The sequence below is a fragment of the Nelusetta ayraudi genome, unplaced genomic scaffold, assembly GCF_046127955.1.
Source record: "Nelusetta ayraudi isolate G7.1 ecotype Tasmania unplaced genomic scaffold, CSIRO-AGI_Nayr_v1 ptg000002l, whole genome shotgun sequence".
Taxonomy (NCBI): Eukaryota; Metazoa; Chordata; class Actinopteri; order Tetraodontiformes; family Monacanthidae; genus Nelusetta; species Nelusetta ayraudi.
Window position 1 is genome coordinate 3,809,016 of NW_027466052.1, and position 69,541 is coordinate 3,878,556.

The following is a 69,541-nucleotide window of genomic DNA, read 5'->3' on the forward strand; positions in this document are numbered from 1 at the left end:
TTCGTAATGAGAGTGAAACCAACGAAGAAGAAGGTGGGCTAGGTATCCAGGTTTGGTTGCGCAGTCCACCGTAGCTCACTGGCAAGCTCGGGAGAGTGAAAGATGCTGCAATCTAAAATGTAACCACTGATGTTGCCGTTTCTCCTTGAAAATCTCAAAAATATTTGCGGCGCGCCAAACTACGACATGCAGTGGTGAAAACCACCATGATCATCTCTCGTCTCATCTCATCAAATTTCTAATTATAGATCCACACGGTGCAGCAGAGGATCCCAGGAAATGCATTGCTGGGATAACTTTGCAAAAACAACATAAAAGAGGCATTGGTTGCTGAGGCTCTGATATGTTGAATTGATTCACAGTTAACAGTATAGTCTTACAAAGAAGGGTAATAAGCCAGTCATGATTTAAATGCTACTAATTTGTTATTAAATCAAAGCCTCTCATTTTTAAGTGCAATGCCTATAGAACGAGTTGTTTTCACCTAGTCTGACTTGTTTTTTTCTTCTTGTTTCCCTTCTTCTTGACTTTTCATTTCTATTTTTTCCTCTGTAGACTTTGATCCGTTCTGTTTGGTTTTTCTCTCTTGTTTGTAACAAAGAGTGGAAATCCCCCAGCTGACAGTGGTCAGACGAACAGATTGTCATGCGAAAAGCAAACTCGGCTTCAACCTTGCCATTTCTTTCCAGACCCTGAGCAAAAAGTAGCAGGATGAGAGCTTAGACATCCCCTGATGGATGGCTTGTAAGGGCCGAGTCAGGCTGAACAAATACCACCTCTGTGCTCCTGAAGGAAAATGGAGGTTTACACGCACACCGTCAGTGCACACCCGTTCGCCACTGAAGTGACATGTTGTGAATCGTCTCAGAAAATATAACACAAACACAAAAACGTTCACTAAGAGCGATTTTGTGACAACTTGTCTGACTCGTGTTTGTGGAGAAGGCAGGACACAAGGGTATATTTGGGCCTTACAGCTTCGATCTCTCTCAAGTGAGTTCGGCTTTTTGGTGTTTTTTGTTTTGTTTTGTTTTGTTTTTCAAGAGGCGTTGAAAAAATCACATAACCTGCGTGTTGCTACTATGCACCATGTAAAATCAATATATCTGCTTGCTGTGTGTCATCATGTTTACTGCTTGTTTGCGAATTAGCTGCTGTATCCTGAATCCTGCGGCGCAGAGAACCTTTAATTCACAGATGGCTATTTGCTCCCATCTACTGTTTAAAACGAGGAAGTACAGCAATAAAAAAAAAAAAATTGAGAATGACAAAGGGTAAGGGGGTGCTTTGTAAACTATTGATTCATTGTTATTGTTAGTTAAATCGAAGTTCTGTCTTGAATCCAATGACGCACTGATGGTAAAAAAAAAAATAGATAAATAAAAAATATAAAAAATATATACGTCGCTTGGAAAGCATGTCTTATTTTTGACATTGACATTGACATCGACAGACATAGACATTAATATTATCTTTGCATAATACTTCATGAACAACAATAACAACAACAATATTATTATTATTATTATTGGTAGTGGTGGTTTTGGTGGTGGTGGTAGCGTAACTATTATAACCAGTAGTACTAGTTGTACTAGTTGTACTAGTTGTACTTGCCTGCTCAAAGTACATGTGGCATTTCAAAGACCTTTGACGATATTATGGATTCACGCTATGAGCCAACGTCACGCCTCTTCATCTGACGTCACCCTTCCGAGGCGAACCTGCCCGTGCTGTTGCTAGTTAGAGAGGAGGAGTAATGCAACCATTAAAAATGTGCCACTTCCGCAAAACCTCCAGGTCCTGAAACGTGTCAAACACACCGCGCTCTCCAGCAGCTCCAGGTATGACAACGGCTTACCTTCTAACTCTTGTATAAAAAATATATATATATCACCGCACTCACGGGAAACAAGTGTGGAGATTTAGAGTAAAGGGGGTTCTACACACTTGGTTGATGCAAAAGTCCGTAGAAACACCCTCCTCCAGGACAAATCATCAAAGCACCTGTCGGGCATTTTGTGACGTAAGGTGCGACACCTGTTTTTAATTTTCCACGGCTGAACGGGCGATTTACGATCGTTCATCAGGAGAGAACTGACTCTGTCACGAGTGGCTGAGTCGGTCAGTGTGGTTCACTACAACCCCAAACGATCAGTATCCATCACTCTCGCCTGTACTTGTGTTTAGAGCTTTGTTGCACAACAGTACGTAGAAATGTGATAACGATGAACTAAAATGCGCAAATTTCCTGGGAAATTGTTTGGCTCAACATTTTTAAACTATAAATAATATTAACAGTGGCTCTCGCCATCACTTGCTTAAGGGAAGAAGAAAAATCGAAAACACTTACAGGATCCAGGAAGCTCTTCCAAGAAAACTTCCGCCTTCCAAATTTTTCTGAAATATCTGCGAAGTTTTTTTTGTTTTTTTTTTCCCCCACGTCCGGCGGTTTCATGTAGGTAATAATTTACAGCAAACTCCGTATTTAGTTGGAATCGTCCCGCTAAAATGCGGAAATGTGCTGAAAATTATGACGAACTAATAAACTATTACAGTATTATTCTGAGAAAATAATCTTTGTCTTCATTTCATGTACGTTTATTCATTGGTTCAACTGAACATCACTAAATTGACAGACCAATTTAGGGGGAAAAAAATAACACAACGAACGTCCAGTTGTTATTTTGAAGCGGCGAACCAGAGGCCACTCTTTATTGGACCCTTTACAGTCACGTGGGGCGGAAGTTGCTGTTATGTTTTTCCGTGGTAGCTGGCGGAGCTCCGCCAGCCGGTAGCTGCTAAAATCGACTTTCTCGTCGCCGTCTGTGACCATGAACAGGTCTCAGCTGAAGCGCTCCAGCATTCTGAGGATGGCTCTGGGCGGGACGGGGATGGAGGAGCAGAACGGCCATGGAGAGACGTTCTTGCTCCGGGCTGCCAAGATCGCAGCCGTGGTGGCGTGCTATTGGTTCGTCTCCATCACCATGGTGTTCCTGAATAACTTCCTGCTGGAAAACCGCGAGCTGGACGCGCCGCTCTTCATCACCTTCTACCAGTGTGTGGTCACCGTGGGGCTGTGCTGGATCATGCAGATGCTGTCCAGACTTTGCCCGGGCTTCATCGACTTCCCGGTGCTCAAGTTCGACCTGAAGACATCCCGGGAGGTGCTGCCCCTGTCGGTCGTGTTCATCTGCATGATCACCTTCAACAACCTGTGTCTGAAGTATGTGGGCGTGGCTTTCTACACGGTCGGCCGATCGCTCAGCACCGTGTTCAACGTGCTGCTGTCCTACGTCATCCTGAGGCAGACCACGTCCTGGCGGGCACTGGTATGCTGTGGCATCATATTAGGTGAGTTCCCCCTAATGTGAATGTAAAGGTGATACAGCAGTGCAAAACTTCAAGGAGCTGCATAAAGTATAAAAAACAAAACAAAAACAAACACACTTTGTTCGACCTTCCAACTTTTTGAGAACTATGTCAGGAACCTGTGAGTCTTTTCAGTAGTGATGTCCGATATTGACTTGTTTACCGATATCCCGATATATGCAGTAGTGGAATTAACACATTATGGCTAATTTGTGTTGTGATGTCCCGCTGGATGCAGAGGTAATGATAAATGTAAAAACTTCAAGGTTTTCCAAATAAAAAGAAGCGTTCTGGTCAAAATAATAATCATCAGCTACAGACAAGCTATTTTGTTATCAGCCAGCCAGCACTGAAACCCCTTGGCTGAAACATGCGCGTCGCTTGCTGTTATGCCTCGATGTGGTTTGATGAAGCATAGTCAAGCGTAGTAGTGACGAGTAAAATAAAGTATTGCTATTTACTATTCAGTAATACCAGGAAATTCGAGGAATTCATTCTTTGGCATGGCTACTAAATTCGGGATAAATTTTTAAAAAGTAATTTTTTTTAATATATATTTTTCCCCGATACCAATATTTTCCGATATTAATTTTTAATGCCTTTATCGGCCAATAATATCAGACTCCCCAACTTTTTAGAAAACTCCCATGCAACTCCCCATCTCCCACAATGGCACACTGTGAGGTACTAGTGGCATTTGTAACCTCACAAAGGAGCAATGTGCAAAAAAAAAAAAATGCTTCTGAAAAGTGCATGCAAAGGAATGAATGTGTTGGAATGTAAAATATGCACGTCTGAAACTAGGAAGAGCAGTGAAAAATTTTTTTTTTTTACAGATCTACTTTGTCATTAAGTAAGTTTGGTTTTGGTTGCTTGCAAAAGAAACAAGACAATAGACACAATAGATAATTTCCAATAAAAACCTGACTCCTATAAAATAAATACATTTAGGATAGATCCTGTAAATAGTTTTAAAGAAACAGTTGCAAGATGGCATTGTGGGTGTTGTTGTTGTTGTTTTATTTTTTCAAATAAATGCCTTGTTGGCTCTTTCCAGGTGGATTCTGGCTCGGCGTGGACCAGGAAGGCCTGGCGGGCTCCCTCTCCTGGACGGGTGTTTTCTTTGGCGTCTTAGCCAGCGCTTTTGTCTCAATGAACGCCATCTACACCAAGAAGGTGATGCCAGCGGTGGACGGCAACATCTGGAAGCTGTCCTTCTACAACAATGTCAACGCCTCGCTCCTCTTCCTCCCGCTTCTCGTTGTCTTCGGGGAGGTGGGCCGCATCTGCAGCTTCAGCCGCCTCACTGACTTGGGCTTCTGGGGCATGATGACGCTGGGGGGGGTGTTTGGCTTTGCCATCGGCTACGTCACGGGGCTCCAGATCAAGTACACCAGCCCGCTCACGCACAACGTGTCGGGTACGGCCAAGGCCTGCGCCCAGACGGTCATCGCCGTGGTGTACAGCGCTTCCACCAAGAGCACGCTGTGGTGGGTCAGCAACCTGATGGTCCTCTGCGGCTCGTCGGCCTACACGTGGGTGAAAGGTCTGGAGATGAAGAAGACTCCGCACAGAGCGGCCCAAAACTCGGACAAGGAGAAGCTGCTGCCTGGGGAGAAAGGCAGTGTGGGGGTGTAACTGTGCTGGGCCGCCTCCAGCAGTGAGCGATGCTCCGTTCAATACTACTACTGTTTGAAGTGATTAAAAAAGGGGGGGAGAAAAACAAACTTGCGATCAATGATTTCTGTGGGCTTCAATGGTGTTGTGATTTTATACACTTTGATGGTTGGTTGGAGGAATTTCTATATTTTTTTATTTATTCGGGGCCTTTTTACCACAGATTTTTGAAGGAATTGTTTAAATAAAATGTGTGCGTATATTGGCCGGCAATGATAAGGGGGGAGGGGGGGGGGGAATGTTTTTTATATATATACATATACACAGAGAAGATACGTTCATTCAGAGTTTTTTGAAAACTTCCATGGAAACTTCATGCTACATTTTCTGATTTTTTTTCTTTCTTATTGATGTGTGTCTGGATATTTATCCCTGCGTTGGAAATGACAGATGGTTTATGAATACTGACACTTCATGCTCCCCAGGTCCATCATTTTTGTTACTTCTCTTGCACACTACCATCGTCTCTCCGAGCCACCCTAGAACACCTCGATGTCTCAGTAAAATCGCGCATTTATGAGAAAACTGTGGCAACTGTGCATTCTATATTTCCGCTGCCACAAGTGGTTTCACTCCGTTTTCTGCTCAGCTGTTCTGCACTTGATCAGGATATATATATATATATATATATTTATATATATTATCATTTATCTTGAATTTAAGTTCCTGTTTCGGACAAACCCGTTTGTGTTTTTATTGTCCATGTGACATGGGTACATTATTTTTTTTTATAAATTTTTTATGAGGTTATTGAGAAAGATAACGTCTGGTTAGAAAACCTGCATCTATTATTTCACCTGAAAGAACCCCACTGATATAGATATGGCTGAATTACAGGTTGTCTGGTGTGTTTTTGTGGGGGAGGAATATGTTAGATTTTTCTTCTTCTTTTTTTTCAAGGAACCATGGGACACATATGCATTTAATATGTATATTATAGTTTAGGATCTGCAATCAACAGGTTTGTGTGTGGGTTACTGAGATATTGTCTGCTGGTGAATACAAAGCTTGGCTGGACCAGACATTACTGAGTCACACTGCGTAAATAAACACATTTCTTGTTCACATTATTGCCATTATTGCAGGGCAGCACCATGCAGGTCTAAAAGTATGTCATTCAATGTGTTATTTATTACTGGAAATTTAAGTAAGTTAATCAATTATGGAGCAGAGAGAGAGTGAGATCTGTGTGTGTGTGTGTGTGTGAGAGAGAGAGAGAGAGAGAGTGTATCATGACGAGTGAGAAATCAAAAGACAACGCTTTTGTCATGGAAAAAAAAAACAAAACAAAACAAAACAACGGGCTGTGACTGGGCTGTCTGCTTCGTCGCTTCCGGCAAATCTGTGGTGACTGACATCATCAACATTTCAGCGGGAGCACATCTGGTATCTGCCCCGCACTCGGGGAACTCGGCATGTCTGGCGTGGCAGCTGCTGCTGCCGCCGCTGCTGCTGCTGCCGCTGCCGCTGCTGCTGCTGCCGCCGCTGCTGCTGTTCCGAACCGCTGCACCTGCACAACGCGTCTCTTCCGTCACACGGCTTTGGGAAGGCGTGAATAAAGTGCTCGGCTGTGAGCGCGCAGCCTCCGTGAGCTCCAGCTTGCGTGGTTGAAACGCGGTCCTGCGGACTGACAGCTGGCGTTTCCTCCCCTCTGGAATCTCCTCCTCGCTGTTTTCCTCGTTAAGCGCGTCCTTGTTCCCGCACATGCACTTTTCCACTCCCCAGACCCACGAGCATTTTCCCTCCTGTTGCTGTGGGAAGAGAGCACTCGCACGCTGATTGCCGTTGCACAAAGCAAACATGACACAAGGAATGGGTTAAGGATCCCTTTCCAATATTCCGAGATGGCTACGTCACAAATGTAGTTTGTTTTTTTTTGGGGGGGGGTTCTTTTTTTTTTTCCACCAACCGGCAGTGAGGGAAAGCAGACCTGTGGATGCGGCTGAGCCGGTGTGTGTCTTTTTATTCCTGTGCAGGAATACTGCAGAGGCCCTGGTAGCCAAAATGCTACCTTTCTTCACAGGCAAAGCAGTTTTTCTGGAGTCCAAACTCTTCGGCCTCCTCCTCCTCAGTCTCTGCTCTTGTGTAACACCTTGGCCCCGTGGTATGTACATTTGATTGAGTACAAATCAAACTTTGTTGTCGTTGTTGTTGTCGTTGTTTTCTGATGTTGCACAGCGTTACAGGGCTTTCGCTCTTGTGGGCGAGAGTATAACTTTGGAGAAGCAGTAACTGAGTACAGGGACTTACTGCTGACTAACTGTGGAGATATTTCGTGACTCACGCTGACTCTTGTTCAAACACAATATTATTAATGCATTGTGTGTCCGAGGCTGTTGCATGCTCACCGTTCAGACTGCACTGTTCAGAAAAGCAATTTCCAATTCTGAAAATGTCCCCGTTGTGATGTCACATAGGGCAACCATAAGACTTACAAGTTGGTAACAACACCTCCAGCTAAGTGTTGGCTTCGCCCTTTGATCTTGATTTTTATTTTTATTTTTTTAAAATAAAAAAAAATGCTTCATCTATTCATTCCCATGCCAGTAAGCCCCTTTAAACCCTCAGTTTGGCCTTTGAGCAAAGAAATCCATCGCCTACAATCCGTCCAAAACGTACAATCTGGAAATAACAGCCAGTGCTTAAATGTCATAATGGAGCCTGGAAACCTTTGCTTCGGTCTGGTCCCTCCGACAGGAGACAACTGTCCGAGCTCTCGCTGGAACGTGATGTGTCGTCCGTGCTGCGAGTACCACCTGATCAGGTGTCGGTGTCCCTCCAGGGGCTCCAGCGTGGGCTACACAGTCCCCTGCTGCCGCAACGCCCTGGACCAGTGTGACCCCTGCATTGTTCACCCAGGTGCATCATCAGCGTCTCACACCGCACACCTTCCATCTTTCTTTCTTTCTTTCTTTCTTTCTTTCTTTCTTTCTTTCTTTCTTTCTTTCTTTCTTTCAAAATTTGGCTGTGTTGCTTTGTTTGCCGTGCCAGGCTGCAGTCTGTTTGAGAACTGCAAGACGTGCCACAACGGAACGTGGAAGGCCAACGATGACTTCTTTGTGAATGGAAAGTATTGCACAGATTGCCGCCAAGGCTGGAGTGGAGGGGACTGTCGCAGTGAGTCACATTTCTATTCCGCTATGTTATTGACCTTGTCTTGCCCACCCATTCTGCAGACACATTGCGTTGTTCGCTGCTGATGCGACTCGCGCGGCAGAGAGTCTCTCTCGTGTACAATGCAGCAGTTCAATTGCATTTCTGACGCGTTTTATCTTCACAGCCAGATAGAATGCGCCATTACTTGTGTGTATATATTGGTAAGTTCAAGCCTCTAGTAGTTTAATTTACCCAATAACATACACACAAATATAGAGTACAGAGAAAACAAAATCTGTTCAATGTATTCTCCCCTTACGTTGGGAAAATGAGATATTGAATAAACATTTGATTCGGGGAAAAAAAAAAATCTTGAGGTAAAGAAAATTGAGAACGTTGCAATGCTGCGTATGGCCACTTGATGGCGACAGCGTTTTGTGATGCCGCTTCGCCGACCAAGTCGCAGACCAAGCCGGTTGAGCTTACTCGCTGGATTGAGCTTTTTCATTTATTTATTTATTTATTTATTATTATTTACTTATTTCCTTATTTGCCATCCATCCATTCATCCATCCACCCATCCATCTATCTAGTTGTTCCGTCAGATTGACAACACAAACCAGGTCTGAATTCCACTGTGAAGGTTCTGCTTGTCCCACACAAACGCCCGAAAAGGCCACAGTTTTATGTTATGTATTTTTTTTTTTTTTTTAAGCAACAAATGTTTTAATAACTATTTTTGCTCATCTTGTGCACTGTTGCAACTTACAGCTAAAGAAAGAGGTTGCATTTTAAAATCTTTAAAATGCAAAAAAAAAAAACATTGTGTGACCACAAAAACACTCTCAGTCAGAGATTATTTTGCAGTCTTCTGAGAGCTGGCAGTGTCCAATTTGCAGATTTTTTTTTTCTTATTGTTCTCCCACTGAGAAATAAACAAATTTATCAAAGTTGTGCCTCGAAAGAGACATGCTGTAATTTTTGTTTTTCTAGATGTTTGTGCAAATATCCTCCTCAGCTTGTTACCCCTGCTCTGCACCAAACTGGATGCATTTTCTGATTGGATTTTGATGTATCATTGTCATTTTTGTAAGGAATTTAGTTTAAAATAAATAAATAAATGAATTGCAATGATGCATCAGTGATCTCACCCACTATGAACCTTATTGGTTGCCTTTTTACCTCCATTTGATCTTGCAGTTGACTGTTCTAATACTGAACTGCGAAAATCAAACCTGAACAAATGAAAATTAACACAAAGTGTATGAGAACCAGCGTTTTGGCAGAGGTAACTCCAGAAATGTATAAATATCTTCTTTGAACTTAAAAGTGGTGAAATGTTTTTTTTTTTATTATATATTTTCTTTTCCTATTTGTTTTTATTTTTATTTTAGCCAGAAACATTTGAATCGCTGTTCAGGATGAAATGTTTTGAATTTTGTTGATTTTAAAGAAATATTCTTGCCAGAAAGTCACATTATTCATCCTCTGCCCAGCAGTGGAAGTATTTGGAGCATTCTTTATTTTTATTTATTTTATTCATTTTGTTGCTTCTTCTTCTTGAAAGCATTGATTTTTTTTTTTTTTTTTTGATTTTTTTAAAGTGGTTTCACAATGATGTGTCAGTGATCACGGTTGTTGTGTGGGTGGCAGCGTGTGGAGGCGTCATCCTGCGGCCGCAAGGTCACATCGTGCTGGAGAGCTATCCCACAAATGCACGGTGTGAATGGACGGTGCAGGTGGAGGTGGAGCGCACCGTCGAGCTGAGGTGGGTCACCTTCCCTCCGAGCAGCGTGGAAAAAAAGGGAAAGAAACAAACAAACAAAAAAAGTCGACCCTGGAAGAAACTCAAGCTATTTGTTCGGATGATCCTTATCTTAAATAGTCTGTATATACAGTTTTAGATTTTGATTTGCATCTGTTTGCGCTCTAACACCATCAAAATAAAATTCAGTGCAAACCTGTTAAGTGTTCCATATGTCCCGTGCTCAGCCGATGTCTAGATCTTCATTTGCCAACCTGACCTCCAGCTCAGCAACCTCACATCATTAAACAAACAAAACAATACAAAAAACTCCCTTGACGTACCGAAAATGGCACATTTAATTAACCCTCTGTTTACAGCCTCCTTCAAAATACGTGCAAGAGAGAGAGAGTAAAGCTCTCACCTAACTTCCTAACTCTTACCCTATTTGGCCCATCAGAACCCAGTTGAGGTCTTTCCTGAATGCTGACAAAAAAACAAAAGGTGTTGTTTTTGGGGCGGAGCTAACGCGTGGCTGCTACCGGGGAATGGTATTTGGCGCAGTACCAGTGCCCTAAGTGACATCACAAAGGGCTGATTTCCAGAACTGCTCTGTTAGCACAGACTTTCTGAAAAGCAGAGCATGCAAAAGATGGACTCTTCTCTCTTAGTGTAATGACACATTTCATTGTTGGAAACCTTGGCAACCCTTCTGACGCGTCTTAGTTCTGGAATCTGGAAGAAAAACGAGAAAAACTGAATATTCTAATAATTGCACCATCTTGAGCACATATGAGACAATTAAAAGGAGATAAACTGATTAAAAAAAATAATCTCCTGCAATCTGTCTTCTGTTTTGCCGCAGCTTCTCTCTCCTTAGTCTTGAGTCGGACCACAGCTGTCGCTACGATCACGTAGAGGTGCGCGACGGCGACGGCCTGAGCTCGCCTGTGATTGGACGGTTCTGCGGGGACCGGCTGCCCCCGCCAATCAGGAGCTCCGGGAACGCGCTGCACGTGCTGTTCAGCTCGGACGGCTACAACAACTTTGACGGCTTTGTCCTCACTTTTCAGGAGCGTCCAGGCAGGTGACGCCGCTGCAGCTCCGTGTCGACAAAGGACATGAAATCCAAACACAAAAAAACTTTATTGAAATCCTCATGCCAGTGTACAATATATTTTTAAATTGATCTTACTGTTGTAACTGACTCGAACGATTCCTTTTAATTATAATGCACCATACTTCTTTACTCTCCACCCTGTATGTCTGTATTGTTCTTTATAGACCTCAGAGTGAGTTGCAATGAGAAAATAGATATGGTTATAAATATGCACATACAAATATAGAGAGACACACAAAAAAAAATAGCTCTCATGCCTGTTACTAAGGAAGGTTAATTTTCTTTTTTGTTTCTCCTCAATTCAAACCCAAACCAGGCCAAACCAGCGGAGTTCAGTGTTCGCCTCCAGCCGAGCTGCTCAACGGCCACCACGCAGTAGCAGCAGGCGGCCGGACCGTGGACTTCTCCTGCAACAAGCCCTACATTCTGAGTGGAAGCCGTCAGAGTAGCTGCCTGCCAGACGGCTCCTGGAGCAGCGGGCCGCCCGAGTGTGTGCGAGGTAGCCGCCCAGCCTGAAGACAAACTGGGGCTGGCAGCATGCTGTGGTCAGACAGCTGCTGTTGGTATTTTCATTTTATTACTGCTTCAGGAATGGCAGTGAGCCCGACTGGTTGCACCAATTTGTTCCAAGAAAGCAGACCAGCTCTTTGCGGAAGGAAGCATGGTTCGGTGTAGAATCTTTGCTAAAGGGACTTTTTTTCTTTTCTTTTCCAGCCTGTCGACGACCGAAGGTTTCCGAACTGGTGCAACAAACTGTCGTGAGGCCAAATCTGATGCCGAGGTAGCAACCGAGACCCAAAACCCAAATGGGAACGCTTGTTTTGTTTGATTGTTCCTCAGATTTGTGCAGAAACAGACTGAAGAGCGATGAAAACCTTCCTGTTCCTGCTCTCATCCAGGTACCACGTGATGAGGGATGAGGAGGCGGCCCGGGAGGGCAGCGACCCCGGGCTGGAGCTCCCTGGAGGCTTCCACACAGTGGGCACCAGCATCCAGTACGAGTGCTGCTCCCAGCTCTACCAGCACGGAGGAAGCTCCCGGCGCACCTGCCTGAGGAACGGCCGGTGGAGCGGACGCCACGTTTCCTGCTCGCCAGGTGAGGGCAGCAGCCGGTGATTTGGACTGGGCCCAGCTGGGGGACTGAATACAATACAAAACAAAACAAAACAAGACAAGACAAGACAAAACAAAACAAACAAAAAAACTGGGTGATATAAACAATCTGAAATTTAAATTCACGTCATGCTCAACACGCTTCGTCGTTCATCGTTCACTGATAAAATGTCAATGATGCTGACATGAGATGCAGTGTGAAACATCTCGATTTTTCCAACAGTTACAACTCGGGCTGTCAGCGTAAACGCATTCATCGCGATTAATGAAATACAATCCATAGTTTTTTATTTTTTTGATCGCATTTCAAACCTAAGGCCGGGTTCACACCGGAAGCGGAAGCGCCGCGGAACACAGCCCGCTTCCTTTCGGCGCCCTTGTTAACCGAAGGTGTCGTTCAAACGAGATGCGAAGCGGCGCGCACCTCAGCGGGCCGGCTCACGCCACGCAGCCGTCGACTCGACGTCGGGTCTGTTTGGGCGCGAGCCGCGAGCGATCCGCGTCAAGCTGGACAGGAAGTCACTTAAAGAAACATGAGAAAAGCTGGTAAGTCTTCAAAATAAAGGCAATTTTCAAAATAAAATACCGCTATTGACAAATGCGATCATATTTGTGTATGTTATATTTGTCAGTATCTCAGCATAGTGCGAGAGAGATGGGCAGCAAAGTTTGGCTTCCGCATCCGGTGTGAACCCAGCCTTTCTGTCCTTTTTACTAACCCGTAGTCGGCCCCTCTGGCTGATTTCTGGAAAGAAATACTTTACATTATGGGGTTAAAACTGCCTTGGAATGCAAAATGACAGAATTTTACACATACAATTCAAACCGCTATTAATCGCAGTTAACTATGAAGATTCTGTGATTAATCGCAATTTTAAAAAATTCAGCGTTTGACAGCCATAGTTACAACTCAAAAGTCAAATTTTCGATTCTAATCGGTTCATCTATCTTCAGCTCATCTGTTTTTCTCTGCAGTGCTTTTTTCCCTCCAATGAAATAGATCTGCCCTTCCTGTTATTCCTATACTTGTTGTCACAGAGAGTAACATCTCACTTTAATAATGTTTGTAAAAAGAAACCCTTTTACCCGGAAATAAGGAAAGCGTTTCATCACATTCCAGGAGAATCCTAGCTTTTCTTGTGATGTGAATTTTGCAAGCTTTTCTCATGAATTTGTGACAAGATTTTTCTCTTTCTCCTTCTCTGCTTGCTTTCAGCATCCTAAATGTGCTGCGCAGCTGATATCAATGCTGGGCGGTTGTTGAGGATGTAAACCTGCTGTTTGTTTCATGGCAGCCGTGGTCAACTAAATTTAAAAAGCCCTAGTGTGTAAATTTTAGAGGGATCTGTTGAAATGAAATGCAATTTAAAAAAAAAAAAAGAAAATGAAAAACAAACTGCATATTTCAGCTGGAAAATAGCACTGAAAATAAAAACCTTGTGTTTTCACGAGGTAACAATCAACCCTTCTACAGTTATCTTATGATAGCCATGCAAAAGACGTGCTATGATGTCAGAGAAGTTTCAAAGCATGTCCTTTTTTCCTTCTTTGCCATCCAAAACACTCCGCTGCCTTCCAAGGAAACAAACACTTCTGTTTACATTTGCGCTGCCGTGCGTCACTGGTTCGACTCGTCTTTGTCAGAGTTTGATGGCTCCTCCTTCACATGGCAGACAGCTGAATAGGAAAACACAGTCAAGCGGAAAGTGGAGGCAACCATTAAAACAAAATCACTCTAGTAGGACTATTTGTTGCGACTGAAGTTTATTAATGTCACTGTTGTTCAAATAAGATCAATGCAGATGAATGCAGTCACTTCTCACTCTGTACGTGACCTTGTGCTGGTTGAACGGCTGTTTACACGACGATGTCTTACTCAGCTTTTGTACGTGAATGTGTGTGAATATTTTTTACATAACGTTGCACTGTCTGTTTAATTTGTCTGTCTGGCCGCTCTGCAGTCTGCGGCAGGTTCCACCTCTTCAGTCCACACAACCTGACGGACACCCAGTGGCCGTGGCACACCGCCATCTACGTGCGCTCTCCTCCTGATCTGGCGGCCGCCGAGCCCAGGCCCCGTGGAGCCACCATGTCCGTCCACCAGGGGGCCTCAGAGGAGTCCACGTTCTGGCTGCTGGCCTGCAGCGGAGCTCTGCTCAGCCAGCGCAGCGTCCTGGTGGCGGCGCGGTGTGTGCTGGACAAGGACACGCTGCGGAGCCTGCAGCCCGCCCAAGTCAGAGTCGTCCTGGGGACGCAGTATCAGGCGTCCACGGATCGGCTGAAGACGCTGCATCACCTGCGGGTGCGTCACGCTCTACTTGTCAGGAAAAGCATCGAATCATTTGTGCTCGTTGTTATCTTTTCTTACGTTTTGCTGCACAATTGCATGTTTCAACCTCCCCCTGCTGTGATGCCTGGAATCTGCATTACACACTGAGCCTGCAGCAGAGGATTCATTTTTATTTTCCATCTAGTAGCAGGTCCATGAAATGTGTTGGGGGGGGCACTTTCATACACAGACATGAAAAGAGTTAAATCGATCAATCAGGATTATTTATTCCACATAAATCAATTTTTTTTCCCAGCTTGGAATTATTGTCACAGTCGTTTCACGAGAGAGGAGTGACACAAAAACAAACAAACAAACAAAAATATTTTCAACTTAATGGGTAACCCTGTAGTTGTTTAAACATAGTAATCAATATATAGAAATGCTGTATCTCGCTGCCAATCTAAAATAGCGATCTCAGTACACTAATATCGATCAATACCGATACCAACGTTGGTAGCGGTATTGATACCAACATCGGTATCGGTATTGTCGATATTTGGACCCTGTAGTTTTTTTAAACGTAGTAATCAATATATAGAAACACGGTATCTAGCTACTGATCTAAAATAGCGATCTCATATTACACCAATATCGATCAACACCGATCACAACATTGGTATCGGTAATGTTGATATTTGGATCCATTTGCCCACCTCTAGCCTTCACTCTGAGACAGCTGATAGACCACAGCACTGCCTGGGGGCAGGATGAGTGCTGATGGGAAATTGATGGATGGATGTTTGTGTTTGATTAAAGAGAATTTTTCTCCTTTGTAGCCCAGTATAAACAAGAGCTCCGTTATCAGAACGCCATGTTGACTTTGACCCTTCTCTCCCTGCAGGTTTCAGAGATTTTACTCCACCCTGGTTCCCACTCCGAGTCCGAGTCGGACTCCGGCGTGGCTCTTCTCAGGTTGAAAGACAAGGCCAAGATCAGCGAGCGCTCGCTGCCCGTGTGTCTGCCCAAGACGCGAGGCGGAGGAGAGCTGCCGCCACCAGAAGCTGCTTACACCACCAGGTGGGTTTTAGCGGCCCGCCACAGAGACGCTCCCTCCGGCCAGACCCAACTTGTCCGAGTGGGCGACGTTTCGCAATGCGGACGGGAGTTTACTCAGCGGGGAGCTGGTGAGACAGTCGGTGGCGGAAGCCCGCTGTGTGTCATGAAGGAGCCGCCGCCGCTTCAAAGGGCGAGCCCCGCGCTAGTTCCAGGCATCACTGTTGCCCCAGCTGCGCTCTCCAGCGCGAGTGCCGTCTTGTCGGATGGCAGAGCGCCGGAGGCCTCCAGCAAAGTTTGGCAGCTCCTGGGTTTAGAGAGTTCCAGCCTGAAGGAGGAGGAGGAGAGATGGCACCGGCAGACAAGAATCGGCAACTTTAGAGACTGGATTGAGGCAAACATGAAGTAGATTCCAAGGTATTTGGTGTAGTATTTTAGAAAAATAAAAAAATCTGTGATTTTAATGTTGAAGTTTGCATGTTCTCCCTGTGTCTTAGTGGGTTCTCTCCAGGTTCTCCAGCTTCCTCCCACAGTCCAAAAACATGCTTGTGAGTGCTAATTGAGAACTCTAAATTGTCCGTCGGTGTGTGTGTGTGTGTGTGTGTGTGTGTGTGAATGTGTGTATGTTTGTATGTGACCCTGCAATGCACTGACGACTTGTCCAGAGTGTCACCCTGCCTTCGCCCCATGATAGCTGGGCTTGGCTCCAGCAGAACCCCAACCACCCTGACTGCAGGAGAAGATGGATGGATGGATGGATGGATGGATGGATGGATGGATGGAAGGAAGGATGGATTTTAATGATATGTCTCCAAGTATTTTTTTATAATCTAAGCTTCAGTGTTAATGTCAGGGCTCACGCTTAAGAAAAGCGTCGCTTTTAAAACTTCCCCAAACCTTTTCGAGGTGCAAACACTAGCGAGATGATGAAGTCTAGCAGCTGTTCCAATGAAGGGCCTCATTTCATCGCAGACTATCCCAGGGAAGAAAGACGGCAGCCAAGACTTCAGTCAGAGTGTGAGTGGTTTCTGAAAGACGGGGACTTATGTCCCTGCTTTATTTATTTAACGGACATGTTGTTCAAAGGTTCCCGTGGCAGCCCTGCGTGTGTGAATTAGCCCTCTGTTTGTGACAGTTACTGCGCGCCTCCTGCTGAAAACGAGGCTGAGCAGGAGATTCCAATGATGGCGGAACCAACACCTGACTGGGGAAATTGACGCTTACCAGAACTGTATGTTTTTCCACTGCCTCTAAGATTTAGAGCAAAAACAAGCAGTAGATGAATTTTCCTCAGTCCTTGAGAGCTCACTGACAGGTGAGAGATATATGGAAAAAAAAATACACGATATAATAAGGTTCCTTTCGGAATCCCGTACTGGTCCAGTCTCCACATCTGAAAACAGTAAAACCAAGTTTCTCAGCGGATTTCTGAGCAAATCTTGTCCACAGAAGAAAAAACTTTTGCCCACTGGCAAACACAAAGGTGAAAACACAGTGAAAACTTTTTTCCCTTCTTCTTTAATACTCACTGGAAACTCAAAAGAACAGCCCCACAGTGACAGGCAGGAAATCTTTTACGGACAATCACAATCACACCCGTGGTTACTTGCCAGGAACAGCAGCTGCGCTCCAGCCCTGAGACAGTTTAGTGGATCGTCTCCAAACTTTTGCCAACCTCAATATTTAAACATAAACACCAGGTGTAAAAATACCACATTTCCTTCTCAGTTTTGTGAGTGTTTGGCAAGACAGATTCTAGAATTTGCCACGCTGTAAATGTTAGCTACATGGATGCAGACGGTCAGAACAGAAGCCCAGTCAGAAGCAAAAGTCTGCAGGTGTAAACGAGTCATTCAGGAGATTCAGGTCTGATTCAGTCCATTGAGACGTGTCAATTTTAAACACACGGGCACACACTAACACAAACAGGAGAAAGCAGTGAGGGTTCATCTGGAAATCTGGAGGACCAAAAAGCGTGTTAGAATTGACGGGACGCTGCCACTTGAATGAAGTGTAGTAGAAAAGCTTTATATTGGGCTGTGAGAGAAAGGTCACTGAGGTCATGTGCCCAAGAGATGGAAAAAAGCAGGCAGCCATGATGCCAATGAAGGAAAAATACACCTTGTATCATGTTTTTTTTGTTTGTTTTTTTAAATAGATGCACATCACGCCATTCATGGAACGCGTTCATGTAACGTCCGACACTTGCAGTGTCTGATCAGACTGATTTGAATCCCACTAAACACTTTTTTTGTACGTGAAAATATCACTTTCAATTCTTCTTCAACGTGCAGCTGCAGGTAAAAAAACTTTTTTTTTGCACAAATATTATCAGCAAAGCGCGTTTATTCTCTCTGGTTGCACTCGGCGTAATAAAGCCGGTCCCCCCACACGTTTGCACGTGGGCTTTCGGGACAAGGTGTCGCAGGCGGCTGCGCCCAGCGGGAACAGAGAGAGAGAGAGAGAGAGAGAGAGAAGAGAGAGAGAGAGAGAAGCCCCCCCCTTGCGCAGCTCCGTCCATTTGCATGTGAGCTTGTGCATTCGTGCCGTTCTCTGCAGACTCTCCAACATGTGCCGTCATTGAGAAACACACTGAGAGGATTTGCTAAACTTAGCTCCTACTCCTGAGACATGGACACCCGCTGCGCTCGCTACGGCTTTGTGCAGGACACCTCCCAAAGCCGGACCAATTAAACAATGAGCGGCTCTGTCTCTGCCGTCTGAAGAGGGGAAGGGACTGCAACAGTCGGTGCAGTCTCGCTGGGAAACAAATAAACAAATGAATAAATAAAACAGATTGGGGGACAAAAGGCAACTGCTAACAGTCCATTAGCCTGCAAGTGCTCGTTAAAACCATTGTGCGTTTTAAAAGAGAATAACAAAAGCAGAGCGTGCGCCTTCACAACTGGCCGGGATGCAGATGTGCAGCTAGCGTTGGCTAGCGTTGCACGTGCAACTCGGTGTCGAGGACTCGGTGTCGCCGTTGTTGTTGTTATGGTGGAGGGCATCATCCTCCCCCCGTGATGTCACGGTGCTAAAAATGTGTTGAGAGTCGACTAATCTATTACTCTTTAACTAGAGGGAACAGCCCTCACACACCTGAGCGGGGAGGAGAGTGAGTAAAGGAGAGAGAGAGGAAGTGACCTCTCAACTCAAATCCCCGGCCGGCGCTCCGTCTGCAGAAAGCTGAGCCCGCCGTGCGTGTGCAAGCGCTGCTCCCCGGGAGCGTGGACGGAGAGAGAAGCCCCTGCAATTCCTCCCTGATTTTAGAATTATTTAAATGTATTTATTATTGTAATTTTTTTTAATCAATTAATTTTGCACTCCTGATCCTGTTCAAGTTCGACCTTCAAAGACACAACTAGCCCTAACGAGGAAAAACCGCAACGTTACAAAAGCCAGGACTTGGACAGGTAAGAGCTTGTCTCTGGTTGTTAGCGGTGGATCATCAGACTGACGGTGAAGAGCGTCTGCGCACATGCGTTTCGCAAGAAGGCCAAATTCAAAAGTGCCGGTCAATCACTGATTTTTCAGATTTCTTCTTTTTTTTTTTCAGCGTCTCGCAAAATCTTTCTCAAAAAAACGTAAAATACAGTGACTTCTTTGAGCTCCAGGAAACACGATAATTAGCCCGCTGTTTACAACCATAAGACCACATAGTGAACCGGTGTCACATCCTCGTCATTTATCCTCGATCTTAAGATGCCATATTTAACCCGCTGTTTACAACCATCAACAAAAACTGAAGACTAAATAGTGCACCGGTGTTACATCCTCGTCATTTATCCTCAATGATGCCATTTTTAGCCCTCTGTTTACAGCTTCCTGCTAGCACTGATGCTTGATGTGTTCACATGTTCCAAGGAGGACGAAAACAGGGTTGTCTCAAAGGGTGGAGTCGACACCTTGGCTGTGTGTGTGGTCAGTCACTGGGAGAGATGTTTGACATTGCATCGGCGCCTTTTGTGACATCACAAGCAGATTACTTTCAAAAGTGTGTTTTAGCAGAGGCTTTCTGGAGAGTTTTCCCAAGCATGGAGAGCTTATTGAGGGCAGATACGGGCATTTGGGTTGGGTCGATAGCTCTGGGTGCATCTCAAATGGCTAACGTACAGGACTGTAGGTTATCTAAGCTAGCACGTGAGATAAAATATTTGCTTTTTCATTTCGAGAGTTTATTAACAGGCAAGGGGCGAAGAGAAACGGATAAGAGGAAACCCACTCCTCTGGAAAAAAAAAGGAGCGGGGTTCATTTTCGTCGCTGCCATTCAGCACGGACACGCTGAATGCAACACTTTGCAGCAGAACGCGGTTGCTAGGTTACGCTCACAATGTGATGTCAGAATCGTTAAAAGGTGTTTTTCGGCAGTGCCGCCCAGCTCCAAACGCTCCTCGGCTGAGGCCTTCGCACTCGCACGCCACCTGCCGGCAGCCGACCTTGGCAGGTCACCTCAGGACGCTGGCTGCGTGCCCCGCCGGCGTAAAAACCATCAGCGCGGCCCTGTCTGAACACGCTACGCTCATGGCTGCCGCTGAGACCAAAAAAGAGGTTAAAAACACACACGAAAAACTGGGTGAATTGAAAGATTAGAGGCTTCAAGTCGTGGGACGGTAACGAGTCGACTCATGAAAGTTTTAAATGTTATGGCACGTAAATTAGACACACACGCAAACGCTTGCGCACACACACACACCACCCAGTCAGGCAAGGTTGTGAGGTGATAAAGGTTAAAAGAATAGCTTGACGACTTATAACTCAAAATTGGGAAGGATAGATAGATAGATGGATAGATAGATAGACAGATAGATAGATGGATAGAGTAAAAATTAAACCATGCAACCACAATGTTACACAGAAGTCTCTTGCCATTCTTCAGTATTCAGGATAAAAGAACTGATGAGTCACCTAAAACCCACAAAGGCCAGAGAGCTTGATTGAAAAGGAAAAGTCTTCAGCGTGCGGTGTGAACATGCCCTGCCGGCTTCTTACATGACTTTTTCTGCTCTCACTCGTCACTTTCCCAGACTCGAAGGCCCAGTTTTTGATATTTACAGTCATCCATTGGACACAGAATATAGAGTTAGTAAAAAGAAGATAAAAAAAAAAACTAACCCTAACAAACAAACAAAAACCTGTTCCTACTTGTGTGAAAGTTGGGTCCTCTTGTGAGCAGCCGCTCAGGTTCCTGTGATTTCAATGGTTGGCTAAAGTCGAAATGAAAACATGCGTAGCGGAATTGGCTTGGTTCCTTACCACTAGATGCCACTTAAACAAACACACTGGGCCTTTAAATGCAGTGTGAGGACAGAGCTTTTTCAATACCAGACAGAAGTATCCTGGTAGGTTTTTTTGGGGGTATTTTTTTGACAGATTTGGCTTCATGATGTGTTGTTTGAAATTCACAGAGCGGCTCTGCTCCTTTCGTCCCTCTGCCAACTGCATCAATATGTGAAGGTCTCCCTTCTAAACTTGCACTCCTAGTAAAAGAGTCCTGTAATCATTTGAGTTTCTGTATTTTTTTTTAGTTTCTGGGCCACGAGGACCTGATTTCCACTGCTTCCAGCGGGGCTACGTGCCAAACAGGAACGAGAATAAGCTTTCTCCATTCACACAGATGAAAAATTGATGACACATAAAAGGCAGGAGAGGCACATCTAATCCTCTGTGTTGACTTGAAAAATGAGTCAGAGCGTAAATGGCGTGTTTGGCTGATGACTTGATTCTCTTGGTGGGTTTCGTCTGGGAGTGTCCTGGGTCACATGGACGTTTCCCAACATTTTCCTGCATCGAAAATGAGAATAATTAGATAATTGGGACGAAGGCACGCACTCAAGCAAAGCCGTCTGTCTTGCAAGATGAGATGACGCAATTAACAGCGTGACTGAAGCAGCGTTATCAGCCTTGCATCAGAACTCTGAGGTGCCAAGCAGAGACACTGTCACTGTTCTGGGGAGTATATGTTTATATTCAGTATGGATTTTCAACCTTTCTCTCAGCATCAATCGTATTTTTTTTATTATTATTATTATTATTTTTTTTACATCAGCTACTAAAAGACTTGCACCGCAGCGCAGAAGCTGCACCGGCAGGATTTACAAGCTCCAGCAGAAAACATTTTTCACGCTTCCTTAAAACCCCAGCGGGCAGCTGTTGCAATGAGAAGCCTCAGAAGAAGACAGAGAGAGAGGAAGTGACTGTCGGCCTGGCTGATCTTCAGCAGCACTGGAGGTTTTCCAGTGTTCAGATTGCGTTTTGTCCTTAGTCCCAACTGGTAGCACGGGTACGCTTTAATACATTGCCCAGTGAGTTTAGGAAAAAGTTCCATCGGTTTTTCCAAACCAATATTATATAATGAGTTTTTTTGGTCTCCTTTGGCCAGTAATATGTGAGAACTTTGGCCCTCAGTTCTCTTCTTGTTTGGCAAAGTATGTAAATGCTCACAGTTTACAAGGCGATTAGGCCTGACTGCTCATTTACACACTCACACACCCGCTCTGTTCTGAAGGGTTTACGGAGGTTGTGCTGTGTTCCGGGGTAGGAAGGAGTCACGTCGTGCCGTCTCTCAGCGCCGCAGAATAAACACTGACTCAGCTGCTTTTGTCAGGCTGGGAAATCCTCCTCCACACAACCTTAAGCCGTCGATGAAACTGTGGCTTTTCGAGAATTTGGCACGAGTGAAAAGGAGCCGTGTTTACAAGCGCGGCGGCGTTCACTTTTAATGTGGCGTCCTGCCCCCGTGGCTCATCGACAAAATTGTTCTCTCAGAGCCGCTTTGTGCAGGGCGGCTTCCTGTTTCTGTGAATGACGATTTTGAATGTCGACGAAGATTTTGCCGTCACGTTCCAGGCAGTCTCGAGTTCAAAAAGTGACCTTTAAATAGTATAGAGTTTCTTTTTTTCTTTTTTTTCCCCTAATTTTTGATTGGACTGACAGGTAAAAACAAACAAACAAACAAACAAACAAACAAAAAAACTTAAGGTCGTGATCTCATTGACCTGGCCGGAAGGTTGGCCAGAAAGTGCCCTGGTGAAATAAGGGTGCTTTTAGTCAGTATGATGTGATTGATTTTAGTCAGTGTGGTGTGTTGCATGCAGGCGAAGCTGAATGATTTTTTTCTCCAGTTTGGTCCGGAAGCTGCAAAATGTTGCGTCTCACACTCAAAATTAGGATTGGGTGGAACAATCCCATCATCTGTCCCTTAAATGAATTGGGCAATGGACACTTTAACTGTTTACATTTTTGTAGAAATCACAGGCTGTCAATTAAAACCCTGACTGACATCAAAAAGCAAATAATAAATACTCAATTCTCAATTCACAAACAATTCTGTCAGCAGACAAACTTTAGCGGCATTGTTTTTTTTTTGTTTTTGTTTTGTTCCCAGCTGCTATTATTTCGCCTCCTTCTTTTTTTTTTTTTAATCCTGCACAGCAGAGAGGAAGTTTTAAACTGGGAATGCAGCCGTTTCTGATTGATCGGGGAGCAGTTTGGCTCACTGGAGCACCGACGAGATCTGGAATCAACAACATTGATTCCAGCCTGTTGAATTTGAACCATTTTGCGCCACAGCCAAAGTCGAGTCGTGCTTCCTTCAGATTAAATGTGCATGCAGCAAACGGGAGCTGGGAAACGTGTTTCTTGAAACTTGTATTTACACTTTTAGGATGGCGTGTGCAACCGGACAAAAAAATATCGAATTCCATACATGAATTACATGAGGCATACAAACATATTCGACGCATGGCTGATATAAGTTTAAAGTGTTTTTTAAGACGACATCTTGAGTTGCTGTTGTTTTATTTTAAGGCTAAACGCTAGGATGCTAAAAAAAAAAGTCTCTCACTCCATTTCCGTCACTCTCAGCGTTTAGACCCTGGGAGTCCATTTGTCATCTCACAAAACCTGCATATGATTTCAGCTTCACTGAAAATGTAATCAGAATTTAAATATGAACCCGGGAGCTTCGAACCGTCCATTCAGTGCGTTTAACACCAGACCAGGCAGCCCAGCTTTTCATCAATTGTTTTTTGTTTTTGTGTGTGTGTGTGTGTGTGTGTGTCACTCTGCACACTAATGATGTTTTCACACTTGTGTATGTGACAGCCGTCGACGGCTGACTGGTCACAGGACACACAGTTTCAACAGACAGACGTTGGGAGACGATGTTTTGCTCCGGGATACACAGAGTTTGTCAGGACGGAAGGGTGACATCCATCCATCCATCCATCCATCCATCCATTTTCAATGCCCTCTTCTTCCTGAACTCATGGTGGTGACCCCAGTGACATCCATGCGTACAATCCAAGTAAAGATTTGAATTTAAATTGTCCAGTCCAGCTCCGGCCCCACGTGCAGTTTACTGCCACCAGTGTGACTGAATAATGGTTGCAATGTAAAGTGCATGTGGGTGCACCAGAAGGCGCTGTATGAATCCAATCATCATCATCATCTTCATCTTCATCATGATCATCATCATTATTTTCAAAGGCTCATGAACAACGTGTTTGAGAAAATCAGCTGCCCTCAGTCGGGTAGGGCAGCACATAGGGAGCATCTACTACTACTACTACTACTACTAATAATAATAATAATAATAATAATAATAATAATAATGACTTCTCTTTGATAGCTTGCCGGTTTTTGTGGAATCCTCAGAGCAAAAACACAAGTAGTAACCAGACTTTAGTCGGGAAGTTGTGCACTTCCACAGATCAACAGCTCGGGAGGAGGTGGTTTCTCCACACCTCCTGCACTTCCAGAGTGCAGCCTGCCGCACCACCGCGGCCATCCACCACTGGGATCTGGCTCTGCTCGGTGATTAGCGGAGCTCCGTCCGTCCGAGAGCGCGGCAGCTGCAGACGTGTTCCCTGAGTCTGTCGGCTCGCTCGCGGTGTGTATGCACGCTGGATTAGCGTGGCTCAGGACAGATTAGGTAATTATAGACACCTGCTGTCTAAGCGCAGTGTGCGTTGTCAGGTGTTGCAGCATGAGGGCGGCCCGCCGCTGAGGGTTAGCGGGGGGGGGCTGGTGGACGAATGCTCGGCCATGTGCTCGCAGGCTGTCTCTTCTCGCCCGTCCGAGCTGTCAGAGAGCAGCTCAGTGATGGGAATCCTCTCTCACTCTCACTCTCTCACTCGCACACACACACACACACACACGCGCGCGCACACACACACACACACACCAGAGGTCTAAAGCCTCTAACTCATTGAAACCGAGGGACCTCACTGATCTGCTCTTCATTTCTCACATCATCAAACTGCTTTACATTTAGCTTTTGTTTTAGCTAACCGGTGGGGAAAAGCCTCGTTGCCACATTTGGGCAAAACAATTCCTCTATTGTTTCTCTGACAAGGACTGCAGCTGAAACAGGGAAACCACAGTGAACACACGTCGATTTAAATGAAATGGAGATGAATAGATATTTGGCCTGGTGATTTGGAAACGAGCAGCTTGTATAGCATCGACACACCGCAGTGCGAATGGCCGCCGGTGCTGCTGTGCAATGTTTAGGTCGGGTAAATTTGATCAGGAATTGATTGATGAGTCAACACAAACAGGGAAATACACTTCCCTTGTATAGTACTACATCACACTTCAAGCACCCTGATCGGTACCTGCCACTTTTTAATCTTTTTTTAAATTGTATTTTTGTATGTTAGAAAAAACGTATGTTTAACTGCCAAATGCCACTTTTTCAATCCTCTTTTTTTTTCAAACTTTCTTTAATCCTTGCATGCATAATCACATTGGGTTTTGCCACATCAACATTTCACTGCCGTGTAACGTGACGTGACAAATATAATCTTTGACTCTTGAATCTTGAAATACAACATACTTACAATGACAGAGCAATTCAAAAGCGTCGGCGTGTCCATAGAGAGAAGTGACGATTTTTAAAAAGGCCAACCTGATAGTTATTTATTCAAGCAAGTAACAAAAGACAACCCTGACCGAGAGTAAAACCTCTTTTTCGCCAGTGCCTCAGGGGTGGAGCAAAACGCTTTCACAACAAACTACAACGCACCAAACGAAACGTTAAATGCAACCAGGGAGAACAGCGCATTCAGTCCGGACGTAATTATTCTGCAAGTTTAAAAAAAAAAAAAAAAAAAACTCTGCCGATTCATTTGCAGTCAACCTCTGCCGCTAGTTCTCTCGCCAATTAGCTCGTTGGTTAAAATACGACGACGACAACAACAACAACAAACCCGTGTTCAGGTCGTTAGCAGAGGCGTTGGGCCTTTTGTTCTAATGTTGCCAACTTTAATCATTTGTTTACACCAAGTGGCAACGAGTCACGCTGAGTGAAGCAGGAGACGAGCAGCTTGGACAGCCATCTGCTTTTTTTCCCTTTTTTTTTTTTTTAATAGCTCTTGCTTGACTTAGAACGATGACACTCTCCAGTTTCTCCCCTCCGAGGTTTCTAATCATTAAAATGAGCTGCACAAACTGAGACGCACAACCGGTGACACGGCCAAACCCACAGTTGTCCAAGTACGACACAGCTTTGTAGTAGAATGTAATTATGGTCTGCAGCCACAGGTCATCTGGAGTTGATGGCAATGTTCCCGGCGGGACTGCACAAAAGTTAAAAGCATAAAAAAAAATTCACTGAAATTCTAAAAAGAAAAAAAATATATCATCACAGTCACAGTCAAGTGAAGAGTTATTACGCTAGTTATTGTTGCTTAGGGTTATGGTTAGTCTTGGGGTTAGGGTTAAATTGTCACTATTTTGATGTATGGCAAAATTAATAATTAACCACCATGACTTACCAGAGTCTCCGACAGCCATTTATCAAAAGTAATAAAGAATCATAATTGAACCCGCATAGGACAACGCAAGAGCAGGACATTAGTCCGGGCTAATTTTAGCTGCTTGGCTCCGCCCCCCTGTCTGGGTGATGCCTGTCGGACCTTGAGGCTGGTCAGTTTACCTGTTTGCGTCTCCCCTGGGTGTCGGCGAACTGTGGATGTACGCTGACGGCGAAGCAAGAAGTCGATTTTGATTTGTTTCTTTAATTTTTTTCCTCTTATTTTTATCAACTCCAGACCTTATTTTTTTAATCGTCTTGGATACTACAAAAGAAACCGGCGTGGATGCTCTGGTTGGATATCCTGATGCTTCAACCATGACTCTGTTACCCTCATCACTGGTGCCAGCGGCTGTGTAGTGTCTCTCCAAAAGTACAGTTTATTTATTTATTTCCTGAAAGAAAAAAAGAAAAAAAAAACTCCTGGAAAGTCAGCACCACACAACTGGTAAGCGCTCCCACTAGAAAGTAGGCAGTGTTGCGGTTTGAGAGGTTAAAAGTCAAACGCAGCGTTTCAGAGAAGCTCCTGCGTGTGTTTTATTTTCTTCTGTTGGAGTCGTGCTCTTTCATTTCTGGCCCGGGGAAAATGTTCTCACATGCAGGCAAAGGTGCACTTGTTTGAATTGTCACCGTCGCCAACGGGTGCATAGTGGCATTGGCTCCGTTGACTGTCTATAATGGTTTGCAGCTGCGGCAAAGCGCTGCGGCGTGGCGGCGCACGAAGGGCGGCTGAGGTTGGCGGCAGCTCGTCATTTTGCGGCGTTTCGCGGCTGAAAGGCGGCGGTGACACCTTGACTTTCCTGGGAAGCCCCTTTACTGTTGCGTAACTCAATCACTTGTGTACCGTCGCAGCTCATTTCATCCCCTCTAACTGGCTTAAGTCTCATTAATGCAGGAGCAAAGTATATCAGGCCGTCGTGATTGACTTGGCGCTTCTTTGCATGTCACTCTATGTGTCCAATCTAAAAGGCAAAAAAGAGAAAAGAAATCAAGAAGAGTGAATTATCTGAAGGATTTCTGATGGTGGCGCAGGAATTCATTACCGCTCCACAGGCTCTGATTCTCGCCCCATTTTGTGCTATAAATATATATTTTTTTCTCTTTCTCAAAAACATCTTCACTAATTGCAACCTTTCGTCGGGAGAAACTTAAGTGTTTTTTTTGTTTTGTTTTGTTTTGCTTTGTTCGTTTTTGTTTGTCTTTTCATCGCCAGTCGACTTCTTGGCCCAGGATTAATACCGTAGGTCCTGAAAGGCGCTGAAGGTCTAAATGACTCGGCCTCTTGCGGTTACATAACCGTGCGCGTCTGTGCGCAGCAGGGGATTTAAAGGCTACACAGGGGAGAGCTGATCTTTAAGTCCAAGAGGCTTTACGCCACACCACAACAAAACCTGAGGAACTCCAGCGGCACGATGGGGCGGCGGGTCGGAGGACGGACGGGATCATCTGTAATTAGCATCTCGCGGCGGCGGGAAGCAGTCCGAGGGACTGAGAGGCGACGTGAAGGCAAATCACAGACACACCTGCAAAACATAACAGCCCCGTCGTGATCGACCGGGTCAGACTTGACTTTGTTGCTTTGGTTTAAAGACCAAAAGATCCGAAACCCAACAAGATGTTCGGGTGCTGGCAAAGTCTTGACTAACTTTCACATAGACGATGTTCTTCTCATCACGCCGCATTTGTTCTCTCCAGTGAGCGTCGGTCAGGGATCTTAATCACCGCTGATGCTGTGGTTTAACCAACCGGTGTCAAGACGAGGCTGTGGTTATTAACACAAAAAACAAGCGCACGGAGGTCAGTTTGAGTTTGTTCAGGGGACCTGAGCTGCATCTGGATCCGCCCACATTGAACCCACACCCCACCCAATCAGAAAGCCTCTTGATTCCTGATCCACTGAAAAAAGCAAATTTCAGCCGCCTGCCGTCGTCCGACCCTGTTGTGGTGTTTTTGTATTTGACTGATTCTGCTGAGTGCTTGTTAAGGTTCTAGAAGGAACACTGGAACCTGATACGAAGGAATGTTGTAAAGTTTGGATGAATTCACGCACATCTACTTAAGCAAGCAGCAAACTTACAGAGAAGGTGAGCTCAGCGCCGATGAGATAAAATGACATTTCAGAGAAGTGATGGTTCCGACTCTCTCGCCTATAACATGATTATGCTACATCGTCTCAGATGAGACCTCTGCTCCTATCCTGTCATCCTTCTGAATCCACCACAACCGTGATGGGAAGGAGAAAATCAATAATGAATAACTGGCTGCTAAAATGTGCAATTATTTTTCATCTTTTTTTTTCTTTTTTTTTGTTCTCTCAGAAGCAGTTTGTCACTTGATTTTCTGCTGGAACTTTTCAAATTCTTGATTATGCTGATTTATATTCCAACAGAAGCAGTTATGGCTTTATTTGTCCAGTTCAGTTCAGTCCAGCTCAATTCAACTTCATGTGTAAACCACATGTATATGTGCATGCTCAAAAACCCAGATGTTTCCACTGACAGGCCAAGTAGGGTAAAATAGGGAAACCTGGAGACCTGGGCTCTTGACTGAAAAGACGGTGGTCGCTCGCCATCACCCGCCAACCGCCATCACCCGATCCTCTCTAAAAGTTGCTCCGAACTTTCCAGCTCACCGTCTTTCTCTCCTGCGTTCAGTGCCAACAAGATGCAGAAGCAAGTGGAGGTCAGGATGGACGAGAGCCACCTGCAGCCGGCCAAAGTGGACACGTCTGACAGCATCTGCAGCAGCATGTGCGACAAAATCATGAAGAACATGGTTCTTACCCTCACCATCCTGGGTAAGTCATTTTTTTCTAATTTATTTTTAGGAATAAGGTGGCTTCCTGCTACTTCCTCCCGTGGGGGCCACAACCACTATCATTCAGCTATGCACGCGCTGGGTGCGTGCACGTGCGCTGTGCACACACCCAGGGGCTCGGCGAGGCCTCATTTAGCGTCTAGAGGGAAGCTAACGCCGCGCTAACATGCTCAGACAGGCAGATAAACACACTTGTGCCTGCGGGCCATTAACCCTCGCTGCATGTCGTTGGATCGTCGAGGAACGTCAGGAGAGAATGCCTCCACACGGGAGGAGAGCGCACGCACGCACGCACGCACACGCACGCACTTTGAATCCTCACGCTGTCAAGCACAGGAGCTTCTTGCTGGGAAGCAATCGAGCTAACCAGCGAGCCGGTGACAGCGCCACACGTTGCTGTTGCTGGGTTTTGTTTGTTTTTTTTGCTTTTTTGCTTTGTACCAAAAACTGTTGTGAACCTCTTAATGGCTGCTAAAAAAAAATAAAAAAATAAATTTTAAAAAATCAGCATCAGCATTTAAAGGAGCAGATAGTGGATCTTCACCAGGGTCACATTGACTAAACTGAAATAATGAGCTACTGTGAAGTTTCATTCGAATGAGCAGGAGGAAATCAAACTCCTGTATTTGTGTGTGTATATGTCAAGGCTTTGTTTTTCTCCCGTGCATTCGCGGCACTTGTTACCCTCGCCTCAACAAAGCCGAGTTTTTCACTCGTCACACGTGAGGGCAATTACAGCAGCACCTGTTGGTCACAGGGCGACACTGTGGGACTCTCAGACGAGGTTATTTGAGGATCCAGTGATCAAACTGTGAGAGTCGCGAGCCACCGCAGGTCGTGTTGTCGTACTCGGAGTCGGCGCCTCGATGCTCAAAAGTCTTGTTGTTTTCTTTCCCCTCACCGCGTCTGTGTCTCTTCCCTCTCTTTCTCTCTGCGGTGCAGGTGTTTTTCTGGGCTCCATCGCCGGGATGCTGCTGCGGCACATATCACCCCTCCCTCCCGATGTCGTTATGATCATCGCCTTCCCCGGAGAGATCCTAATGAGGATGCTGAAAATGCTTATTTTGCCCCTGGTTGTTTCCAGTCTGGTCACAGGTGGGTGACGTGCAGAGTCGGCTGTGCGTGTTTTTTCACGGAGGCTTGTCTGGAAACAAGGCTGCGTGGTGCAACTTGTTTCGGGAAACTGAGCAGCGACGACTTGGCAGACGAGAATTTTTGCACCGTTTACTTCCTCTTCTCTGGTTGTAACCAGGCCTGTTTTGGGGGGTTCGAGGTTCCTGATGTTGCCAGATCAGACTCTCCTTTCACAGAAAAATCTTTAAAAATAAAAAGAGGTCACGTCCATAGAAAAAACGCTTGAGAGGCCGTTGGTCAAACCAAACTGGACAGATATTTCAACAGTCAGCTGAGTCAGGGAGCAAGAGTTTGAGGCTTCCAGTCGGTGCAGGAGACAATGGATGAGCGTCACGGGCTGGCGGTCAACTGTAATGGCCGCAGTTGTTATCCAGACTGGTGCCAAAGCCGGTCGGCGGAAAAGCAAAGAATTCTCTCCCCTTGTGAAAAAGCCTCAAGTGTTCTTCTCCCATCGGTCCGCACAATACAGCAACAAGATAATGATCAGCCAATTTTGTCCGTCACTCAAGATTTGTTCAGACGAAAATAACGTCACATTGCCGCAAAGTCGCCCACGAACAATGCGGAGAAATTAGCTTCTTCTTCTTCTTCTTTTGCTGCAAATGGAGTAAAAGTGACGCATTCAAAACATTTCTGGAAGAAGAACATTTATACAGCGAAGAAGAATTTGAGGATGATCAGCGAACTATCTTTTCCAACACGTACGCAAGTGTAAATAGTGCATTGAAGAGACCCTTGTTCCAACTTGATTTAATGCCAGAGGTCTGAATCAGGAAGTTGCGAAAACACATTTAGGACCCATTTTTTTTTAGGTATGTGTTTGTATTTCCTGTTTGGATTATGTCAAATATCCTAACGATTTTGCAATATTATTTTCTACTTCGGTGTCATCTGAGGGTAAATTGAAAAAGAAAAAAATCTCTCAGCAGAACTGAAGAAAATTCAAAGTTTAGCTCTGCGTCCGCAGCCTGATGCAAAATCACTAAATTAAAGGTTTCTGCCCAAACTGATGTTTTTTTCCACATGTTTAAAAGGAGACCTAAAGAGCAGAGCGGCCAACGAGCTGGTGGTGTGGTCACTATCCTGACAGACGGATCAGTGTCCTTTATGAGAGAGGAGCTAATTTTGCACGATGTAACCATTAAAAGCTGGAAAGAAGCTAAATATAGGACTCATTAAAGTGTAACTGAAGCGATTAGTTGCGACTGGGCTCAAAACAATGTCTTGTGAAAGCTTAAAATACCAGCATGCTAATTATACCATCCATTAAGTCGGGCCTACAAATAACAACCTGCAGCCAGACTTCACAGTAAACCAAACTCGAGCGCTCAGATGTGACGATCTTCAACTGGGACTCTGATTTAACCGCCTGCGGTGTCTCAGCGTCCGAGGCCCATTGGATGAAGCTCCGGGCTGCCCAGTGAGCAAAGCCGCACACGCATCAATATAACGTCGCTGCTACATCATTGACGTGACACCCGTCTTCTATCAGCCCCTCATTACCGAACTCAATTACTCTCTGTAAACAATTCATATTGTGATGAAAATCGTTGCTTGTTTGCTGCCCAGACGTCTCGTCCGTCCTCGCGGTCAGAGAGAGAGAGAGAGAGAGAGAGAGAGAGAGAGAGAGAGAGAAGAATTGGTGTTTGTGACACTCGCAGTCACGGTGGATAATTAAAAGCCCAAACTCAAACGATAAGGCTAATTATCTGACTCAGAGCAAACCGATGATTAAGTTTGTGACTGAGTAATCTTTTTCGGTGTTGGAGGGACAGGTACAAGCTCAGCGGCATCACTTAACTTAATGAGGGAGCCTTGTGTTTGAGCAGTCCACACCAAGAACCTCTTCCATGAACTACAAACCAAAAAACAAAATCATTCTAACTTAAGGAGACGGGAGCCAGTTGACATTCGTCCACGTGCGATGCCAAACTGGACACGTGACACAGTTATGTGACTCTGGGGACGAGACCCTGCTGTCTTCCCGTTTAGGAAGAAGGAGATCTGGTATACAAGTGGGCGATCACCATAAGGAACATTATTGATGGCAAATTTGGAAATGTTGTCTCTGCATTTGACCGTGACCAGGGAGGCTTTGGTCTGACCCACCAAGGGGATGAAACCCATAACCTATCAGGACAGATACACAGAGACAGGGAGACAAAGCCACTCGGAAGTAACGCCATAAAAAGAAAAGCGACCTGCATGCAACCTGCATGTTACTGTATTCTGTTGTTGGCTGGAAAAAGGCCTTAGTGAGGATCAAACTACCACTACACACAGTAAATACACTTCCCAAGACTAACTTTGGTTTCCCGTGTCAACAGGACTGGCTGGTCTCGATGCAAAGTCCAGCGGGCGTTTGGGCACCCGAGCCATGGTCTACTACATGACAACAACAGTGATCGCCGCAGTCCTGGGGGTGGTCCTTGTGCTGCTAATCCATCCTGGAAACCCCAAGTTGAAGGCCAATCTGGGGCAGGGAAAGAAGAACGATGACGTGTCAAGCGTAGACGCTTTGTTCGATCTGATTCGAAATCTCTTCCCGGAGAATTTGGTGCAGGCGTGTTTTCAGCAGGTGGGAGTCTCACTTTTTCCCCCCAAGCTGAGAGTGATACATACATTGTGTTTGTCTTCACTGCATCTTCTTATTCACTTTGTTTGCTTCTTGTCCAGATCCAGACCGTGACTACCAAAGTACCAGTACCCACCAACAGAACAAAAGCGCCTCCTCAATTCACATTGAAAAGGTCACTTCAGTTCAAGGGCGGGATGAACGTCCTGGGTAGGTGGTGAAAGGTTTTCTCCATTGTTCCGGGAAAAGAATGGCTGCGGTTTCGTAACAGCTGGGGCAAATGCCATCCTTGGAATTGCGCAACCTGATTTCCAAATCAAAACTTCTTTTGTGATCTGGTGTAAACAGCCCAGGCCTGTTGAGTGTTCGCCGTGTTCCTTTTGGACCGAACTGCTGTCGCCACAGCGGCGCAGTTGGGCCACAGGGTGTCTCGTTAAACATGAGTGAACGATGCTGTGTTTTTCGCAGCAGCACCAGATTGAACAGTTGTTTTTCTAATTACTTTTTCTTCCAGTTGTAGAACAGTCTGTTTTGGTGGGGGAGTATAAATGAGTCAATGAGCAAAACAAATCATAGTTTATTTTTTCATTACTGTCGACTAGGCCAAAGTAAAGTTTGTCACGTTGTTTTGTAAATGCAATATCACACTCGAGTTCGTTCTATTGCTTGCGCTGAACAGCAGGTCTTCAATATCGTCAAGACAAGCGTGACTTTAAAAATGTGTATCCACTTGTGACCAAGACTCATTTCCACGAGGAAACTGTGTCACAGTAATTATCCATGAGGCTTTTTTTTTAAAAAATGATTTCCACCAGTACAGGTTACTTAAAGAGCGGCTGTATTCTGTGTTCCAGGCTTGATTGGATTCTTTGTGGCTTTCGGAGTCATCATGGGCAAAATGGGAGAGAGGGCCAAACTGATGTTGGAGTTTTTCAATGTGCTGAATGAGATCGTCATGAAGCTGGTTGGTGCGATCATGTGGTAGGTGTCGTCCCAATAGAGGCTCGCGTGACGCTGGATTTGCATTACCCTCTTCCTGAAGAACTTCTACAGTGGACGTGTGCTTGTCTGCCCGCAGGTACTCCCCTCTGGGTATCGCTTGCCTCATCTGTGGAAAGATCATCTCTATCGCTGACCTGGAGGTGGTTGCCAGGCAGCTGGGCATGTACATGATAACCGTGATCGTGGGTCTCCTCATCCACGGTGGTATCTTCCTCCCGCTCATATATTTTGTGATCGTCAAAGAAAACCCGTTCAAGTTCTTCATGGGGATATTCCAAGCGTGGGTCACAGCGCTGGGAACAGCGTCCAGGTATGCTAGACTTCCGCCCCGATGTTGTTTTACACTCCAAGGTTCAGACTGTCCCACCCCCGGTGAGCGCAACACGACCCCATCAGAGGCAGGTTCCCTCTCAGGTGGTCGACATGTTCCTGTAACTCCGCCTCGCATCCTCTTCTTTCATTATAAAGCACGGTGGAAGTCTTGTCAACGGCGGCCTCTCACTCTGCCTTCATGTGGGATATGAGATGTTTTATTAATGGCACGGAGGCATCGTTCCCCCTGCAGACACGACCTCGACTCTCATGTAGCGACCTGCTCGCCGCTCCGCCAACCACCAGCAACATGCTTCAATTACCAGGCAAACAAAAAAAAACAACTGCTGGGTCACAGACGCATTCTCTTTGAAATTCGCCCTTAAATTTGAATGAATCTGAAGCAACTTCCCTGGAAGAGATGAAAATATATATATATATTTATTCTGTTTTATGTAACAGATTTACATACATTGCGTGACATCAAGTTGATTTATTTCCAAAGTTCCAAACAGAATCATTTCCTGCAGATTCCTTCCTAACTTCCTTCCAGATTCCAGCCTAACTTTCTTTTCTCGTTTTCCGTTTACTACAGCGCCGGTACCCTGCCTGTCACCTTCCGCTGCTTGGAGGAGAACCTGGGCATCGATAAGAGGGTCACTCGCTTCGTGCTCCCGGTGGGCGCCACGATCAACATGGACGGCACGGCGCTTTATGAGGCGGTGGCCGCCATCTTTATCGCCCAGATGAATGGGATTGATCTCGACTGGGGCCAGATTGTCACTGTCAGGTGAGAATGTGGATTTGACAGCCAATTCAATTACACACATCAATTTAACTCAATTAGTTAGTTCGGACTTCAGTTACAGTACGTCTTCTGTCTGTTTCTTACTCTCAACCGCAAATTAGTTCTCTTTTGTTGGTTAAAGTGAATAAAAGGCTATTATTTGAAACAATCGTTGTTGACCTCTTGTGGTTTTCCATCAGTATGACGGCCACATTAGCCAGTGTTGGAGCTGCCAGTATCCCCAGTGCTGGACTGGTGACCATGCTGCTGATTCTCACAGCGGTTGGACTGCCCACTCAAGACATCAGCCTGCTGGTCGCTGTCGATTGGCTTCTGTAAGTCATCACAACACAGTGTACATTGAGAGCATGTAAATATAATAACACATTCATAACATGACACTTTGGTTGTATCAAAGCGAATTTTAGAACTATATACATATTTGAGTGTGTGTGTGTGTACACACACACACACACACACACACACACATATATTTAAGTATTTCTTCACTTTGATCGCTGTGATAGAACCAAAGTGTAGTGTCATGTGCATGCTATTGTTATGTTTGCATGTTTTTAATGTACAGTACAGTATATAGACACACAACCACACACACATTTTAAAATATAGACTGAGACAGTAAGATGTTCTGTTAATGTGAAAAAAACAATAAAACAAAACATTAAACAAGACATTATACTGGACATCTAAATTGTGCAGGATTTTCAAGCGGGGCGTCGTCACGTAGGAGAAAGTATTGAAAATATTTTCAATGTGACAAGACTCTGGCCTCTCCAGAATTCTACACAGGAGCTTTGCTCCTACTCACTGACTCATCAGCATCTCAGGCCATAAATATCATGACTTATATATAACATACAGGATGTTATACAATACATTCACCCTGTGTGTATCTATCTATCTATCTATCTATCTATCTATCTATCTATCTATCTATCTGTATATCTATCTAGAAGTCATATTGTTCAGACTTTTTACTACCTTGTTTGCCTTCTCCTGTCACTTTTCTTCTCGGACTTGTAGGGACCGTTTCCGCACATCCGTCAACGTGATCGGGGACTCATATGGCGCGGGCATCGTCTATCATCTCTCCAAGCACGAGCTTAACAGCTTCGACTCCCAACAGGCCCGCATGGAAGACTTTGAGGTGGCACGGAATCAGTCATTCTTTGAAAATAACACCAACCAGAACGTGTACGCGCACCACAACTCAATCTTGATAGACGACTGCAAGGTACATTTCACATTAACGGACATAGAGACGTGTATGTAGACGGCCCTCCCACTCCTCGCTTCTGTGTTTTTTGCCTGTGTTTGTTAACTCCTAGTGGATGTCGTGTTTTCATCAAGGGAAATGCATTCCGGATTGTGTAATATATCAAAATAAGGGACAGATCATTCTATTTATTTGACTGTTATAAGGAAAACACAGTTTTTTGTGATACCAGAGTTATCAAAGTCAACACATGTTCTCTCTGCAATATTTTTTTACATTTCTTGTTTTTTTAAACCATCTGCAAAATCTGTTAAATTAATGTGAAAAAATGGACATGAAAGTGTTTGTTTTTCAGTTTTAATTCTGAGACTGCTTTGTTGTATACAAAATTTAACTTGACTTGTATTTTTGTTGTGCTATGTCTGGGTTTTCATACCGTTTCCGGCTTGTGTCTGCTTAATTGGACATGTATTTGTGGCAGCCCTGACCAAATTACTGATTCAGTTCTTTTTTTTTTGGAAATTCAGATCTATTTTTCTACCTAGTGGTACACAGAAAGACTGCTGTTTTAACATGTCACATCGAAAGTGGCGCAAACCGTCATGAAATGTCCATCTGACCCTTATCATAAGACCCTTTCCCATCAGTACTGTAGGAAACAAAACTGTGGTTCACTGGTTTCCTCCTCGTAGAGTAAATGGCAGATCACTGTTTGTATGATGCAACCTCCAGGCAAAGTTGCATTCTTTTCCTTGTTTCAATACTGCATCTCGGTTGGGCAGAGAAGCCAATAAAATACATGACCAAATAAGGACAACACCCCAAAGTACTCCTGTTTCCAATCACATTTGTCAAAACACCCAGAGATGTCAAACATTATTGTATTAGCGTATCAACATGAGCTGTTCTTTGTTCACACCATTGTTGGAAATTCACACATTCAGACCTCCGACCAAAGATGTTCGGTCGAAACACAATGGCTTCTCTGCTCCAATCCGCTGCTGACAGGTTGGAAAAATGCTGGTGCCTTGGCTCCAAAGTTAGATGTTCTCAATAACTGCTTGCAGGTGTCGATGGGCAGAAATGGCAAGACTGCAGAGTTCTCCCTTGTTGAGGAGGAACCATGGAAATGCGAGTAACACAGATCCAGATGCTGCTGCGCCTTACCCTGAGTTCCCACTGCTTTTACCCTCTGCCGACACACAACTGTACACAGTAGGACCAAAAGAAAAAAGAGTTCAAAAAAATTTGAGTAAAGAAGATAAACAAAATGTGACAGTCAGCAGGGTTCAGCTGCCCTGCCAGAACTATTGGCCGGCCCTTAAGGTTCCCACCCAGGTGGCCGATGGATGACACTGGGGATGGTTAACCTGCTTTTATTTTAGATCCTGCATTTGCACAAACTCCAGCAAAGACAACCCAACAACGAACTGGTGCGTTTTCAGGCACCTTCTCTGAAAGAATGAGTCACCGGTTGACAACACTCAGGGCCTTACTTGGTGCTGCTGCAAGCCTCTTGTTCCGTCAACAAAAGAATTCTTCAACCTTGTGCAACATCTCATTTTTATTTTCTTTGTAGTTTAAAAGGGTGCGGTAGAGAGAGCAGACACTCGGATTACGGCCTTGCCAGTTAAATTTGATCCGAGGATTAAGCGGGCGATAATATAATGGCGGCTCAAATTCGGCTTAAATGAAGGGAGTCGTCACAGTGGTGTGGGGTGTTTCGATTTGGTCTGGGGGTGTTACTGAATGCTAGCTGCTATCGATAGGTTTTCTGCGTGGAAATGCCGTGTTGAAGTCAATCAACCCCGGCGGTTGAAAGCGACTTGCGACAACACGGACTGAATGAAACCGCCCCTCTGTGCAGGCAACGTGACGTCAACGCAAGATCGTTAAACACAGTGTTACCTTTGCCTGACTTGTGGGATTACAGCCTGATGTCGCACACATGGTCAATCCTAAGAAGCAAAGCTTAGGATTTAGGATGGTACGAGGAAAACATGTGCCCTCTAAATGTGGCAACGGAGAGAACATACGGGGCGTGTCGTAGACGGTCGTGAGGCAGGATATAGAGTGAGAGTGAGGGGCGTCTTTCATCTGATTAATATATTGTTTATCTTTTTGTATGTATGTTCTTCAAGAATGAGGCACTGACTTTTTGTTGTTGTTGTTGTTTGTTCGTAGTCCAAAAAAAAAAAAAAAAAGACGCCTGTGTCCCTGGAACCCAGAGAGGATGTTAAACAAAAGAGAGAAAGGTTTGAGATTTCGGAGGGCGGTCGTTGGGTTGGTGTCTCTCAAACTTTCACACAGGCCAGTGCATTGCTGTTTTATTTCACACTGTTTTCTGATTTCTATATGCTATATGACAACCTTGCCTTGACGACGTCAGCTGCGTAGTGCAGGCAGTCCGCGCGATGACTCACGCGTCTCTGGATACGAAAAGTTGCTACAACTGTCCACTTCAGTCAAAGAAGTTTTTTTTTTTTTTTTTCATGGAGGGCGTAAAGTTTCTCCACCAATCGGCTTTGAGCAAGCAGCCGAGCTCTCCTGTGATTACATGCAGAGTTAATTGGCTATGGCCACCTTTGTTTAGAAGGGGCTTAATTCTGCTCCCAGCCCTCGTTCTGATGTGGAGCCGTAGCAACAGGATCAGTGGATGCTGGCTGGATGTGAGGTTTTATTTATTTGTTTGTTTGTTTGTTTGTTTGTTTGTTTGTTTGTTTTTTCTCAATTATCTCTGTGTAGAGACTGTTCAAACCAAGGTGGAGACGGTTGATGGTTGATTGTGTTCTCATATAAGCTCAACAGCTTATATAATAATGTTTAAAGTGCCTCCTTGCACTTTGTGTACATAACATATATAGCTAAGGTGTATAAAACAAATGTATAGAGTTTTATGTATGTTATCTATCAGAATTGCTTTTCCTATGCTAAAGATTTCTATGAAGATTGTACTGTGTAATCACTCATTGAAGTTTCCCTTCAGGCCAATAGTCGTCCCTGTAGGTTGTGAACTTAGGGGTATTTATTTTTGTGGAAAAATGCATTCAACCTTTTTTTTTTTTTTTTTGCTTGTAAAAGAAATAACTGAGCTCCAATTGTTTGTGTGAGAGGAAGGCCCTACATGTTCCACTTGTTAAACCAGTGTTATTACGCTGGTGTGCAGCACCGCTGATCTTCGACACTCAAGTTTTTCATTTTCATTTTCTTTTTTTTTATGTCAAATGATGCTAAACTGTATCTACTCAGAAACCCCATTTGCCAGGTGCACTCCAGTGGGCCATCGTCTAATCCAAAGTACTGCCTTTAGAGGTTACATTGCAAAATGGCACGGAAATTAGACTCTCACTCATCCAGGTCATCTTAGTCTTGGAGAGCCGAGTGAAAGGCTACTGGACTGGTTCTTGGTGGCTGAAGACATTTTGTCTCACATTCAAAAAGCTTCTTCAGTGATGGAGACCTCTGAGCCCTCGGATGAGACTACACCAATTCACTGTTCTTGGGTAATCATTGAGCGATGAGTCATAAATTCAATTCTATGCATTTTATTGACACTACTGCCCATAAAACCATCATGTTAGTACTTTCAGGAATGCTTTACGTGTATGGAACATTGGCAGCTACAGTATTTCTACATGTTGTCCTCAGCAAAAAGTGTTTGGCCCAGACTTTGCTGAACAGCTGAAGAATCAGCCCTCACCTGTTGGATGGACCAACAGTTGAGGGAATGATCTCAGTCACAATCACTACATTTATGTGCAAGGGAAAACAACAATCTTTAATTATATCCCCTTTTTTATTTTGTTGTATTCGGTTTTGAGCCTTGAATACATAAAATATGTCCTTAGTGAACAGATCTAGCATAGACAGTGTTTTCTATGAAAGTAAGACTACCATTTTTAGATTCTAAAATGTATATTTTCTATCATTCTTCCCTTTTGTTTTTGCTATGTATACATCAGTTCAAGAATCTTTTCAACTATTTCCCCTGTGAACTGACATTCGATGCAAGGTAACTTCTTTTTGGATATTGCTGCAGGAAAGCAGGATCTTAATTACTTTGCAAAAAATAAAAAATAAAATAAAAAATACTAATCAGGCAAACGGACGGAGTGTGTGTAAATGTTTTAATACTTGGTTGTAAATATGAAACTTAAAAAAATAAATAAATAAATGTTTAATTGTGAAGTTGCTGTTTGGTTTATTGTAGGTTAATGTTTGGGTCGGATGGAGGAGCTACAGCTCTGACACGAGGTTGTGGAGCAGCTGAGGGGCTGCGTTTAGAGAAGCCAATGATTCAGTAGGCTGAGTGCCGCTCTGCACAGAGTTTCCACAATGTATGTGGTGGAAGTAGAATGCCTTAATGTAAGTTACAATTTTCAAATAAAGTGTAGAGTATTTAATAATAAAAAAAATATTACACAGAAATGTATGGGTTTTTACAAAAATACATTTTCACAAGACAGGTCAGTGCTGGGTGTCTGCTTACAAGTACATTGTACAACAATAAAACATACAAACATAATTTACATTGTCAAGGAAGTAAATAAAAACTTAGTAAAACACTATACAGACTTTAAAGCCCTGTTTGGGAAAAAAACAAAAAACAAAAGACATTTGTGCACCGACCACAGTCAACAAGAAGGTAAGAACTGAAAAGTGTAACAACAGTTGCATCTTTGAGTTCAAACTGGGTCCAAAGGAGTTGGAGAGTCCACGAAGACTACTGGCCCAGTGGTTCTGTTTTGAAGCCTCAGTCCGATGAATATTTGTCTTGAAGATCATCAAGCTGAATGACCGTGTACTCCTCTGCTTCACCGTTCTCTCTGGGATGGTCTTTTTGCAGAAAAGTCTCCATCTCTAGCTCCCTCTGCTGGTTTGAGGAGTTGGTTTTGTTCTCCAGCTGGGATGCTTGTCTTGGTCCGTTCCATCTGTGGAGAAAGATAGGTTGAGGGTTTATTCTCTACGGCAACAATGAATCTAGTGCACATGATGGTGTTTTTGATTCTAAAACCTCACTTGTCTCGAGTAGCGATGGCAACGCAGAGCATAACCAGGGCTGCGACACCAACAATGAAGGCGACAATGATGATCCAACCTGCAGAAAGTAGGGATTAGTAAGATCAACTTGAGCAGTGCCTGGATCGTGCAAGAATATCACCAATGTTATATCGATCAAGGGATTTACCTGGAGTTCTGTCATTTCCACTCTGCTGCGATTCGTGAACTAAGAAAAGAAAATGACAACACATGATATAAACAATAAAAAAATAGCTATAAAACAACTTGTGAGTATGTAATTGTATATTCACCTTCATCTGTCTGTGGGTTCTGGGTCTCTGAGGATTGTCTGATGTTGACTGATGTATTTATGAGTCGAGGTTCCACGACAATGACCTGAGGAGGCATGGAGGTTGAGGACACACTACCAGTTTGCGTGGTGGTGAACGGGCTCGGACTCATTTCACCAGAGGCTGAGCCCTCAAAGTCAACAGGCATGAAAACAGCGGTCAAGCTCTGCGTGGTTGTGAGGTGTTCCCCATTTGGGAGAAAGACCTGGGTTGGGGTGTCCCCACTTCCTTCAAACGTGCCGCTCTCTGTGGTTTCTGAGTAGGGCTTCTGGGAGTTCTGAGTATGCAACCCACTCTGGGTTGTAGTATGCAGCGACAAGAACTCGCCAACGGGGTCTCCGCTTCCCTCAGGATAGTCCGTGGACTCAGTGGTTGGCTTCTGGGTGCTCTGAAGGACCTCAGCACTCTCAGTTGTGGATGCATTGCGTTCTCCTCCGTGGTCAGGAAGACGTGTGATAAACCACTGAATGGGGTCTCCACTTCCCTCAAAATTGTCTTTGGACTCAGTGGATGGCTGCTGGGAGCTCTGATGGAGTTCAACACCCTCGGTTGTAGATAGGTTGTGAAAGGCGTCCAACCTTTCGTCAAAGACGTCACTGTCTTTGGACTGAGACGACGGCTGCTGGGACGCTTCAGCGCTTTCGGGTCTTTTGGGTAATGCAGTGGAGCGAGGACTGAGAAAAAAGCCATCGATGAGATAGCCCTCTGTCACGGCCTCTCGGTAAACCTCATCCTGTGACACAACTAGGACAAAGACAGGTGGAAAAATCCACAGGTCACCACAAGTGTTTGTTTGTTTCCTCATTTTCTTAGAAATCACAACGCTGAGTTGATGTGCTTTGTGTCAAATTCTTGTACAAACTTGCGCAGTGGTCTTCTGTGATTAGGTGTGGTGAGAAACTGTAATGATTAACCGGGGTGACTAATCATCCATTAGTGGTGGGACAAAGAATGGCTCATCATCAAAGCAGCAGTTTGAAAAATAGCTTCGAGCACTCCTGACACACCCACCTCAAGTAAGTAAACCATGAAATGTTTCAGTTTTCCTTGGAAGGAGGCCGTAGATTCTGAACAGTTTCGACGCAAGGGGATATATGACAAAAGACTCACTCGGAAATTATCGCTGTTAGTCATATCACTGAGTGATCGTGGTGACCTTGTTACTTTGCAAAGGAAATAAGTGAGTGCGGTATTATTTGGCTCATTACTGTGATCAGTTGCAAGGAGACGGAGGAGGCTGTTCAAGTAGTGAACGTAAAACATTTCCTGGGTCAAAGTGTGGATTTACTCCACTGACAGTGTAGCCTTAGTTACAGATCAGAGAAGCTGTTCTATGTTCAATTGCTCCTGTTCTCCAGGCATATGCCAAGGACTGCCACCAGAGTGTCCGTGTGTGACTAGAAAATGCTGAGTTTTTAGCGGGAAGTGCTTCAGGCGTTCAGGCGCACAGGAAAGGTCCCTGTGAAGGTTTGGCTTTACTGCACACTCCTTAAAATCCCAACTAGGATGATTGCGTTATTGTATTCGGCTGTTTGTGTCGTGTAGAGTTTCAGCATGATGAACTTACTCAATATTCCCTAATATATTTTTGAATTTCGTAGATCTAAAGAAATTACGTTTTCTTTTTTTCCACAAAGAAGTTCATGAGAAGGGCATTGGAATGCCAATGACTTGGATTACACACTATTCTTCTCCAATTCTGCCCGGTCATGTTCAGCTTTGGCTGTTTCCAACATATCTGCAGGTTGCCAAAACTTGTGTTACAGCTCCTTGCTGATCTTTCAGTTTCATCTTACACCAGTAATAGGCATTAATGCAGCTCTTGGGACGTTTTACAATGATCTCTGTGTGCGTTTTTTGGCACTGACTATGAAATCTATGCACCGGCAATGAAATACAACTCTGGTATTCCTCTAGAAACAAGTGAGCCAGAAACACGTAGCGCATGGGTGGCAGCGGTGGGAGGGCCAACTATAGGGGCACAATGCTAATTATTAAAATGCAATAGTAAATTTAATAGGAGAGTAGATATGTAGATACAATGACCAATGATGGCCATAAGAATTGCCTCAAATTTAGAAATGTTTATGAAAAGTTTGAAGAAATCAAGCTATCCCAGTAAATATTTACAATTAACGATAAACATTTAAAAGTATTAACTGTTGTATCTGACTGCTTACTTAATCGGAAAATGTAACATCACACTTAGCTTATGAGAGATTGTCTTGGGAAAAAAAAAAGAAGAAACAGATGAAAGAAATTAAACTTACCATTCGAAAATCCTGAATGGGCAACGGCAAAAATTCCAAGTATCACCCCAAAAAGTAGGGTTCTGACCTTCCTGCCACACACCTGTGATGAGTCCATTTTGTGACTGAACTGAGCAGTTGGCGAGTCGGAAAATATTTGGAACAAGGAAGCTGACAATTTGAGGCGGATGAATCACGTTGGTGCCTCTTATATGCAGTGGAAGCAGGTAGGTGTGACATCCTGACAACAATGAGTGGCAACACTCAAACGCACATAAGAGGCTGGCACACCTGCGAACACACCTCTCACATCGCACACTTTCTCACGTTTTCCCCTCCTCTGACGGGGAAAAAAAAGTTGTCCAGGAAGTTCATGTGTTTCCTGATTTCCTAACATGGAGTTGGAGGGCGAAACAAAAACAGTGGCAACAGTTAGAATTCTATAGAATAATGTAAACAATCAATCACAGTGCAATATGATATGATATAAAAAGATGAAAATAATTTGTTATAATGCTGCTAAATCTTATTATGAAGCAGCTTTGGAAAACATGTGAGACCCATATGCTAAATCTACAAATACAATAAAAGTAATGTTCGTTCCTAGTCATATAATACGACAACAACGACAACAATGTCAGTTGAATTATTTGACTGATGAATTTCCCAGTTTGACCAATTAAGTTCTGCTAGGCAAACATTTACGGAATTTAGGTCAGCCAGCCTTTACACGTGATAGGATAAATGAATTCCAAATTGTACAGAAACATGGAACAAATTCACAGTATGACTGAGAGGTTTAGATTTAGTGGACCAAAGTACTAACAGTACAGAATCTATATATATTTGGGAATACATAAATTGTAAAGAAGTTAAATTTACTTATAGCCCCACAATATATATGTAGAACAGTAAGGGATTTAGTCTGTATTCAAAATTCTTCAACACAATTTTCATACAATCCCTGACTGAATCACAATGGCCTGCAGCGTATGGACGCGGCAACGTCGACTGTATGTCTGTCGCGCCGTTTGACGAAAACGAATGCGTCACGGTCGGCCTCAGGCGATCCAGTCCTATCATAACCTTTGCGACAGTCGTCATGACTTAGTCAGCATGCGTGAGTCGACGCTTGTCTAGTCTTGTTCTCCACACACACCCAGAGAGGTTAATAACTGTTACTGGAAAGAATCTGAACTTTGTCTCTAGGTAAGTAGGGCATTAAATGATATCTGTTGTTTGAGGGTGAGACAGGTACTGCAATCATGAATTGTGAATAATAATAATAATAACAATAATATTGATAATAATAATAATAATAATAATGATAATAATACTAATTCTGTTGATTAATCTTAGAATTTTGAGCTGGCTTGCGCTTTGGCTTATCTATAAGCCTCTATTGAAACGAGTCCTGCTGTGAGAGAGTTAAATGACAACATAACTTTCACTCTGATGATGTGTTTCTGTTGGGCAATAAAGAACCTCCACAGACAAGCCAGTCTTTCCCAATTACAAAAGGATTTTGGCATGTGTTCAACAGGAAACAAAGCACTGTGTAGGAGCATTCTCATGAAGCAACCATCAGAAAATCCCAGGTAAAGAACCAAAAGACTTGTTTCGACAGACCTACCAAATTCTTAATACGAAAAAAGGTCACGCAAGAATAGTCCGTTCAACAAAACACAACAATAGGAATAGGACTAGGAAGGCTGAGCAAATATGTTTCAATTCAAGTATATAAACAGTGCTAGAGAGAAATGTTTGTTTTTTCCGAGAACCCCCCCCCCACACACACACACTTCCCACAACATGCAATTTGTCCATCTATTTGTCCTTATTTGGTCTATCATCTGTCATTATGTGCAGTTTGCTAGCTGCCTTGTCCAAGAATAGTCCGTTCAACAAAATCAAAGAATAGGAATAGGAATAGGAAGGCTGGGCAAATACAACGTTTCAATTCAAGTATATAAACAGTGCTAGAGAGAAATGTTTGGTTTTTTTTTCCCCCGAGAACCCCCAACAACATGCAATTTATCAATTTATTTGGTTTATTATCTGTCATTATGTGCAGTTTGCTAGCTGCCTTGTCCTGTTGCTGATCTCGTCTATAGTATGAATGAACAAATTCGAATGAATGAACTTATTGATATTCGCAATAAATTAATTAATTTCGCAATAAGTTAATTAATTAATTAATTAATTATTATTTTTTTTAATAATTAAAAAAAAAAAAAAAAAGAAAGAAAAAAAAGTGTTACCACTGACACAAGAGTTTGGAGTGTTTCATTTACAGTGCATTCATCGATATCTAAAAGCAAACAGGATTAAAGGGATCGTCGTTCTTCACTAAATCCAGGGAGGGACGGCAGTCGAAACGGATTGATTCTTTTTTTTTTCTCCCAGCGAACTTTCAATCAAAAATCCAGGTTCACGCCTTCCCCCTATTGAATCCCAGAGAAACTGAGCGTTCGGAGGCGTTACAAAACGCAGCATTTACCCAATGGCCGTCTAGTTTCACTGCAGTGGAAAAAATAGAAAAGAAAAAAAAACTGCGATCATACGCTGCTCCTTTGAAGTCCATTGATCAATTGGCTTTAAAACACAGAGACGCTACGGGAACACGAGAAGAAAATCTTACCTGAGATAAGTTTCTGATTCTGAGTGAACCCGTCTCGGAGTTAAACACATTCTTATCCATTTTTAGACAGTGAATTTTAAACACAACTGCACATTTTTGACCATTTATTTTTCTGACATTTTCATTACATCACGCTGAGCTTCCCTGGCAGTCTTTAGAGCAAATTGACACACACAACTGCATTGAAAGTAATTGTATATTGGATCTCCGCTTGGAGCGCATACGTTGAAAAAGTTTTGGGCTCCCGTATTATGAGTCCCATAGAGCATGCGCGTTGTCGCTTGTCATCATGCCTCTGTAACACACCTTATACATGTGGACGTATCAGCCAATCAGAGCGAGCCGAGACACAGCACGCACGACGCCGTGACGTCACGTTGGGAATAAACTCCTTTCTGGTCTTTTTATTTTTTGGAAAGATTAAAAGACCATGACTTGATAAAATCTTCAAGAGAAACATTTATTATGATCCGCGTTTCAGGTCGCAGTCAGTTTTATGGGTTTTTTGGTTTATGGGGAAAAATATTTTGGGGCCGTATGGGGTTTTCGCTGCAGTGCCCCGAGTAGCCACGCTGCCGTTGTCCCAAACCGGTTTCCTGTCCCTAAAATACACCCACGCTGCAGGCTTATCGGACGTATTTCGCAACCCATATCCGGTAAGAATTTATTAAATGCGTGCTAAATGTTCTTTTGTCTCGTGAGTACGGCTCGCACAGACAGCGTTACGTTTTTTTGTTTTGTTTTGTTTTGTTTTGCCCGGAAACAATTTCTCCCGCAGCATTTTAGCCTCTGCTAGCGGAGGTGCTGGGACGGAAATGAAGTGAAAGCACACCGCGCATGCGATCGAGCTGCGAGGCTGACAAGACGACAGTACTTTGGCTTCGATAACAAGAGTTATCGCAACATTTGGGGGGAGCGAATAGTTTGTAGTCTTAACAAATATTCACTTTAAGCCAGACCTCTGCAGACTACTTGAAAATGCGTGTTATCGAGTTGTGCTATTTACTTCTGTCTGGTATCCCCCGCTGTCTCCGGTGTTTTGTTTTGACAGTCCTCAATGCTCCTTTCCCCGCTCATCGTTCAACGTGTTTAATGACTTGACTCGGTACATGAAGAAGGCAATGCTAATGTTGATTCGAAACTCCTTGTCGTTTGTTACACATCAGACATGGTCATGTGTCCTGAATTTAAAATTAAATGCATGCATTGAACTTTTCTCTTGTCTGTACGCCCTTAACGTTACAGTCTTCGTAAAATGCTACTATAGTGATAAAAGAGGGTAGCAAAGACATTATATTGTTGTTGATCGCATTGCATCAGCCAGACGAACACTATTCGCAAAAATGATTAATAGACTTTTGCACTTTGCCAAGTGTATGTACGTGCCAAGAATATATAGCCAATGACACCTGCGTGTTTTGACATTGAAGGTTTGTGACTTTTTGTTATTATTATTTTTCTTATTTAATGTTGATTTGCAACAGTTTCTTTTTCTGAGCTTCAAGCATGATGCTTTTAAACATAATGAACTCCCAGCAGCAGGCGGAGGAGGAGGAGACTGTTTCTGTGAAATGTGCACTTGAGGAGTTTTTGCAGCCCTTCTGCCCTCTTTTTTGAGTGAGCGGGAGCTTCTTACTTAAAAGGAGAGTCAAGAGTCAAGTGAAAACAATTTGCTCTCAGTTATTCTTTCATAACATATTCAACCAGCGTACACTTTCATCAGCGTGCTTCATCAAAATAAGAGAAAACAACGCTGCTCCTTAAAATCACCGAGCTGGTCTCAAGATGAAAATGAATCCCTTTCATGAAATTAGTCATAATTTCTTTTTGCTCACCGGCATGTGTTCACCAGAAGATTTCCTGTAAAATTCTGACCAATCTCTGAAGTGCATGCCATTGAGGATGTATTAAAAACATTGCAACAATTTCATCCTTGAATCAAATCAGAAACCAAACAAATGTGAATGAACCCTTCACACATTTCTGTTTTGTTGTGTTGTTTGTTGGTTGTTGTTGTTTTGTTCAACAGCAGATGTCAGCCTTGTGTGGAACTGGCAATGACTGCCAAGATGGAGACCCAAGCCATGTAGCGCAACAGGCGAGTACCATGTAATAGATTGATATTAATGCCATTGAAAATCAATGGGAAAGAAAGATGTGTGGAAGCTAATAAATGTAGTAAATATATATATAATATATAGTAATCTTTTTATTACAACTGTTTATATCTGATTGCAGGTGTTGTAATCTCACATATTCACGCAAACGATCAAAAGCAAGCTGGTAATCCAGCTGTGAAAAGACCCTCTTGCCAACCTCCAGTCGCCGGCCTTTTCAACAGGTCGCACTGGATGAGTAACCAGGCAGTGTTACACTGGGTCGGGGGGGGTGAAGCCCTCCATTATATTTGAAAGCAGCGGCCGTAGCCGTTCTTGGCTCACCGATGGTCCGAGTGCAACCAGTGTCCCAACAGTCTGTGACAGTGGGGAGATGAGTCCGTCTGATTCTTAGTGATCGTCTTACTTACCCATGTGCACTGTTGCAGGACAAGGAGCATCCCTGCTCACTCATCCCCGAGTTGTGCAGGCTCTTCTACCAGCTGGGATGGGTCACGGGGACAGGCGGAGGGATCAGCCTCAAACGAGGGTTTGTACGCCCGTGCAAGTTGTCTGCAGAGTAATTTAAACTACCAGAGACTGTCCCAGAAGTTCATGAGAACCCTAGCATGTTTTTAATTTTCTACTCATCATGTGTGAAATGTAGAGGTGCTGCGAGGACACTGGTGTCGGGTCAGTTCCTAATTTGACCGGACGCCCCATCCTGCAAAACTCTGATGAAGCCAACAGTTGTTCAGCTAATAGAGCAGAATCTGAACTGAGGCCCCGGCAGGTTTTTACAAACATCTTTGAAGTGATCCCACCACTGGAAAATCTGTTTTTTTTGGAACAGAGAGCAGCACATTTATTGATGGTGATGAAACCGAAAATGAAATGAAATGAGGAATTCGGAATGAGCTCGTTGCGTGCCAGATTTAATTTAGATTGGGAAACAAATTGCAATGGCAGACTGATTTATGGAAGAGTTTCTTTTCATCTTGTTCAGATTTGAATTGGAAAAAGCGCAGTTCTCGGTGTTTACTGCTAGGCTGTGCCAAGCACGGCTGCCATGAATGTGGGAAAAAAAGAAACTAGCTGGAAGTCTTTGTCCCCGTCGTCTTTAGGATCTGATAAATCCAATAGCAGATCGTTAACCCACAAATAATTAATAATTAATAAAGGCATTTTTTAATTCAATAAGTCAGACAAAAGAATGTGATTTATTAAATTAATCTCAACAGAACGTCTTTTTTTCCTGGAAGGAAAAAAAAAGAGGCTATTTTCTCTGAGTGTAGTTTTTGTAGTTTAGTTTTAGTATATTTCATATTTTCTCGTGGCGCACGTTTCCAAGCTTGTTCTCTTCTCCTGGTATCGGTGGTTTGAGTCAGAGATGAGTCACAACCTGAGGCGGTATCGCCAAATCTTGCACCTCAGAAAATCCATAAGTGACTCCTCCGTCTCCCGCGTCTGTTGTTCGCACTGAAGCCAATTGCGTTTTCCAACACAACAGAAAAAAAAGAATCTCAAATCTGAGCAATTTTACCAAAATAAAATGAAGTGATTAATTGATTCTCGTTAAAAGCAAAAACTGTTGTCACAAGCTTTTAATCGGACCCAACCGACCATTGGAAAAGGCTTTGAGTGGCCGTTGAGAAAACAGCTGATCTCTTTCCCGGTCAAAGTTTAAACGGCACGCAATCAGAGTGATTATTCAAAACCACTTAAACAAATCAAGCAACGATAAACATTGCTATTGCACAACTGCACCGCGGTGACTAAAGAAAGTGCAGGACAGCAGAGTTTGAAAGAAGAAGGAATAAATACTGCGCACAAAAGAGTTTTAAAACACTGCAACAGTTCAAAGTTCGCAGTAACATTGCAGAACACAGCACTCAATAGAGGAGGCTAACGGGAAAAAAAAAAAAGGCTGCATGCATTTTATTTACTGCAGACTTTGTTGCACTGCACACCTTAAAGCTTTGACACGCCACGTAATGCGGTAACACCCGGAATTATAGACAAATAGGTCAGCTGCAGCATGCGAGGCCTTGATCTCTACTATGGCCTGACACACACACACACTATTTCATCCATCTCCTTTGCATTAACGCCCTCGACTCTCTTGCCTCTGTCCAGGGAGCACATCTACATTGCGCCATCAGGTGTTCAGAAAGAGAGAATACAGGTGAGCATAACGTTGGGATGCCGGCCCGACCCGGTTTGGTCTTGAATGACAGGTGCTCAAACCGTAAAGCAGATCTTTCCATTGCCCCCCGTGTCGCACAGCCGGAGGACCTGTTTGTGTGTGACATGGAGGAGAAGGACATCAGCTGTCCGCCCGCCTGGAAGAGGCTGAAGAAGAGTCAGTGCACGCCGCTCTTCATGAACGCCTACACATTGAGAGGTGAGGCTTTATTAATGATACTGTTGCATTAATCGTGTGATATACATGGACATAACACAAAAAGCAAGGAAATTTGCGTTTTTCTAGATTATTCCTTTGTTGTAACAATGCTTCCTGGAAATAAATCCTATATCATTGGAAAGCCTGTTTATTCCCCTTTTAAATGGTGCCACACTTGTAAGGAACAGGCATTTGTGGTGAGCAGCAGGGCCCAGTATCAGGGTAGCGCCCATGAAAAATGAGATAAATCTAAATAAAGCTCATCAGCTGTTGCTATTGACCCTTTTTTTGGGGGGGCTTCTGGTTCCACCCGGTGCTGCCAATCAGGCGCCTGATTGGCAGCACCTGTCCAAATGGGTTGTGCCACAGTGGTCACTCAGTAGTTGGCTGACTTGCGACAAATGCTGGTTGAAGAATGGGATGCCATCCCACTTGCAGTGTGTGGCCAGCATGAGGGGGGGGATGCCAGGCTGTTGTGGCTGTGTGTGGTTCCTCCACAGCGCTACTGAGGCCCCTGTTTGTTCGATGAATCTATTGTGAAATTGCCAATATGTTTTGTTTCTTCAAATTTCAATCATGCAATCCACCAAACAAAGAGCCATTGGCAGTCAATGTACAGCATCTCCCGGCAGCCCCCACTTTGAAAACGACTGTTCTAAGGAACGATGTCGAATGAAATGTTTTGGCTGCCATCAATCGGCATAGATTTGCGAGACATTCGAGGAAATCTCTCGCATCACACTGTTGGAAATTTAGAAAGTCTGTATGGAGGCCAGTTTGGCAGGTCAAGCATGCCCTTTATCTGCACAAGAGTCTGAACTGCCTTCAACTGAACGTGAATTCAGGGACGGAGGAGCAGGGCCAAGTGGGAAGGAAAGGGGGCTTATCATGGGATGGTGCCTGAATTCCTGTTGGGTAAATAACGTTGCGCAACTTGGGTGACGTTGACCGGAGGCATTTTGAAATCAAAGGTCCACATTGTTTTGAACCGCCACACACCAGTGTGATTATGTGTCTATATAGAGAGCGGAAACAAAAAACAATATGTATGTGTACATATATATATATATATCCACCATAAAGAAAATACCACTCTAAATCTAGAGCCTTGACACACACACACACCCACAGAGTGACGTGGAAACACACATTTTTTTCTGAAATGCAGGGGCTGAGGCAGTCATACACACCCACTCCAAGGCTGCTGTCATGGTAACTCTGCTGTTTCCTGGCAAAGAGTTCAGGATAACACACCAGGAGATGATCAAGGGGATTCGCAGAGGCACCTCAGGCACCAACTATCGGTATGTGATCAAGCGTCAGGCATCTTCTAAGCGCAGACGTTTTTCTCAGGTCTTTGTAAATTGTCGCAGAGATCGTGGCTCCTTTCGGCGGGGGGGGGGGGGAGCAAAAACAAACAAGTGAAGAGCTAGAGGGCAGGTGAACTGTTTAGGCAGGTAAGGTGGAGGCGGAGCTCCTCCCCAAACTGTTTGTTTTGCGTTGGCGAGAAACGAAAGTGTTTCTCCTTATCTAGCGTTTATCGGAACTGTCGCCCCAAATTCGACGCACGTACGAATAACAACGCTCTCGGCGTTCATTTTGAAGGCTCTGTCTGTCTGTCTGTCTGTCTGTGCCCGCCTGCCTGTCTAGCTGCGTGTCTGTCTGTCTATCTGCCTGCCTGCCTGTCTATCTGCCTGTCTGTCTATCTGCCTGCCTGTCTGTCTGCGTCTGTCTGTCTGTCTATCTGCCTGCCTGTCTATCTGCGTGTCTGTCTATCTGCCTGTCTGTCTGTCTATCTGCCTGCCTGTCTATCTGCGTGTCTGCCTGCGTCTGTCTATCTGCCTGTCTGTCTGTCTGCATCTGTCTGTCTGTCTATCTGCCTGCCTGTCTGTCTGTCTGCTTGCCTGTCTGTCTATCTGCCTGCCTGTCTGTCTGTCTGCTTGCCTGTCTGTCTATCTGCCTGCCTGCCTGTCTATCTGCCTGCCTGTCTATCTGCGTGTCTGTCTATCTGCCTGTCTGTCTGTCTATCTGCCTGCCTGTCTATCTGCGTGTCTGCCTGTCTGTCTGTCTGTGCCCGCCTGCCTGTCTATCTGCGTGTCTGCCTGCGTCTGTCTATCTGCCTGTCTGTCTGTCTGCCTGTCTGTCTGTCTGTCTGCTTGCCTGTCTGTCTATCTGCCTGTCTGTCTCTTCTGTCTATTTGCCTGCCTGCCTGACTTTCTGTCTGTCTGTCTGTCTGTTTTAAATTAGCTCAGCAACGTCTTAGATAAATAAAGAGGTGAGGCACTGTCCCCTTTTCAGTCTCCAGGTTCCTTACTTACGTCAGAGCAATGCTTAAACTGAAAATGGGAGGACCTGCAGCACAGTAATATCTGCAGGTACCAACACATCAGCAGCAGCCGTGTCTCGGACAGCATCTGCCTGGGAGCCACGGCCGCGGCTTTTTTCCCTTTCGCTCAAGGCAAAGCGGTAGTTAAAACCCAAGAATGTGTCTCGGCCTCGAGCAGAGAGAAAGATGGATTGAGGCTCATCCATCACGCCGCCGGAATGTTTCCACATTAGCGTTTATAGGAAATCGAGGTTTCACAAAAGTCATTTTCGAAGCGGCGAGGTCAAAAGTAATATGGCCGCGTGAAAAAGACGGCAGTGTGGCCGTGATTTCAGCAACAGTCTTCTCCCCGCCGACCACTGAATGTTTGCTAACAAGTCTGCCTCCTGCTGCGATGAGGTCTTAACTCTGAATGAACGGTGAAAGGGCTGCACTTTTCTGCACCTTCACCGAGCCGCCGCTAAACTAAAACCAAAGGCTGTCAGAAGTCGATCGGAAGCATTTTTTTTTTCCCCCCACCGAGAAAAGTTTCCAGCGTCACTTCTTTCTTCTCCTGACGTGGACGAGGCGTCCCGGTCGGATAAGAAGCGGCGCTGCTGCTGCTGCAACGCCGGCGAATCTCGCTAGCAGCTCAGAGGCTCACGGCCGCGCTCTCCGCCTCTCCTGGAGGCTTTGGAGGCGGCCCGGCTGAGGTCCCGTCCTCCGTTCCATCACGGTGAAGCCGCAGCTCGCCGGTGATGGAATCCATTAGATTTTACGACTGAGATTTTTGCGGCGAGCAAACTTGGCAAGACGGATGACGGAGATGATTGGAGTTGACCTCTGAGCGAGCTGTTAAAGCAAAGACACGAAACTGCGAGGTCAACGGACAAAGCTGTGTTATTGTATCATATTATTCTATCTACCCCTCCCCCCCACATCCTACCCCTTTTTTAAAACTTTGACTCAGGTACGATGACATGCTGGTGGTGCCCATTATTGAAAACACGCCCGAGGAGAAGGACTTAAAAGATCGGATGGCTCGGGCGATGGAGGAATACCCAGAATCCTGTGCGGTGCTGGTCCGCCGCCATGGCGTCTACGTGTGGGGCGAGTCGTGGGAGAAAGCCAAGACCATGTGAGCGTCCATCCCCCCATCGTCACCTTGTCCCTCGTTTGTTTCCTCCTTCCGACGCTCACCGCGTTGGCTCCCTGTCCAGGTGCGAGTGCTACGACTACCTGTTCGACGTGGCCGTCCAGATGAAACAGTGCGGACTGGAGCCCTCGGCGCTCCCGACGGAGGAGAAGGGAATCGTGTGACATCAGTTCGCCGGGGGAAGGGGGGGGGGGGGTTCTCTTTTTTTTTTTTCCCACCGGAGGAAGAAGGTCAGCGGAGTTCAATCAGCGGAGCCTTTTTGTAATCAGTCTCTTTTCATGCCGCCCAGCTTTAAATTTGATGAAATTTGATGGTCGGGGCAGATTCACTGTTGGAGCAGACTGAACGACCTGACGCCTGTGATCCACAGGCTGTGTGTGCTGCGACCAGTGTGTGAGCGGCGCTTAGATCCCGGCGCTGCAGATTTCAACCATTTCCTGTCGAAGTTTCAATGCAGTTAAAAAATGAAGATTTGCATATTAATTGCATTCGTTGAGATGATAAAACTGTTTTTGCTTTGAGCTGTAAAATAAAGTGCAGATTATGACTTGAATGGCGTTTTTTGGTTCTATTAAAAAAACATATTTACTTTCAATATGCTGCACATTCTGAAGTCTTTAATTTTTAAAGGACCTATATTATTTATCCCTCCCCACAAATTAGACCAACCTCCACTTTGTTCTCTTGCTCTGCCTTTTAAAAAGTATTTGCCAAAACACAGAGTTTAAGCGACTGAAACTTCTGCTAAAACCCAAGGCTTTAGCAGGAGACTGCAAACAGATGCTAAATAAACGGTTTCCTTGCAGCGCTAAATAGACTTTTGGATCAATAATTTACTCAAAGAATAGAGGGTCTGACAGCAGGACCTTCAGATTTCTGTGCGTAGAAGATCCGACACTGCAGGACTTCTTGGATCACAACACAACACACTGGGGACCATCTTGACAAACACCCCCCCTAGTCGTCGCTGTAGCTTGTATGAAAACAAAGGTGCACCTTCGGAGGGCAGAAATCCTAGCGCAGAGTTGGGTGGCCGCTGTCCTGGCCACTCGGGTGAAGGAAGGGGTGAGTGAGGTCTGTGCAAGTTTGATTCAAACAGCCGTGTTACCTGATGTGCCATCATTCCCCCGCTTCCATTGACCTCGGCCCTTCAGAGACACACCCACTCAATTATTAACCCCAACCCTAACGCCACCTTGTGGCCACAGGTGTGCTGATATTTCCTTGCACCATCTGGTGCATTTGAAGTATGTGCTAGCAAAGATAAGGCCACGGAATTGGGCTTCGGGTTTTCACTTTGAGGGGAGCAGAGAATGAACTCGTGTAGGAAAAGGTTTCACCGAGGTGTCAGAGATAATTTTAATCTGGTCTGCGAGCCGTCCCGTTAGGTCTGGACCAAAGCGGCCTTAAAGCACGTGGAGCTGGACCAATATTGGCCCCGGGTTCGACCGATAAAGGCGTCCAGCCGGGGGGGGGGGGGAGCCGCTTTTAATGTAAAGTTAAATCTTTTTCTATATCAAATAAAAACACAGAGGTCCTTGTGGTTTTTTTTCACTGACTGTAACTCGGGTCTCGGCTCTAAATTATGTTTGTGTAAGTAATTAGCTCTGTGACAAAGTGCACTTTAGCATACAGCGTGCCCAACTTGGCCAATTATGTGGTACCAGAAGCACTGTTTCGTCGCTGCGCCGCACTTTTATCTTTGCACATATGTTCTAATCTACATTTAGAGTGCGTCATTTCCTCCTCCCACGGGCTCTCCCGGCTCCCAGCGCTCGCACCAAAACCCCTCCGCGCTCCAGTGTGTTCTGCGGCTCGGCGACAAAAACAAACAAATAAAAATGAAATCGCTGTTTTTGATCCCCTTCAGCCATTAGCATCCTTCTTCGGAGCACGTTATCAGCAGCCGAGCAGGCCATCTCATTATAAGCAGTGCGGGATTCTTTTTTTTTCCCCTTCCCTCCACCGTCCCGCCGGTCTGTTCAATCAATCGACAGATCTATAAAGGTCCAAATCCTGTCGAGACGCCGTTCAAACCATTAATTACATTCAAGTCGCAGTAATGCACTTGGCACACATCTCTCAGGAGAAAAGGGACGCCCAACGTCGGGCGCCGCACTTTGATGATATTGATTAAAGTGTAAATGTGTTGATGATTTTTGGCTCTGGTAAAAGCCTGGTGACAGGCCAAACGGCCGTATCAGTTAGAGGAGCTGACAGTCAGACGCGGGCACGGTTTGGCTTGGACGTGTCTGCCAGTCAGCACGCACGGACGCACAACCAGTTTTTGCTGAGTAACGCACGTCAAGGTCAACGTTCAAAAGATGATGGCGGCGCAGCTCCTGATGTCCCTCTCTTACATTTTGCCTGTTGTCACTTCATTAGCAATGCAGAGATGACGTGTGACAGGAAAAAAACCCCCCAGTGGGTAGCATATATATATATATATGTTGTCTGTTTTGTCTGTGTGTGTGTGTGTGTGTGCGCACTTTATATATTATATATATATATATAAAGACTGTTATCCTCATTTTAATATTTAAATTTGGTGAATGATGTCACAGGGGCATGAAGGAAATTTCTCTCTCTCTCTCTCTACAGACATATATGTATATATATATAATGTTTTGTAAACGGTCATTTTGACCAGTTAAGTCGTAAGATTTCCGTCATGCTCCTGTGACGTCATTCACCAAATCTAAATATTAAAATGAAGATAGTCTTTTTCTGCTCCACAGTTTGGCTAACAGGTGAACTCATGCTGTACCTATGTGGTAATTTATCTAAAATATTTACATAATCTTCTAAATCAGCGTGACGTATTTTCGATCAATTTAAGAGCATTGTTTTTTTTTTTTGTCCTTAATGTTGTTATCAACACGAACTAATTGACGAGGAGACAACATGTCCAAGGCGAGATTGACATAAACCTCATAGCGTACACTGCCTTCCACAAAACCCCGCTGCCGTGTCCTGAGTCGAACCGAGTCCACTCTGACTCACGGAGCTGCTAAACAGCCACGAATGCAACCTGGCACGTAACGCACACGAAACGTTCCCCGGAACGCACTAACGCGCGCGCACATATTCGCACTCAAACAGCACAACGTAATTCTCACAACACATTTCCCGCATGATTCATCGCGGCTCTGGGGTGCAAATAAATGTGAACGGTTCAGCGGCTGTGGCCTCGAAGGCACCGCTTCACACCTTACTGCTGGTCCACATGGACTTGAATCGCGTGGCCGCTATCGCGTCGTCAAATTGGACTCTTCAAAGAAACTTCTGACACTCAACTGCCGCAACTTTTTTTTCTTCTGAGTGAAGCCACCGAGGTCATGCATCAAGAGAGACAACAGCCAATTAGTTTCGTAACAGCAGAACAGAAGACAAGAGAACACAGTGCATCCCACTGTTTATTTGACGCTCATGGTGTTGCTGAATGGTGCCCAGTGAAGGCAACACACTTGGTTGGCTGAGGTCAAGAGTGGGTTGTCTCCGCGCCGTGTGTCAGAAGGGGACGTTGCAATATTCTCACTGCCACCAAGTGGTCAGGGGTGTGAATTGACCACTTCAGACGGCCTTCAGATTTTTCCGTACACACACACACACACACACACACACACACACACACATATATATATATGTATCTTCTACATATATATGTTTGTGTGTGTGTGTGTGTGTGTGTGTGTGTGTGTGTGTGTGTGTGTGTGGCCAGAAGTGAAATAAGCAAAGTGGCACTGCACGCTTCAATAACTGCAATGTCAGACCGCTCAGTCTGGATTATTGTGTTTTTTTTTTTTGTTTGGTTTTGTTTTGTGCCCACCTCCTCCCCTCTTCATTTTCACGGAGGCTGATCAGAGGCTTAAAAAGCAAATCGAACAAGACTTTTTTTTTTCTTTTTTTTTTATGGGAGCAAGGCGTCGTTGCATGAGAGCTCGATTCCATCAACCCCTGGCTAGCCGGCACTGGCAGTGGCCAACCACAAGGGCTGTTCCAAGGCACCGCCATGGATGGGAGCGGGTGGGGGAGGGACGAGGGAGAGTCAGAACAGTTCCAAACCTTATTTCCTGTAAAAAAAAAAAAAAAAGTCCACGACTAAAATTCATTCATTCAATGTGGAAGCGGCCGCAACGTGGCTCCTTTGAGGCGGTTCTTCTGGGGGCAGTGGCCAACGAGGACAATAACAACAACAATTGCCTTTTTTTTTTTTTTTTTTTTGCAAACCAAACACAAGGGGATCCCATGTCGAGGAAAACCAAGTCATACGAGATCATGTCGCACATCAGACTTTGGCCTCCGCGAAACGATCTGCCGCGACGCTTCAGGCTGTTCTAAGTGGGATTTCAGAGGCAAAGCGTCAGCACAGTTCTGCTCGCGTCCTCCGTAAACAGGCGGGGCTCCGTCTCCGCCAAAGTTGTGACGCGGCTTCTCGGCAAACTTATCAGACGAGCAGCAGCACTTTAGCTCCGGGCCGTCTTCCGCCCTTAATCCCTCTCACCCGCGCCTCTTGTGTTCCCGTCTGCTCTGACTTTGCTGATAGAGATGTCGACGACTTCAATTTTTTTTGTTGAAAAAACCTCCAAAAAAAAAACAAAAACGAAAATCTCTCCAGTATTTTTTTTTTTTTTGAAGTGGAGATTTCTGCCGTTTTAAGAACAACCGTCACCAGCTCAACATATATTTGTATGTATATATATATATATATATATATATATATATATATATATATGTATATATATATATATATATATATATATATATATATATATATATATATATATATATATATATATATATATAAAAACCAAACCGACCGGTGATCAGCGCCTGTTACGAGAGCTGCAAAAACGATTGCATTTCCCCGGAAGCGCATCGTATTAAGTTTAGCCTTCGTCTTTGATGCATGCATGATTAACTTCAAACATATGGAGTTCATTAGAAGTTTGGTTCTGGCGAGTGCAGCTTTGACTCTCGTCTCGGTTCTTCTCCTCAGCGGAGGACCGTTCCTCCCCCAGGCTCCCGACACATCCTCAAAAGAATGGACGGGAAAAGATCATCAATAAAAAAAAAATCTAATTTTATATTGCCTTTTATGTGCAAATGTGCGGCCATATGTGCCTTTGATTCTGACCGCGCGCCAGATTTTTCTCTTTATCGAAGGGCGAGTCACAGGGGATTCATTTTGGAGTGAGTGAGGAGCCGGGATGGCGATGAAGAGGCAGCACAACTATTGATTGACAATTATTTCTTAAAATTCCTTCTTTGCCATCAAAACGCAGAGAAGCCAGAGTCATGAATTATGTTGATCTGCTTCCAAACGGGAAATTCATTTTAATCTACTGCTTCGTAACTACTGACTGGACAGCCAGTGTGGAGGGAAGGAGAAAGCACGCAACTGCCCTGGCTACCTGGCCAAGGGGATATCCCTTTGGCCGAATGGTTAAGCGCGCATGGCTATTGCCCGGGAGTCTGGGGTTCGAAGCCCGCCCGAGCCCTCTGCGCCTTGCCACATCTTGATTTAGGCTAACACGATCATCCTCAAGAGTTTTTTTCTCAAGCCATAAACCAACACACAGCATTGCCTTCCGCCAATGTCCATTAAGACTTTCTGAATGACTTCACAAGTGTACCTTTGGCATCTGGGATAGCCTTTGTTGAGGGTGTGCAGCAGACCCATCAGCAGTGCCGCAGCTGTTGGAAAATCATTGAAAATTCAAAAGGTTATTTTTTTCCCCCCTCAAGGACCACTCCGAAATCGACATTTCCATCTGCCATCTTGAGGAGGCCAACTGCTATTTCTTTTTCATGTCCTCCTCAGAATCTGCGACCAAAACCAAGTGGACAAACATTTGATACTCCATTCAACAGAAATTCTGGTGTTCTGTTCCCAGCAGTATGAAACGTGAAACACACACATGGTTTCCAAACCTTTGAGCTTGGAACCCAATAGAGACATGGACCGTCTTTGCAGGAGCCCAAGTGAAGCCTCTTGAATACAGTTTAATCTAAGCTCTAAGCACCTCACATCGAAAGTATGCATTGTTGGCTTGTAGATCTGTTTGTTTTCAGTACTTAAACAAACTATGGAACAAAAATATATAACATTTGGAGAAAAAAATAAATACATTTGGAAACAAATGTTTTGCGTTCTACCACTCCCGTCTTGTGCCCATCGAGCCCATCAAGAAATGCCCAAGTTCTCATTTTTCACTGTTGGCCGGCACAACGGTAACGTGAAAAGACACGTTAAAGAGCTAGGAAAAGTATGTTTTTCATAATAGAACCTTGTTAAACGTACCCATGTGGACACGACCATGTGGAAAACTTGTTTCATGTGCAGTGTCAAGCCTCTGGATCCCACCCTGTATGTACAGGGGCACCGAATGACACAAAAGGTTTTTGCAAATCAGATGGCACCCACGCAGAGGCAAGGGGTTCGAAACCGTCTGAAAAGTCCCTTGGCGCCGAGTGCTGGAGGGGGTTATTTTGAGGTTTGATGTGTTAAAAACATTCACATGAATATCAGGAGCCCCGCTGGAGCATCGTCACTGTCATTTACTTCATCTGTCATGGGGATGTAAAGGTTGTGGCTGACTGCTGTAAGAAATGGGGGCGGGGGGGGGTCTGATGGATCAATACATCATATAAGCCCGGAGCTTTTTAGTCGCTCTATCAAAAGTCCATATAGGCAAAGTGAGAATGTCAAATTGTCCTCGAAGGTGTTGGGGCCGGCTGAAAAATGTGGCGCTCCTGACAAAGATTAAATGCGCCAGCGTCATAAATTCAGCTAATGCGTCCTTGCACATCGTTCATGTGCTATTCAAGTGGAGTCAGCGCCACAGTCAGAAATGTAACGTATCTTTAAGTAGCATCATCTTGCACACTGTGTGCTTTCTGTGTGTGAGCGCTTTAATGAATGATAATAATTAAAAAAAATAAACAAATAAATCCTGTAATCAAATCTGCTTTTTGAACAACTGAGTCTAAACTATCCATCCATCCATCTTCTGCCGCATTATCCATGGCCGGGTCGTGGGGGCAACAGTCTCAACAGAGACACCCAGACTTCCCTGGCCCCAGTCACCTCCTCCAGCTCATCCGGCGGGACCCCAAGGCGTTCCCAGGCCAGCTGAGAGACGTAGTCCCTCCACCGTGTCCTGGGTCTTCCTTGAGGCCTCCTCCTGGTGGGACATACCTGGAACACCTCTACAGGGAGGCATCCAAGAGGCATCCCAAACAGATGCCCGAGCCACCTTAGCTGGCTCCCTCGATGTGGAGGAGCAGCGGCTCTACTGCAAGTTCCTCCCGGGTGACCGGGCTCCTCACCCTGTCCCTAAGGGAGCCCTAGCCCAGCCACCCTACGGAGGAAACCCATTTCGGCTGCTTGTATCCGCGATCTCGTTCTTTCGGCCATCACCCAAAGCTCATGACCATAAGTGAGGGTAGGAACGTAGATCGACCGGTAAATCGAGAGCTTCGCCTTTCGGCTTAGCTACTTCTTCACCACGACGGAGCGGTGCACCACCGCAGACACCGCACCGATCCGCCTGTTTATCTCACGCTACATCTTTCCCTCACTTGTGAACAAGACCCAGAGATACTTAAACTCCTCCATGTGAAACTACACTTTATGCCACATTGGGGGCAATTAGGGTTAAGTGTCTTGCCCAAGGACACAATGGCAGACTAGGACGGAACGGGATTTGAACCGCCAACCTTTCGGCCATTGGACAAATTGACCGAAAAAAAAGTGCTACATTAGATTTATCGAGGTCAGAAAAGTGTGTGAATCCTGGAAATTCCTCCTCCTGCCTCGTTAAGCTTTTCCGGCTACGAGCCTCTTCCACCTCCTCCAATCAGAAAACAAGCTCCTGTCATGCAAACATTTTTTGTTGTCGATTGCCAAATCAAATTTGAATGGATTGGAGGGATGACAACCATTCCCAGTGAATGGATTTGCAGGGGACTTAGTTCCTCTCTGACGCGTGCGCACACACACACACGCACCCAGACATGCACACTCACACACACACACACACACACACACACACACACACACACACACACAAACACACACACACACACACACGTCCAACGTCCCTCCACCCTCACCCAAAGAAAAGGCAAGACGCTCCCTTATTCCAACTGCACGTGGCTCCTGCCTCGGTGGGAGGAGTCTGTGTTCCTGCAGCGCGTTCCGCACATAACATGATTGGATGCCTCCACTGGAGATCTGGCGCGCTGGCCGATAATCCCGTTACTTGCACATCTGGATTAAACAAGCTGTGTGCCAAGTAGATGCAGGGTGATGCATTCTTTAGCGCGGCTGCCATTTGTTCATGGTGTGAACGGCGCAGGTTGACTCCTCTGCTGAGGAGTTTGGATGAAGGCGTCATTATTATCACTCAGTGGCTGGACGGTGGGCCCAGCAAGGCCTTCACTGCAGGCCTGAACATACTCAGAAAAATTAGTTTTTTCCCTAAATAAGACAAAGTCATTCTTCATAGTATGTTTTTGTCATTTCATTTAATATCCATTTGGTTGCGCTGCTTCGATTGTCGTATGGAAGCAGGAGACTTTTCATCTAATCATATCTCAGCTAGCTTGTGTTGTCAGGTTCTATGAAATCTGCCTTAGACCAGCAGAACCAACATCACAGGTTCCTGTGCGCTGTAAGTGAACGGACCGCCGTCAGATGCGATTGCCAATCCAGTTTCGAGTCTGCGATGTCGAGGCCACCTAGAAGGTCTTACAACTGACGCTGAACTGTGATTGGACCGACTCAACTAAAACCCCAGAGATCCGATGGCTGAAGGAGCAGAAGGTAAATTTCAGAATCATCTGCAATTTATAATGTAAATCATGTGAGGCTTTATCGTTCAATTGTTTTTGCTGTTGCAGCCAATAATGTGTTTACTTTCACTGTCAATGAATAGTTTGTTTACGTTATCGTCTCGTTGGTTTCTCATATGAAACGACAACAGTGCACGGTTTATTGGATAAACTTGTTTAAGCTCATATAACAGACTTTTGCTGGACTTATTAAGGCTTTGTTGACTAATAAAAATGTGGTATCTGGTGTATTAATTTCGAAAGAAGAAGTATGACAAAGGCCTTGACATGAAAAGCACAGCCCGCTGCTGTTACTACTACAGTCGTCTTTCCTGAGATCTTAAAAGGTAAAAACATCTAAACCCCAGCAGTTTAAGAACGTGTACTTTTCAGATCTTTTTTCACCCTGTGAAGTAGCCTGGTGTGATTAACCATCTGAGAAAACTGCATATTTAGCCGTTTGCTTAAGGCCTCCTGCTAGGATGCTGGAGACTGATGAAATCTTACACGCAAATGATGTGCGTATAGTTTCCAATCGAAGAAAAAATGTCTACCCGACTTCCTTTCCACCAAGTTCAATCACCCAATCAACTTTTATTTGTGTAGCCGGCGGAAGTTGCATTCACCGGCGTACAAAAAAATAATAATCATGGAACAGGTGTGCAGGTCTTTTAAGTGGCTTAATAGCAGGAAACAAAAAAAAGAAACAATGCCTTCTTCAAGAACAACAAAACTATACATTGAACAAAAAAATACAACCAAAAAAGAATTGTCAGTGGCTTGGTGATTGACAAACACAAAAAAGACACGCAAAATCCAAAAACATCATCACATCGTAGAAACAAACATATTTCAATAAATAACAGAAAATAACTTGCACTGACTGGATTAAATCACTTGCGTAGATGCTTGATCCCCTCGACACAGTCACCTTTAACTAAAATATACTACTAGCTTAGCTTTCGCGGTTAGCCATTGCAGCATTCAGACGGTTGCTAACGCACACTCACTCACACACACTGAAACCTGTGTATTTAACATTTCACCCCGCCTCGTGATGGCCGTACTGGCTTCACTTTAAATCTTCACCACTCGGCGAACACATGGCACAATTCTGATGTCCATGACTGAACTCTTTTTCTTGCTCGTGTGTAAGGCAAAACATAGAAGAAGAACAAAAGAACACGAAGAACTCCGTGACTTGCACCCAGTCGAAGCGGATAGACTGCCACCTGGTGGCAGCTGTCCACCACAACATGATAGAATATAACAGAGAACCAAATAGGTTTACCACCTGGTTACATTTGTAACGCACAAAATCACAACCGAGGCGTCTTCGAAGGGCTTTGCAGAATCTGGAGAAAACCCAGTGAAAGCCCCGGAGCTAGCTAGACGCAACAGCGGCCAGGAAAAACTCCCCTGTAGGAAGAAACCTGGAGCAGATCCGGACTCCGGAGGGCGCCCTTTGGGAGGGACGTCCACTTGGTGGAAGCTCAACTGGCTGGGCCACATTGGCAAAGAGGGCCAAAGCTTTCCGCCTGAGCCGGGTTGCCAATTCTGCTGTCCAGGGGTGCGGTTAACACACAGAGAGGGAGAGGAGTGGGAGGGCGGGGGGGCGGAGCCTTTGCTGGCCCAGAGTACGATCTGCTCTCTGTCCGCAGGGAGCAGATCACAGTGCACGCCTGCTTTTTTCTTCTTCTTCTTCTTCTTCTTCTTCTTCTTCTTTTTTTTAACTGGTGCTTTAATGAGCGTGCCGCAGGAAGCATCATTAGGGCTTGTTTGAGTCAAGCGTTTTCTAATGGCAGCGATGGCTCGGAGGTTCGGCTATTCCAGGAACGTGTTGCACAGAGAGAGGCGCCCCGGGTCTTGGCGTACCGCGTCCACGCCGCGCTGCTGCTGCCGCCACCGCCACTGTGCAAATAGTTCAGGCCATAAAACGCACATGTTTACACTCTCTCACTCAGCGGCCGGGAGGCGGGATTTAAAAATAGATGCTCTTCACAGCAACCTGTCTTCTGAGGGGCGGCGGCCGAGCTTCTCTCCTTGCTTCTTGCTGAATATTTAATTAATGTATAAGCGTCCTCTCACGGAGGGTTAAGCAGATGAGTATCAGAAAGTTTACAGAGGCGTGATGAGAGTGAAAGAAAGAGAGAGAGAGGGAGAGGAAAAAAAAAAGGAAAAGCCAGCAGTGAAGGTCTGCAGCCTCGCCGGCTGCAGAGCCGAGGCAATAATTTAGACGTGCCGTCGGGGAGACAGGTCTTACTGAGCTCTTAGGAAACCATGACGGCACCTCATCCGTCATCTGTCAGCCTCCCCTCAGACCTTCTCGCGGCCCCCCTGGCTGGAGAGCATCCTCTCCTCTCCACCTCCCTCCACGCCTCCTCTTCACCCACACAGACAGAAGATGTGCACGCCCTCGAAACGTGATGGATGCTTTGGCGCGGAGACGCGCACCGTTCAGCAGACCGTGACTCCATCGACACCTTCCGACAGTGTGGAGCGTCGCGCTCGGCCCCGCCCCCTTTCTCAGGAACAAATGTGGACGGATGTGGGACGAAATCCAACCACGATGGCGCCGCAGTTCCAGGACTCAAAGCCGGGGCATAAAGGGGCTTTGACCGCGTATCTAAAATGTATCATCATCACGACATCGTTGATGCGTTCCATCATTAGGTGATGTTGATGCGTGTGGTGTTGTTTCAAGTGAGCAAAATAAACGTTAAATAAACCAAACAAAAAAAAAAAAAATGAAATAGCCGACAAGGTGCTTCAGTTTTATCTACTCGGTTTTTAAGCTTTTCCACTGACCAAAAAAACTGTGATGTCAGCAGAGTGCAGGGCACTCGCAAAAAAATCAAACCCGGCATATTCAACAAATGCGGCAACAGCGACGACAGTGTTATTCATCTTCGGTGGAGCAGACAAGGTGCAAACTCCTCGCTCACCTCGCTACTGGGTGTTACGCGACCGACTGACATCGACCGAAACCGAGATCGGTCGAGCCGCGGTGGAAACAGCGAAACGGGTCAAAACAAACACCGCCACAGCCCTTCCACATGCACAAGGAACGTATTGCAAAGACTACACTTAACCTTCGGCGGCTGGATGGAGCATTGCTGTCCGAAACCGCTTCCACCCAACGTGGATGCTAGCGGCTGAGCATTTATAACCAGTGACATTAAGCAAGTGCAGAGCAACATGTTCAGCGGAAAGAAAGAAAGCAACGATACCAAAATGAAACTAAAAAGGTGATTATAGCTACGGTACAACATGTTGCTGGAATGCAAAAGACATATTTATTTTTTTCATCGCCTGCAGAATATCTGAACTTATCGTGAGTTGTATTGCTGTCAACACTTATCTCATTTTTCACACGTTGAACTCAAAGCCCGCCTCGTATTTTTGGCCGCCCACAAATGCTTGACAGCTGTATGTATTTCGTTCCCTGCTGAACAATGCAGAGGCACCAATTAGCCCACTGATGTGCATGTCTGAGGACTCTGTGGGAGGTAGCCGGCGCTCCTGCAGAGAAGCCAGGCAGAGGCAGGGGGAACAGAGGCTGCACACAGAAAGGCCCCGAGTCAGTGTCATCAAACATTAGAGCAAGGTCGATGTTCCAACTTGGCATTTATCACGTTTGCCTGATATTTACGCGGCAAGTTTGATCTCTGATTGATGTGGGTTCCTTCACCTCAGAAGCAGAACGGATTAATGTCACAGTAACAGAAATACATACATATGTAAAATCTATGCAAATGTATATACACAACTGTTGACAGTTGTTGAGTCACTTTACCATGTGTTGAGCAGTAATAGTATTTAAACAGTCTTATATTTACAACCACCCCTTCAAGGTGGAACCATAATGGTCAAGTGCTCTCTGGGTGAATGACTTGTGTGTCTTCCTAATATCAGAAACAGAATCACAATCAGTTTATTGGCCAAGTTGGTGCATGCCAAACAGGGAATTTGACTGTGGTTTATCTTTGTTCTCTCTACTTAGCTTAAAAAACAAAACAAAATGAGAAGATAGTCAACAACAACAAAAAAAGTAAACAAATGTGCAACTTAGTGGAAAAATAAAATAAAAATTTTATTTGCAAGTATACGTTATATATAAAATATTATACATATACAAGTATACATTAACGTGCATTTTTAAACATATGTAACATATACCTAAAATATATACAAAATATATGCATAGGTGCAGCAGTAGGAGGTAGACCATGGTGAAAGCAGTGTATTATAAGCAGAATAGGCAGGTGATCTGGTGTTTATTGCACAGTGATTGTGGTTGCTCTGAGTCCCCGTTAATGATGAGAGTTGATCAGAGCAACAGCCTGGGGGAAGAAACTGGTGCAGCCCCACAGAAAGGATTCCATTTTCCCCCAAGACGGAAGACAGTAAGAATGTGTTATGCAATGAAAACGTCCCTTTGCATCACAGGAATGACATAGGATTCTTCAGACGTCGGACCAACGACTGTCTGAAATACCTTGGACTTTTTCCTTTTTTTTTTTTTTTTTTAATTCTCTCTCTCCCAGTAAGTGAATAGATAAAAGCCTGTAATAGACCATTCGAAAGTTTCTGTACTTTCATGTTGTCAGTGCTGTCAAACTAAGCCCCCCTTTCCTCTGGCGATATGTCACAAATCGTTCTTTGCTTTTTAACTAACCCTGATGATCCCCCCCCCCTCCCGCTCCTCCTCTCCGCTCGGCTAGCAGCAGTTGTGATTTCTCTCTCTTAAGACGCAGTGAAACAGACAGTTCTCTCCATTTTCTGCAAACCGCTTTGTTTGGCTTTCAGGGAAAGACAAAGAAAAAAAAAAGTGAATTGCAGAGTCCTGGAACAGTTTGTGAGACGTGCACCTGTCACGGCGCGCTCTATATTTAATGCCACCCTCCAGCCCCGCCCCCCCACCTCGTTTCTCAGAGAGCAGCAGACTTCAGGCGAATTCCTTCCCCCCTGACAGACGCGTCAATACAGCGACTGCACGTTGCTCACAGCCGGATGTATAATTCATGTTCATTCTCTGTGTACACATATGACACAGATCGATCCATGCATTTTGGACCGGGGGTCCATCCCGTGCAGGGTCACAGGGGATTCCAGCTGATATCCCAGCGTGGATGGAGGGAACCGCAGACGGCTCCGCAAGTTCATCTCCATTTTCACTTTGAAGGAGATTTTGGTGCGAGCGAACAGAAGGAAGGTGAAGGGTTTTCAGACCAAGGTGATACATTTGCCTTTCAAAAAACACCTTTGAGAAGAAAAGGTGTTGAAAAAGAAAAGAGGAAAAGGTGGAGAAAAAAAAGGCCAGAAATCACTCTCCCCCAATTCACACCAGAAGTAAGCAGAGCGTAAGCAGAGTTTCCGAGCTCCATCACGCGCGAATTGAAAGATCGCAGCGACAACCCAGGTAGTTTTGCGAGTATTTAAAGAAAACAACAGTGAAACTAAACTCTTTTGCCCGTCCATACAGTGTCTCGAGGGTACCGATGTGTGTAAAAAAGAAAAATAATAATAAACCGAACAGCTGAATGCAGGTATTTAAAGTATACATGCATTTTGTTTGTGTCACGTCAGATTCAAAGTGAAATCTGCTTCATTGTTTGACGGCCGAGATGAACAGCGCTGAAGCCGATGATGCATCACGTTGACGTGTCACAGTAAAATACAGCACATAGAAAAACAAAATACAGCACATTGCATGTTATGATGAAAATCAACCGGATCCACCGTGTTTTTACACCATGGACTTCCTGTCTGAACGATTCTACCTGCCGCACGTGAAGCGTCAAAAAAGACAAATGGCGGCGTTCTTTACCAGGGCGTTGCTTTTTTTTTACTCTTCTGAAACGCGGCCGCTCTGCGCCTGGTGTGAACCTGCACACAGTGGAAACAGATGTGTTGAATTAGCAATGACATTTAGAAATCAGGCGACACCAGCGACGGCGCTCCTCTGCACCGGGGAAACAACAGGAGCTCGTTTCTGCTGTTGTCTACGTTCACTCTGATCTCTGCAGGTTTGTTCGTTGCACTTCCCGCGTCTCGGTTCACCTTTTTAAATGACGTCGTCGCATTGCTCCACCTCCTTCTGCTATGGTAAATTGTGCATGACTAGAGAGTTTGCGCCTCCTACTGCTTAATCAGTCATGTCAAATGTGGATAAAGATAGATGCATCAGTTGACACTATTGTCTAATGTTTTCCATTTTAGTCCAAAAGACAAATAAAAATGTTGCGAACTGGTATGGTTCTTTCAAACAACACTTCCTCTTTCTAAAATAAAAAGCGGTGGTGTACACTGCATCATGCCTTACAACACTGGCTGTCTCTACAAAAACTCACTACGGTGGCATTTATTAGACAGT

General features: G+C 44.8%; 5 protein-coding genes across 7 annotated transcripts; 4 read left to right on the top strand and 1 right to left on the bottom strand.

Annotated features, from left to right (window-relative positions):
- Positions 1-1,762: 1,762 nt before the first annotated feature.
- On the top strand, positions 1,763-6,220 carry slc35c1 (solute carrier family 35 member C1). Of its 2 annotated transcripts, XM_076017960.1 has the most exons (3): positions 1,763-1,841; positions 2,840-3,351; positions 4,427-6,220. In XM_076017960.1, the coding sequence occupies exons 2-3, from the start codon at positions 2,871-2,873 to the stop codon at positions 5,005-5,007; spliced, it is 1,062 nt and encodes a 353-aa protein (XP_075874075.1). In that variant the 5' UTR covers positions 1,763-1,841; positions 2,840-2,870; the 3' UTR covers positions 5,008-6,220. The 2 variants fall into 2 exon arrangements, with proteins under 2 accessions (XP_075874075.1, XP_075874066.1); XM_076017951.1 differs by lacking the exon at positions 1,763-1,841 and having other exon boundaries at positions 2,453-3,351.
- Positions 6,221-6,561: 341 nt separating this feature from the next.
- On the top strand, positions 6,562-15,957 carry pamr1a (peptidase domain containing associated with muscle regeneration 1a). Its single transcript, XM_076025137.1, has 11 exons — positions 6,562-7,150; positions 7,744-7,905; positions 8,038-8,163; positions 9,796-9,910; positions 10,752-10,973; positions 11,171-11,178; positions 11,323-11,505; positions 11,721-11,787; positions 11,906-12,102; positions 14,081-14,421; positions 15,293-15,957. Exons 1-11 carry the CDS (start codon positions 7,051-7,053, stop codon positions 15,851-15,853), a joined length of 2,082 nt encoding a protein of 693 aa, XP_075881252.1. The 5' UTR covers positions 6,562-7,050; the 3' UTR covers positions 15,854-15,957.
- Positions 15,958-28,726: 12,769 nt separating this feature from the next.
- Positions 28,727-39,895, top strand: LOC142883246 (excitatory amino acid transporter 2-like). 2 transcript variants are annotated; one of them, XM_076017981.1, is made up of 10 exons: positions 28,828-29,058; positions 30,021-30,173; positions 32,540-32,790; positions 32,889-32,997; positions 33,642-33,768; positions 33,866-34,099; positions 34,697-34,891; positions 35,089-35,223; positions 35,933-36,143; positions 37,193-39,895. In XM_076017981.1, the coding sequence occupies exons 1-10, from the start codon at positions 28,926-28,928 to the stop codon at positions 37,262-37,264; spliced, it is 1,620 nt and encodes a 539-aa protein (XP_075874096.1). In that variant the 5' UTR covers positions 28,828-28,925; the 3' UTR covers positions 37,265-39,895. The 2 variants fall into 2 exon arrangements, with proteins under 2 accessions (XP_075874087.1, XP_075874096.1); XM_076017972.1 differs by lacking the exon at positions 37,193-39,895 and having other exon boundaries at positions 28,727-29,058; positions 35,933-36,647.
- Positions 39,896-40,238: 343 nt separating this feature from the next.
- Positions 40,239-43,933, bottom strand: LOC142883258 (uncharacterized). Its single transcript, XM_076017993.1, has 5 exons — positions 43,747-43,933; positions 41,438-42,220; positions 41,314-41,352; positions 41,145-41,223; positions 40,239-41,056 (listed from the first exon to the last, which is right to left on the bottom strand). The coding sequence occupies exons 1-5, from the start codon at positions 43,841-43,843 to the stop codon at positions 40,879-40,881; spliced, it is 1,176 nt and encodes a 391-aa protein (XP_075874108.1). The 5' UTR covers positions 43,844-43,933; the 3' UTR covers positions 40,239-40,878.
- Positions 43,934-46,608: 2,675 nt separating this feature from the next.
- On the top strand, positions 46,609-54,880 carry apip (APAF1 interacting protein). The gene is made up of 8 exons (XM_076018004.1): positions 46,609-47,022; positions 48,396-48,464; positions 48,912-49,012; positions 50,599-50,647; positions 50,749-50,866; positions 52,035-52,170; positions 54,142-54,309; positions 54,392-54,880. The coding sequence occupies exons 1-8, from the start codon at positions 46,879-46,881 to the stop codon at positions 54,489-54,491; spliced, it is 885 nt and encodes a 294-aa protein (XP_075874119.1). The 5' UTR covers positions 46,609-46,878; the 3' UTR covers positions 54,492-54,880.
- Positions 54,881-69,541: the final 14,661 nt, after the last annotated feature.

Bases quoted from the DNA above. Each gene is read 5' to 3' on its own strand.
- slc35c1 (XM_076017951.1), top strand. From the start codon at position 2,832: ATGAACAGGTCTCAGCTGAAGCGCTCCAGCATTCTGAGGATGGCTCTG. The intron at 3,352-4,426 runs GTGAGTTCCCCC...GGCTCTTTCCAG, and splicing joins ATGCTGTGGCATCATATTAG to GTGGATTCTGGCTCGGCGTG.
- pamr1a (XM_076025137.1), top strand. From the start codon at position 7,051: ATGCTACCTTTCTTCACAGGCAAAGCAGTTTTTCTGGAGTCCAAACTC. The intron at 7,906-8,037 runs GTGCATCATCAG...TTGCCGTGCCAG, and splicing joins CCCCTGCATTGTTCACCCAG to GCTGCAGTCTGTTTGAGAAC. The intron at 12,103-14,080 runs GTGAGGGCAGCA...GCCGCTCTGCAG, and splicing joins CCACGTTTCCTGCTCGCCAG to TCTGCGGCAGGTTCCACCTC.
- apip (XM_076018004.1), top strand. From the start codon at position 46,879: ATGGGGAAAAATATTTTGGGGCCGTATGGGGTTTTCGCTGCAGTGCCC. The intron at 48,465-48,911 runs GCGAGTACCATG...GCACTGTTGCAG, and splicing joins CAAGCCATGTAGCGCAACAG to GACAAGGAGCATCCCTGCTC. The intron at 49,013-50,598 runs GTTTGTACGCCC...GCCTCTGTCCAG, and splicing joins GGGATCAGCCTCAAACGAGG to GGAGCACATCTACATTGCGC.
- LOC142883246 (XM_076017981.1), top strand. From the start codon at position 28,926: ATGCAGAAGCAAGTGGAGGTCAGGATGGACGAGAGCCACCTGCAGCCG. The intron at 30,174-32,539 runs GTGGGTGACGTG...CCGTGTCAACAG, and splicing joins TGTTTCCAGTCTGGTCACAG to GACTGGCTGGTCTCGATGCA. The intron at 32,791-32,888 runs GTGGGAGTCTCA...CTTCTTGTCCAG, and splicing joins TGCAGGCGTGTTTTCAGCAG to ATCCAGACCGTGACTACCAA.
- LOC142883258 (XM_076017993.1), bottom strand. From the start codon at position 43,843: ATGGACTCATCACAGGTGTGTGGCAGGAAGGTCAGAACCCTACTTTTT. The intron at 41,353-41,437 runs GTGAATATACAA...TTCTTTTCTTAG, and splicing joins GAACCCACAGACAGATGAAG to TTCACGAATCGCAGCAGAGT. The intron at 41,057-41,144 runs GTGAGGTTTTAG...CTTTCTCCACAG, and splicing joins GCCATCGCTACTCGAGACAA to ATGGAACGGACCAAGACAAG.